Source organism: Alnus glutinosa, chromosome 4 (genome assembly GCF_958979055.1).
Source record: "Alnus glutinosa chromosome 4, dhAlnGlut1.1, whole genome shotgun sequence".
NCBI classification, from domain to species: domain Eukaryota; kingdom Viridiplantae; phylum Streptophyta; class Magnoliopsida; order Fagales; family Betulaceae; genus Alnus; species Alnus glutinosa.
Window position 1 is genome coordinate 3038716 of NC_084889.1, and position 70282 is coordinate 3108997.

The following is a 70282-nucleotide window of genomic DNA, read 5'->3' on the forward strand; positions in this document are numbered from 1 at the left end:
CTATCTAAAATTCTGAATGCAGCCCTTCCAAAATTAACCACTCCGATTTATGCATCCTTACTTGGACGATCTAGGCTAGTGAAATATCCGAAGGTGGTGGGGAAGCATGGTCGGACGACAACGAGCACGTGTTTCTTGGGTTTATGCGGTAGTTCAGGCGGTGGCCGTGAGCATTCGTTTCTGATGAGCACAGCATTGAGAGAGAAAGAGAGAGTAAAGAGAGTATATTTAAATGGTATAGAGAGAATAGATAATCTGACGTGCTGGATTATAGAATATACTACTACTACTACTATTATAATAATAATAATAATAATAATAATAATAATAGCCAACTTGATCGTCTTTCTTAAGGCTGCAGACAACTAGCAAATAGAAACTCCAAAAGCAGAAGATGGTTTTTCTTTTTCCCTTTCTTTCTCAATGGTGAGAAGAACAGTAATGTTAAAATTTGAGCAGCATGGATCAGCGAATGACTGAGCTAATACTTGTTCGAAAATCAGATTTCTGTTTGTTAATACAGACAGGTTAATCAGATTTCGGTTTGCTAGTACGTTTTACAACAAATTGGTCAATAATCCTAACAGTATGAAGTGGGTCCTGCTGTGCAACAGCTGCAATCCATTTGCTGGGGGTCTTTCTACGGTGACTCAATACCTTAGGTTTATCTTTTTGCTCCGTTTCCCATTTGGTATCCACCTCCCATTCCTTCGGGACCTGCATGTCAAACATACACTTTCATTCAAGACTAGGCTGGAACAACCCATTTGAACCAACCAATCGATCTAAACTCCATGCTATATTTCTTACCTCATCAACGGCGAGGGTGAAAACTTGAAGATCACCATTGGGTTTGATATGGAATCGCGTGAATGCCTTGTAATCGGCAATCCTAAGAGAGGAGAAGGCCTCATCATAGTGCAAGTTAAACCAGTTGATGCAGACGTACAAGTAGCTCCCAAACACAAAGGAAACTGCGGGGGTTGACAAGACCCAGAAATAAAGGAAGACACAAGCGTAATAAATTATGGCACCCCATCGAGACATGGATTCCATCCCATTGGCGCAAATATTGCTCCGCGCCACAGCCATGAGCTGACAGTAAATTTCATAAGAAGCATCAATAAATATGTTGGTACAGTTTCCGGTATGGTGTGAATCTGCACGTTCCTTTGATGTTCCCCACGCTTCTCAATGATTCTGCAAAACAACAAAAACTAGGGACCCTTCCGGGGGTCCCGCTCCGATGCCTAAGTTAGCTTCTGTGAGAGAAATAATGCTCTATGCATAAAATTGAGACTTTCGTTTATACCTGGGGTATGGGCCTATTTATAGGCATAGAGGTGGAGTCAAACCTGGATTAGGACTCCTGCTCCTTATTGATCTAAAACTGCTGTCCGAGTTCTAATTGGACTTCAATCATTTACTAGACTTCTAATTGGATATCTTCTTAGACTTCCAATCTGATATCTTCTTAGACTTCTGATCTGACATCTTCTTAGACTTCTGATCTGATATCTTCTTAGACCTCTGATGTGATCATTATTCTTATCTTATCATTATTCTTATATGTTTGGACCTATTTGACTTTTGAATCTTCTCTTTGGATCGGGTTGAGTGGGATTTATCCCCAACAGTTACCCCCCAATTCCCTTATCCGAAGCTTGCTTGAATAATGGGAATTCCATGTCTAAGGAAACCCGATCTTTGTCTCCTTCTGAAAACCTGCTAACCTGCAAAACCCGAGGGTTAAATCCGACCCCCCGAGAAGTTTCTTCTTGCTCTTGGCTAGGACTGATCCGAGATGCTCCTTTCTCTCGGCTAGGACTGATCCGAGACTCTCGGCTAGGACTGATCCGAGAGTTTTCTTCTTGGTCTCGGCTAGGACTGATCCGAGACTCTCCTTCTCTGCTAGGATTGATCCGAGAAGTTTTTCTTGCTCTCGGCTAGGACTGATCCGAGAGGCTCCTTCTCGGCTAGGACTGATCCGAGAAGTTTTTCTTGCTCTCGGCTAGGACTGATCCGAGAGGCTCCTTCTCGGCTATGACTGATCCGAGAAGTTGTTCTTGCTCTCGACTAGGACTGATCCGAGAGGCTCCTTCTCGGCTAGGACTGATCCGAGAAGTTGTTCTTGATCTCGGCTAGGACTGATCCGAGAGGCTCCTTCTCGGCTAGGACTGATCCGAGAAGTTTTTCTTGCTCTCGGCTAGGACTGATCCGAGAGGCTCCTTCTCGGCTAGGACTGATCCGAGAAGTTGTTCTTGCTCTCGGCTAGGACTGATCCGAGAGGCTCCTTCTCGGCTAGGACTGATCCGAGAAGTTGTTCTTGCTCTCGGCTAGGACTGATCCGAGAGGCTCCTTCTCGGCTAGGACTGATCCGAGAAGTTTTTCTTGCTCTCGGCTAGGACTGATCCGAGAGGCTCCTTCTCGGCTAGGACTGATCCGAGAAGTTGTTCTTGCTCTCGGCTAGGACTGATCCGAGAGGCTCCTTCTCGGCTAGGACTGATCCGAGAAGTTTTTCTTGCTCTCGGCTAGGACTGGTCCGAGAGGCTCCTTCTCGGCTAGGACTGATCCGAGAAGTTGTTCTTGCTCTCGACTAGGACTGATCCGAGAGGCTCCTTCTCGGCTAGGACTGATCCGAGAGGCTCCTTCTCGGCTAGGACTGATCCGAGAAGTTGTTCTTGCTCTCGGCTAGAACTGATCCGAGACTCTCGGCTAGGACTGATCCGAGAGTTTTTCCCTGCAAAAGAAACAACATCAACGGGTTCCTGGTCCTTAGACCGGGAACACTCCGATGCTTAAGTCAGCTTTATTCATTTATTCTGAAAATACTTATTCCCAAAATCTGGGGAATTTTCTGTCTAACCTGAATTAAAAATAAAAGTCTAGTTCTTTGCAAATATAAATACTAAAAAATAAAAGCAAGCCTGAAATTCCCGAGAGTCCTTTTTATGGGATCACGGGCAGATACTGCTGTTGCCTCGGCTCTCTATGCTGTGGGCTTCTGCTTCTTCGGTCCTCTCTTCTTTCTATGTCATCTCGGGGAGCATTCTCTTGATGCCTTTCGTCTAGCTGAGGACGGTCTCGGGGATAGTAATCCCGTGGCTGTTGATCTCGGGGCTGATAGTCCTGATGATTCCGAGGCCTGTTATTTCCTTGATGGTTCCGTCGCTCTCCCAAGAACCGAACCAACTTGCCATTCTTTTTGAATTCTTCTATTAACAACCTTAGGGTTACGCACCCCTCGGTGTAATGACCTGCTTGTTTATGAAAATCACAATACTTCCCTGCATTCCTATAAGGAGGATTACCTGGTATCTTTTGCGGTTCCCGAAACGCCGGATCTCTCTTGATCTCCATGAGGACTTCTGATATCTCGGCATTGAGAGGTGTAAAGTTGTAATCTTTGAACTTCTTTACCTGTCTCTGCTCTTCCCAATCAGCTTTCTTGAGTTCTTTCCTTTTCTTTTCTGGGGCTGTCTCTCGAGGTAGTCTAGAACTGGCCATAGACTTCAGCGTCTCTTCCTGATTGATGAATTCTTCTACCTTATCCATGAGGCCCTGCAAGGTACTCGGTTGCTTCCGGATCAACTTCTTCATCAAAGGCTCCTCGGGTGAAATTCCCTGATAAATGGCAGCAAAAATCATATCCTCGGTCGGATCTTCGACCGTAGCCTTCTCTCGGTTGAACCGAGCCATAAACTCCTTAAGACTCTCATTGCCTTGCTGGTGCAATGATAGCAAATATCCCGAAGGCTTCTTCCTTGTCCGGAAAGCCAAGAACTCCGTTAGGAATATCTTGGACAATTCCTTGAACTGATCAACGGAATTCGGGGGCAGCTTCCTGAACCAGTCTCGGGCATTCCCCGAAAGAGTAAGAGGGAAGGCCCGACATGCTACTTCATCGGGTGTCCCGTGAAGGTCTAGATGAGCTTTGAAATTCTCTAGGTGATCCAAGGGATCTCTGTCTCCTGCATAACTTAGAATTTGGGGTACCTTAAACTTATCGGGAAGCTGATAGTCTGCCACCCGTCTGGTGAAGGGTGAGTCTGTACCCATTAGGAGCTTGTCCACCATTACGGATCTGCCTTTGTCCTTTCTTTCCATCTCCATGTACGTGCACCTTCTCTCCAGCTCGGCAATAATTCTGCTCAGATCTCCTTGGCGGTCATCCTCCCTCCGAGGATTAATGTTGCTATTGTGATCTTCTTCCTCACGCTCATCCCTGTTCATCTCGGGATTGGGCTGTCTCGTCCTCATGCGTAACAATTCTGCATTTAAGTCTTCAATCTGGGCTTCCAACGCTGCTATGCGATCTTGATCTCCACCCCCCGGGGGAGGGTTCGGTGGAGGCTGCAAATTATTCTGAATAGCCGGTTCCTGTGGGGCCACGGGCTGTCGATTGGTCTGGCTTCCGGAACGTGTGTTCATCACCATGCTGGATCTTCTTTTTCTTTTATGAGGAACGAATAATCGTTTCCCACAGACGGCGCCAAACTGTTGGTACAGTTTCCGGTATGGTGTGAATCTGCACGTTCCTTTGATGTTCCCCACGCTTCTCAATGATTCTGCAAAACAACAAAAACTAGGGACCCTTCCGGGGGTCCCGCTCCGATGCCTAAGTTAGCTTCTGTGAGAGAAATAATGCTCTATGCATAAAATTGAGACTTTCGTTTATACCTGGGGTATGGGCCTATTTATAGGCATAGAGGTGGAGTCAAACCTGGATTAGGACTCCTGCTCCTTATTGATCTAGAACTGCTGTCCGAGTTCTAATTGGACTTCAATCATTTACTAGACTTCTAATTGGATATCTTCTTAGACTTCCAATCTGATATCTTCTTAGACTTCTGATCTGACATCTTCTTAGACTTCTGATCTGATATCTTCTTAGACCTCTGATGTGATCATTATTCTTATCTTATCATTATTCTTATCTGTTTGGACCTATTTGACTTTTGAATCTTCTCTTTGGATCGGGTTGAGTGGGATTTATCCCCAACAAAATATTTCTGGAACAAGGAGATCAGCGTTTCGCCCTTCTTACTGTAGAGAAATACGGTGTCCAAATATTAGGAACAACCGATTCTCAAGTAGTGCAACAAAGTTACACTAGTCCAAGGACTCACAACCAAAAATAAAAGAGAGATCAAAACTAAATGGAAAATGTACTTCTTATTTATGAAATAATACAACAATAAAAAAAACTTGGGTTGGATAACACTTGCACAAGATAGAAGAAGGTTTTTGTGGGATATGATGGAATGAGAGACTTGGAAGCATGCTTAGGGTATATATAAGGGTTAGGGAAGGGTTCTAGAGTATTCTTACACTTAACTTAAGAAGATAAGCATGACTTTTCATGTGACCAAGGAAGAACAACGAATTTGTACATGAAATGATAATAAAGTTCCTTGGGAAAGTATAAGATTGTATTGAAAGATGAAGTGGGTTGAAATTGTTGAATGAGGGTAGTGATGGTTAGATGACCAAGGTAGAAGATGGTAGGGTGGAAAGGTTAAGAAGGAAAGAATGACATGTGTCATCCATCATGTGTAAGTGAGTCCCTCCACATTTAAAATTACATTAATTCCTCACTACATCACTCAAAATAAGAAAATTAATAACTGTGGATTCTAGAAAATACACTTTTAAAATTTAACACTTACCTCTGGCACATCAAATGCAGACATGAGATACTTGATACCTGCCGGATAAAGGCCAAATGTCCATTGTTTTATATGAGCTAGAATGCGAGATGGTACTGGAAAGTGCCGAGGAAATACCGATCGGTACCACCAATATAAAGAGTCATAGCCTGATCAAGAAAACATATAGTTATATGTTTTGAGATTTTTTTCTTTCTCGATCCTGTCACTCAAGTAAGAGATCCTTAATCAACCCATTGTGTGTGTGTGTGTATATATATATATATATAGATTGTGACATAAATCGATCGATTTTACCTTATATAATTAAAGTGTGATGAAAAGTGAAAACGTTGTTTGAATGTAACGTTAACGCATATATGAGATAAAATAAGGAAAAACTTGCCTGAAGTTGCTAGTAGTCTATGCCGGACAAACGTCTCAACAACCAGTTCCAAAGCCAGCATAAGAACTAGAGCTACGGCCAGGTGCGCACAAACATGGAGAATTCCGATGATTACACGTGTCCTCCATGATACTTTGGAGGGAACAAATGCAATTGCTATAATCTGCAGTAGTATAGCACCTCCTAGAGACACATAAGAGTGCTCCAGCATGTATATGAAAGCACTCCACAATGTGCCAGAGAAACTCCACAAGAAACCCGAGAGTGAATCTACTTGACAGATGTGATCAAGCTTACACTAAAGATAGACAAACAAACAAACAAAATTAAACTTTATAGGCGGCCTGTTTAAGTTCATAAGTTGTTTCAATTCAAGAGATTTATAAAGAGAGGGTCCTAATTAATTTGAATAAGGAAAAATATAAAACATCTTCTTGCAGCTGAGTAATCGCGATTTTAATTTACTCAGTTTTTTAAATCTTAATTTTAACTTCTTTTAAGTTTTTCACCTTTCTCCCTTCATAATCGCCCAAAACTGCTTACGTGGCATTAAACGGGTTAATGCATAAGCAATTTTGTATATGCATGATTCAAAACAATATATAATTTTTACTTTATTCAAAAAAAAAGAAGAACCAAAAAAGAAGAAGAAAGATAGATGGAGTGGCCATTGAGCAACGGGGGTTGCTCATGTGACCACCCCAACGAAAGGGTGGCTCGTGCGGCCACCTTAACTAAAGTGTGGCTCGTGCGATTAACTCAAACAAAGTAATGACTTACACTGCCACTCTAAACATGTAGGATGAAGTCAACCCCTTTGATTGGGGTGGCCGTGTGAGTCACCACCTAGTTGGGGTGGCTGCACAAGCTACCCTTTTATTATAATAAAACATGACTATATATATCTTGTGTGACCAACCCAAACAAAGTGATGGTTTATGCAATCTCGTACCCCAAAAACAGGGGGTGAAGTCAACCCTTTGATTGGGGTGGCCATGTGAGCCACCGCCTCTAGTTGGGGTGGCTGTGCAAGCTCTCCTTTTATTAAGGGGTGGCTCCTCCACCTCTCTCGCTGATTTTTTTTTTGTTTTGTTTTGTTTTTTTAATAAAATTAAAAAAATATATATATATATATATATAACTGATGTGGAAAAGGTGGCTACCTGGAGCATTTTTGGACGGAACGAGGAAAGGGGAAAATACAAAAAACTGAAGAAGTTAAAAATCGAGAAAGTAAATTAAAATCGCAGGAAATTATTGTATATTTTCCCTTAGAATAATCATATGATCGGAGGAGAGCAGAAATTTACCTGTGGGAACATGGAAAAGACTAATATAAAATATATAATGCCACCCATAAAATCAAATTGCCAATTCTCCCTTCGGAAATTCTTAATATTTCGTTTGGCAAGCTGCACGAAATCAATATGAACACCAATCAAAATGGAATGCTATAATTAAGATGTCAAAAATGGAAAAAGAGAAAATAAATGTGATCAGCTTGCAGAAGCATATACGTACCGTTCTTGATAACTTGAAAGAAGGATAAGCGGATTCAAGCTTGTAGGAGACTCCATGAGATTGAGTAAAATCACGAAAGACATGGGTGGGATGCGCAAATGCTCCACCACAACCATTTACAAGTAGATGTTGCGCATAAACCGACTTGGAATCTGGAAGCTGCTCCGAGCTGTGGCGCATATAGTGATGTATGTCCCCAGCAATTCGAAGCTTACACCTTTCTTTCAAAATCCCACATATCAGCTCTGACACCAAATTATTATTTCTCGAACCACCATTTTCGTACCACTCAACAAGCCAATCCGGTTGGTGTGTCATGATGATCACACTCTCTTTCCCTCCAACCTTTATTAATTAATTACCCAATTAAAGTCATCATCAACGACCCAGAAATTAAAGTTCCAAAAAAGCTAGAAGATAAAATTCAATTAAATTAAAATTAAATACCGTGTCCCTGGCTAGTTTTGAAAAGAAATGGAATTGATCCCTGTCGATATCGGCGTCCAGTGCAAGATCAAGACCAAATACCCACCATCCTTTAGGAAGCTGCAAAGCAAAATAACTCTTCTTCTGAGGCATAAACCACCCCCCCAGCCATGCACCTCTTATGGCATATATTCCCCATAAAGGTACGAAGCCCATCAAACCAATCTGTCACGCCAAAAGAAATTAAATATATCAATTATATAAATAATTAGTCAGTTTCCAAGAACCCCTCGATCTCTTGTTGTGGGTGAAAATTAAGAACCAACTTCAGAAGAGGGTCAAGCTAAAAATTAAGACCAATTACGTACGTACCATGGTTTCCGGGAATAATAAAACACTGAGGTCCATCACCAGGCACCGCCGCCGCATCCTTGGCAATGGGCGGCTGAAGGGCATACTCGAAAGGACGAAAGAGGCGCCTCTCATAGGTGAACTCCGACGGATTAGGATACCTATAAATTATAATAGAAGCAAAATTTTACGACTTAAACATGTTTTACAAAAATAGCATATGACCATATATATATATATATATTGATATTAATTAGTATGTAGTAACGCTACACACAATGAGAAATTTATAGCTAGCAGACCAAAATTTAAATTGCATACAATTTCTTCTGCTCGACTGCGAAAATTTAACTTAATTTAGATTGCAGCTCATACATTTTAATGCAACTTAAAACAAAAATATATAAAAATACACAAAATACATAGTCGTATTATTAATGATCTTATTAATTATAACAATGGGTTCTTTGAACACTATCAATAATCCTTGAAAAGTATCCCCTCTTTAAGTAAGTGAATATTGTTGATGATGATTCGGTTATCTCGTAATGATAATTTGTCGCCTAAGGAATGACTGTCCTTAATTATTATGAGATATTGGACATGAGTTTGTGAAATATATTTAGCTCAAATTAGAGGTCTTACGAAACTGTTTGAAGATGAACAATTTCTAGTAGCATATATTCAAAACTCATAGACAATTAATTAGACAAAGAGTTAATCAAAGAATCTATATTCTGTATTTTGTGGCTAAGATGGCTCAAACAGTACTTTAAATATATTTGTTCCCATTGTGATTTTGCTCACGGGAGATAGCAGATTGAGTTTCATTATGTGTGAGGGATTTAGACAGTACGTAGATCGAACATGTGTATTAATGCTCTAATAGCAAGCACCACCAATTTACGCATATCCCTAGCAAGTGTTAAGGTAAGATTAGAAGTAACATAAATTTCTTACAAATTAGTTTGTATGAAATTCATACAAATCAATTAACATGTGTCCTTTTGAACAAATTAAGTCAAAATATGAATTAGTTAAAATTTCAAAGTGTCAAAATATGAATTATGAATAAAAAATATTCAACTTACGCAAGATCCCCTCCAATGAGCAGTAAGTTTCCACGTGGTAAGTCAAGCTCTGAATTACTAGTACTAGTGCAACGAATGGAAGGCTGAGCAAGTAGGCGTGCGACAGTATAGGTTGAGTTCCCACCATCCCCAGTATCAGCCATGAAATCAAACCATAGTTCTACCTCTTTACTAAATTGATCATATAAAAAATCGCCTTGTTGGGCTCCATCTTGAAACTGATTCGTTGCTGCCTGATCGAAAATGGGAGAAAGGGCCGGGGAAGATATGTAAAAAGATATCAAAACATTATGATGCAAAACCAGATAGTTTATCTTTTCCCTACAAAAACTACAAGGAGCTCATTAATTATCATTAGATCGAGGATATAAGAATTGAAGAGAGATCGAGTACTTATTTTATCATCTAGCTAGATCATAAAAGAAAATAAACATATATACTTAATTGGAAATTAGAATTAATACAACTGAATTAGTTTGTGATACCTGCAATATCCGCATGTCAAAGCGACCTAGGAAGATATTTACTGATACCATGAGGTCGAAAACAGTCTTATACAGATCAGCTGATGTTCTGCATCAACTTGAAAATCTAATTATATAACAAATCCGGCCACCCTCCAAAAAGAGAGAACTTTTTTGGTGGGGGGCAAAGAAATAACAAGAAAAGATGAGATCGAGGAGATATACAATACGTACGTACCCTGAATACCAGGGAACCATATCTAAGAAATCAGGCTTCTTATGATTTTCCTTCTTCTCGTATTCTTTGCCGTCTGACCTGAGCAAATTAAAGAGCTTAGAGAACACTGATCATCAGTCCAGGCAATCAGCTTGAGGTCATAATTCATGTGAAACTAAGCTACAAAACACTACTTACTCAAATGACCTCTCCGCTATGTAATTGGCAATGTAAAGTCCTACGAGTGTCGTCCATGACGAGTAGACGAGATAGATTCCTTCCGATGAACCCGTAGCCGACCCACTTCTAAATAACTGATCATATATATATATAAGAGGGAAAAGAAAAAAAAGCGAATGAAAAATCCAAAATATACATGTAGGTACGTAGGAAAATACAAGATGACATATGTAAGGAAAGTGCTATTTGTATTAAGACTTTATCCAATATAAATTAGTGAAAACTGCATTTACCTCCTCAAATTAATTTCTACTCTATTTTTAATATTCAAAAAACTGTAAAAAGTTGCAATTGATTCCCTTTAATTATCTAGCCCTTTCATTTAATCAACCCATTCATTAGTATTTTCTGTTAAATTCAACAAAAAAATATGTCACATGCGATACAATTGAGTAAAAAATTATTAATTAATAATGGTTATTAGCTGTATGTACCTCGTATATAACCAATGTTCGCCCGTAATTGTCCCACATGTAAAAAAGCGGATAATAATAGTTACTCGCAGACTCAACCGGACCAAGCCAAGATGAGCAGACATGGTCTTTCAACTCAAGCTGTGTCTCTCTAGAAATACACAGCAGGCTATACTGACAACCTTCAAACATGAACATTATCAGAGTTTTACATTATAAAGGAATTAAAAACTCTACAACAATATGATATGAGTAATGTTATATATACATCACATTTTTATCTCATTTTATTGAAGTGTTAATACAACCGGTTTTTCAATTTTTTTTAGTTTTAACAATGGCTGATTGACAGTTACACATTAATAACGTAGATAAAAGAGTAATGCTAAAAATTATATTTTTATTCCAAAACTATCTCATAACAGTAATTGTACGTTTGAGATTACTAGGTGCAGGTAAAATAGTTGTAAGATAATAAGGTAGTTCTTGGATTAGTATATATGCATGATATGATACCAAAAGCGTCTCCAGGACTTACAATAGAGAGTTGGAGAATGGTCCACATATCTGGCCACTTTCGAGCCTCACGTGAAAAAAAGTAGCGAAGGCCATCAAAAATAGTGTGGAAGAAAAGAAGACAGAGAATTGAAGAGGCAAAAGTTGTCAAAAATAGAGACAAATTCATTCTCATATACACTCCCATTGACTGAGAACTGGGAAGATGATAGACAGCTGCTACTAAAAGCCAGGATACGTACCTACAAAACTCAATTTCCAAAAATTACAATGATTAACACACATACATATACATGAAGTAAATTAAACACAATCATCATCATAAGATTGAGAGTAAAATTTAATTACCACTTATTGAAATTTGAATAGCTCGGTTTCCCTATTAATGGCTGGGAAAAGAATTGAACCCAAGGCTGTAAAAAGATGAAGAAGGATCCAAACAAAAAAATGTGCACAGACCACATTACAATGCTGTTGTCATCGGTAATTAGAGTATGCCTGATGTCGAAGCAGATAAAAAAGACGCAACTCAGAAGTGCAACGACTACGGCATGACGTGAAAGCTCAGGTTGGTAAGGGTATGTGTCGCTTTTCAATGTTCTTAGAAAACCAGCCCCAACCCTCTTCATCTTCTTGAGGGCCTCCATTAATTAAATTGCTTTCTCCTAGTCTTGCAGTACTAGATAGTTCGTGTTCCTTGATGATCACCTGATTCAGCATACGGGCAGGCTTCCGAATTTTGTGGAAAGTACGTATTGCTATAAATTAAGACAAGCACTACTCCCAAACACAACTTTAGATAAAACCAAAAATATTTAAAAGCATTAAAGAGAGAGAGAGAGAGAGAGAGAGAGAGAGAGAGAGAAGAATATTCCAAGTACTAAAGTTTTAATTGGTGAGAAATTATTAAACAAGAAATAAATGAAATCAACGGTCTCAACTCTCAAAGATCCAAAAACAAGTTCATGAGAGAGAGAGAGAGAGAGAGAGAGAACTTAATTTAAATATGAAAAGCTTGGTTTTTTTTATTTTTATTTTTTTTGGTGGGGGTTATGAAATGGTGGGTGACGATTGATTACGAAAAATAGCAATATATTGTACAGATGAAAGTAAATATACAACTAAAATAACTTAACCGACTTGTGCCTAGATCTGTATTGTTTTTTCCTCAATTTAATCCATTCTTACTTACAAAGAAAAATTAAAAATTAAAAGTTTGTAGTCTAATAATTGATTTTGACCGCCATCGAATAATATGTATAAATTTTAGTAAATATAAATATATATATATATATTAGAGTATTTGAGTTTTAACGATAAACGTTATATATACTGTCTATGATAGCATGTTTAGCCAAAATACATATAATAAATGAGAATACCTAGGATGGGCTACTGCATCCAATTAGAAGTTGATAACTCATAAAAACCTAAAAATTACAATAAAAATTTTATAATTTTACAACTCATAAAAAATCAAAAATTAAAACAAAAATACAATAAACATGAAAATACCAAATTCACTACTCATCTCTATTCTCTCTAATCCATTCCGGACCCTTGCCCCCTCCAATATTTCTCATTCTCACAGCCCTCAAGGCTTCCGCCTGCTTCCACACCAGCTCTACAGGCGACTACAGCTTCTTTGTTAGTTTTAATTTGATTACGTGTTTCAACTTACCTGCACCCAGAAGTCAATTTCGCTCTGGAGCATTTCCGGGAACTCTTCTTGCACCGACGTTCCCAGCATATGACCACACTTTGTCAAAATCTGCCGGGTCTAATTTTTCTGACTTCAGGTCAGTTGCTTCCTTAATACCAGTCTTCTTAAGAGAGAAAGGGTCCGGCGGAGGCAAGGATCAACTGGACAGACGACCACATCGGCAAAATCCGGCCAGATCTGTATCGGGGTCGTGGTCGTGGTCGGCTGGTGTGTTGGGCAACAGTTTCAGATCTGGCCATTTTTGGCCGCTCCACATTCTGGCAAAGTTTTGTCGTGGCGGTTGGCGGAATCCGGCGGCGGGTGGAGCTGAACAGGTGGCGGATTTAAAACTGGTTGGACTCTTTAATTAAAAGGAAAAATATTGAGTGCTTTTCATCCTTAATGTATTTTAGTCTTTTAATGATTTGTCAATGAAACGATTAAACATGGATGATTATGTATTTTTGTGAATATTCCAGACAAATGGAATCAAACCGAATAACAGAAGCAGAAATTCATGCAGGAAACGTACGGTACAAAAGCATTGGCAAATCAAAAAAACAATCAACCAGCCGGACACCAATTATAAGGAGCACAATCTCGAAAATGAAGAAAGAAATTCGTGAGATATATAGAAGGATCGGAAAGAGAGGCACCTGCGAGCTCGAACAGTAGCTAGCTTGGCAAGGAAAAAATTGAAGAGCAATGGCATGGAGAGACTAGACTATTTATATATAAAGAAGAATGGGCTGACGTTAATGTTTCATGAAGTCCGACATTTTTACAAATTCTACGCGCTTTTCTTTTCCTTTTCTTTTTACTTTTTTTTTTTTTTTCAAATGTGATATCTTCGTTGATAAGAAACCCAAAGGGTTAACATTGAGCAATACATTTCCTACGAAAAATATTATAAATAATATATGGAATTTCTTCCGACTGTATATTATTTATGACATAAGTTATAGTCGCTTAAGATAGAACATGAGCTGTTGAGTTTGTCTCTTTCCACACATGAATCATTTGAGAGGACCTCAAAGAACACAATTCAAATCGGATGCCTTCTATGAAATGCCCAAATCTATTGAGGTCAAGACTTTCTGAATTGATCTTGTTAACAACCTGCTACACATCACCTTCAAGGATAATATCAAACATCTCTAATTCCTTAATGACAAGAATTGCGTGAAGAGCTGCCCACACTTCGGCCATTGTAGGATCAATGCTAATAGAATGGGTGGTACTCTGAGCGGCCAACACATTCCCTTCGTTGTCCTTAGCAATAGTCCCAAAACCAACTCGTCCCAATTTCTTATAAAGGGCCGAGTCCCAATTCACTTTGAATATTCCCCAGGGAACCAACTCCTCCCAATTACTTATCAAGGGCTACATCCCAATTCACTTGCAACCGACATAACCTGCTGAATAGTACGGGAAGGTTGTATGGTCTCTCCACTTTCAAAGTATTCTCCCTTTGGAAATCCTCAGGTGAAGCCTGCGCCTTCTGAAGCACTTCCAAGGGGTGTTTGAACATTCCTCCATGAATATATAGTAGTATTCCTATGTAGCCAAATATTGCGTGCAAGAATGACCATCAGCTCTAATTCTTCTTTGGTGCACCTCTCACTGATCAGATCAGCAAATAAGGTCTGAAAACATTTACCCATGCCGCAAGTCTTTTCGAATTTAATTGGTCTGCACCCCCACACATCTTATGCTGCCGGGCATTTCCATAGAATATGGGTAACTAATTAATTCTTCCTCTTGAATACAAATAAGACACTTCATATCAGGCACGACCTTCCGTCGAAAGAGGTTGTCTTTTGAAGGTAGCAAGTTATTGCTAACTCGCCATAGAAACATTTTTGTGATATTGGGGACTTTGTAGGTTCCAAATGCTCTTCCAAACTGTAGACCCAATCATGGGGTTCAAACAAGTGGCGGAGCCAAAATTCCAATTGAGGGGGGTTAATTTTTTTTTTTTTTAATGAATAAAAAAAAGTTGAACAAAAATTAATTCAAAATATTAAAAAATATAACTAACCAAATAAATAAACAATTCAACAAAAGTTATTTATTGTTTAAAACATATAAACAATAGGACGGTAATGAAAAAAATATATATATATATTCTTAGGCAAGAATTTTTTGACAGGTTTGCTAAATTTACTTCGATATGAGCTCGTTTAAAAATTTGATTGAAGTTCAATAGAATTATTATTGTTCTCCATAATATTATTAGGTAACTAGAATAATATATTTCATACATACAATTAAAATATGTAACAAAATATATATATATATATATATATATATATATATATATTTATTTATTTATTTATAAACAATTAATTTAGAAGAAAAATCTAAACATAAAAGTTTAATCAATGTAAAAGTTTAATTGGGTATCTGAAATATGTTTAGAAAAAATTGATTTGAATTGATACGAATAGTTGAAGGCTTACAACAGGAGAAATATTGTAGAAAGAATTGTACGTTGGGGCATATTACGATTCTCTAATCGCAAATTCATTCTCTTTCACTTTTTTTTTTCTTTTTTTCTGATTTGTGAAATTCCAGTATATCTGTACAGGCTGTATTTGTTTGGTTCCAGACACGGTGTTGCAAATTACCAAGAGTTCAAATGTAATAGACTTAAAGTTGGCCGAAATTTTAAAAAAGAAGAAGAAAAAAAAGAAAAAGAAGAAGGTAAAAGTTGGCCCTTTATTTCATGGGCTCATGCTTTTTCCTTTTCAGGATTCTTTATCGTTGCCTTCAAAGTCTTGTTTTATTAAAGTTTTTCAGTGTCAATGTGATATATACTTCTGAAAGAAAAAAGAGCAGTCGATAGTAGCTCAAATATCCACATTTTATTTTATTAGAATAGACATTATCATAACTTGCTTTGTACTAATTTTTGTATTTTATATTTAATTGTAGAGTATTATTTAATTATAAAAATGGAGTTGGAAGGACAAATTCGTAGTGCTGTATGCGGATGAAATAAGAAATGATAAAATTGAAGAAAAGAAAGAACAAAAGAAAGCAAAGGAAATTGAAGAATAGCAAGGCAAAAGAAAGCATGGCCCACAAGAAAGAAGACTTCTCTCCTTGTTTTTGCACCAAACTGCGTGACTCAGCTCACAACTGATAAGCTCACGTGAACAAGCCCATGTGTTTCAATAAGGAATAAGAAATGAAAGGCGCTGCAAATTATGCAAGCGGGCCAAGTCGTAGCTGGAGTGAAGCACAGATCGAGAAAAGGCAAATGAAAAAGAAAGAAAGAAAGGCGCCAAACTGCAGGAAAAGAAAGAAAAAAGGCGGTGGAAAATAATTCCTTTCTTCAGATAAGAGAACAGTAGGAGGGAGCTGAGTTCTCTCCCGCACACGGAAGCACGGCAGAGGAATTTTTCTCAGTTCGTTTGGCCAGACTCTCTCGCACAGTAACGACAAGCCGCAGCAGAATAAAAAAAGAGGAGCAGAGAATTGAGCAAAGGCTCCATGCTAGAAATTTGTCCTTAATATTCAAGTTGTTTCTTTTTCACATCTTTTTATTTGTACCGTACTAAATTTCAAGCTAAGGAAAAAGTCTAGTATTTTTTTTTTTTTTTAATGTATTCTTAAGATTATTTTATTTGTTATTCTTTATAAATTAATGATTGAATATTGGAGATGATTTTTATTTGGAAGTAATTTCATGTAACAAGTTTATTTTGATTCATTATGATTTTTGTTTATAGCAAATGCTTACTTTGTTTGATCTGTTATGATTCAAAAATATATTGAATACTTAATTTATCGTAACATGTTATTATAATTAAGTTTTTATCAACCCAAGTTTATTCTATATTTTATTTTTCTTTGCGTTTAATTAATTGTTTTATCTTCTGATTAGAAAAATTGATTCTCTATCTAGTTGAAAAAAAAATTATCTATATATATCTCAAAAAGACTTGATAGGTTGTTAAATGGAACTCTGAAGCCTTAGTATGTTCCATCAATATTTTCAAGTCTCACTTTTATTAATTTAGTTTAGCTAAGTTAATTTTAGTTTATCATCTCTCAATTAATGGAGAGATTATATTGCTCTACTTTTTAATAGAAAAATAACTCAATTTAATTTTTTTACAATAATAAAATTTTACTTAATATCTACTATTCTTAATCATGAATCAAAAATTTATTACTTATAAAAGTATGCATTTGAATTTGCATTCTTTTTTAGCAGCAGCGGTCTAAACGGGCCACTTCACGCGTGCAATACCCAATGTGAACAGATTAAACGACGTGGATGATTATGTGCATATTCCAAGGAACACGGAAAAGAAACTTTATACATGTTCCACATTTGAAAAGGCACAGACAAATGGAATCAAACGGAAGAATAACAGTAGCAGAAATTCATGCAGGAAACGGTACAAAAGCATTGGCAAATCAAAAAATAATCAACCGGACACCAATTATAATTAAGGAGCACAATCTCAAAAAATGAAGAAAGAAATTCGTGAGATGAAGGATAGGAAAGAGAGGCACCTGCGAGGCTGCGAGCTCGATCCGTACGTACCTAGCTTAGTCGGTAAGGAAAAAATTGAAAGGCAATTGCCTGGATATATATATATATATATATATATATATAGGGAAGTGATTCCTATACACCAAGTTACAACAAATGTACAATACTCCTTCACATGGGGTGGGCTCCACAGTGTGTGGGGCCCACCCCATGTGAAGGGGTGTTGTACATTTGTTGTAGGAGTGATGTACAACTATCATTATTCATATATATATATATATATATATATATATATATATATATATATATATATTAAAAGAAGAAAGCGTCGGACTTTAGTGTTGACTTGTCTCATCAAGCCTATAGTGCTGCGACCACTCGATCGCCGGCCACTTTTACGACACCATCGGATTATCTAAACCTAAATGCGAAAAGCATTCAGCTTAGGTGTAATGTCACATGTTATTGAGCTGTAGCCGAATGGATATCTATTTTATTTTATTTTATTTTTTAATATATATTTCTCTCAATGGGTTTTTGTCTCTTTCTCACTTAGCCTTTCACCGTGATTTCTCACGTTTCACATCGCCTCTTTGAGCTAGAGCCGAATGGAGGATACCCTTTTTTTTATTTTTTTTCTTCTTTTTTTTTTCCTTTCTTTTGTTTTTTTTAATATTTCTCTCGATGGGTTTTGTCTATTTCTCACTTTGCCTTTCACCATGATTTCTAATTAATGTTTCACATTGCCTCTTTTTCTCTAGTTTCAAATAGATTATTTTAATAAAATAGAGAAAAAGTATAAATAAGTTAGTGAAATAAGGTGTTGAAAAATGATTAGTTAAACTAGAAAAAAAAAATGGGTTTTGATTAACCAGTTTACATAAAAATATGCCTAAACTATTGAGAATACTCTTAATTATTAAAAATTAAGTAGTATTAAAGGAGTAATACTACATATCATCCTTGTATTTTTTTTGTTTCTCTAAAATTGATATGACTCTTAAAAATACTATTGGATCAAAATTTAATAATCTATCATAAATTCAATGGTAATTTTCACAATCACATCAACTTCAAAAAAATAACACAAATGTAATATGTAGCATAACTCATATTAAAGGCTTTAGGAGAGGAGTTCCGCGTGCATTCAGAATCTCAAACCTAGCTTGACACTATTTGGCTTCTAGTAGTTATCTTCTTCTCTTCTTCTTTTTTTTCGTTTTTTAGCTTTGCCATACACAATTCTACTCACATGGGTGCGACCCATGTGGTAGGTCTCACTCACATGAGTTCAATTCCATGTAAGTCGTATAATTATTGTGTATGATTATTATTGTGTAAGAAACATTTTTCATTCTTTTATTTCGTTGTTGAAAGGAGTTGGAATAATATAATATACTTCATTTGATAAAATAATTTTTTTTCTCCTTTTTAAAAAAAAATAATAAAAATAATTATTAACAAATATTTCAAAATACTAAACACTAAAAATTATTTTTATTTTTATATTTTATCAAAACTTTTTTTCCGAACAAAATACATTATATCCTTTAAAAAGAACTATCAAACTGCATGAACGAATATTCTATCATGGGCATCTGATCATTGACTGCGCGAGAGGAGTGGGGTGTGAAAGAAACAAATTTTAATATAAAAAAACAAAAATCATTTCGCATGGATCATGTCATTAATTTCTTACCAAAACTCGATGACTTGTATGCAAGTGGACTAGTTGTAGTAAATTTAAATAATATTCGGATTCAACGCCAAGCTGACCATAACTGTCGTCACTTTTTTTAAGTGAAAGTTTACTTTTTCCCACAAGCCAAGAGCAAGTCAAGCTCCAGCAAGTGACGCGCGTCAATCCTTCTCTAAGAAGTAACAAGTTTTACTTCATGATCAAGAAAAGCAACGTGGCATGTTGCTTCTTCTACACCATATAAACAAAAGAGGGCCCACCAATAACTTGTTAAAATCAAGTCAAACATAACACTAACAAGAATATACGTGAAGCCCTCAAAATGGAGGAGGCGGTAATTAGGACTAGCGGTTTCCAAAATGCATTGAGAACCGCCACGACCGAGAGGATTAGAACAATTCGTGTGTGGTTCAGGATTCTGACCAAATCACGCAATGCGGCACTCGTTCCACTCCTGAGTTTCGTCTTTATTACCTTGTTCGACATTCGGTGTACTCTTAACGACGACAACAGCGTCATATGGCGGTCTATGCATGCCTGTTTGTTGGCATTCTTCTTTTTTTTTTTACAGCCTTGGGTCCGATTCTTTTCCCAGCCATTGACAGGGAAGACAAGCTATATACAAATTAATAAGTGGTAAGTCTTACTTTCAATCTTACGATAGCTAGTTGAACACTATGGTATGAGTAATTTTTGGGAGTTCTTTTTCAGGTATGCATCGTGGCTTTCAGCAGCAACTGCATATCATCTTCCTATGAGAATGAATCCGTCTTTTTTGTTGACAACTTTTGCCGCTTCTGTTCTGTTTCTTCTTGTCTTCCACTCCATTTTTGAAGGCCTTCGCTACATTTTTTCAAGCGAGATTCAAAAGTGGCCAGACAAATGGACCGTTCTCAAGCGTATATGGACCATTCTTAAACTTTCTGCCGTAAGTCCTGGAGAGGCTGTTGGTATCTCAATATATATATATCATGTTGTAGATCTTTTCCCTTTATAATATGTAAACTCTGAATACTTTTTCATACTTTGAAGGGTGTGAGTGTAGCCAGCTGCGTTTTTCTGCGTCACTGTAGAGAGAGACCACTTGCAAAAAGAAGCTTTAAGCAGGTACGTCTACAACCATTGAAGAATCCTTTGAACACGTACAAAAATAACAAAATTATGTACGTTTGTGGTACATACGAAAATTTAGCTGCCACATGGCCCTAATTCTTACATTTATCGAATATTCTGTCGATCTCACCTCTATGAAGTTCTGAATGATTTTGCCCTTAATTAATTAGCAAATATAATTTCGACGGGGAATTTTTTCCTATATAAATAGTTTGGATACTAGCGGCTATTTTTATCCATACTTTTATCATATATACGTATAATTCCTTTCTTTTCTTTTCTTTTTTTTGTTCTCAGTTAACAATCAGTTGGCTGCCTGCGGGTTCACCGGATGAAGTCTTTCATGCCTTCTTGTTATGGTCAGTTGTTATAGGCATTTACATGGTCAATTATGTAGCCAAGAGGTTATCAACGTGAGTATTATATATTTTGTAGCTTGACTTTATGATGTGCATGATTTTTATACTTTTATTTTTGAAACATAAATTATTAGGATTTAAAGATCTCTTGCTTGGAATATTATGAGCTGGACTGAGATCGAGTTCTCTTATGCTCTTTTGGCCAGGTCAGGGGAAGAATCTACGAAGAATAAGCAAATGAAGCCTGACTTTTTAGATATGGTTCCCTGGTACTCAGGGTACGTACAGATATATGTTTCCATTTTTTCTTTCTTTCTTTCTTTTTTGGGAGAAGATTTTTAGGGTTTATGCTCTCTGTTGATGGCTATGTGTTGCAGAACATCAGCTGACCTATACAAGACTGTTTTTGACCTCCTGGTATCAGTAAATGTCTTCCTAGGTCGCTTTGACATGCGTATATTGCAGGTATATATATATATATATATATATAGTCCTACATATATATATATATATACTTGCGCCTATTATACATATTCATGATACCATTAGGTTATTGTGTCCATCTTCAGGCAGCAATGAATCAGGTTCAAGGTGTGCCAACAGATAAAAAGAAGGCTCAAGATGGAGTTCAACAAGGAAATTCTGTTTATGATCCTTTTAGTAAAGAGGAAGAACTATGGTTTGATTTCATGGCTGATACTGGTGATGGTGGGAACTCAACCTATACTGTCGCACGCCTACTCGCTCAGCCTTCCATTCGTTGCACTAATTCAGAGCTTGACTTACGACGTGGAAAGTTACTACTCATTGGAGGCGATATTGCGTAAGTTGACAATCCTTATGTTTTTTTTTTTTTTATTTTTTTTTTTTTGTTTTTTTTTTTATGAAAATCCCTATATTTAACTGCTTCCAATTACTTGGAGATTTAATATTCCTCGTTGGATGGGATATCGTCTAAATTGACAATTCTAATATAAGATTAATTGGAAAAATTAAACAAAACATACCTCTCTCAAACTAACACCTAATTTACAATATTCCACCAAACTATGAATTACCTCAATGTTCTCTCTAAACTACCAAAATTTCTCAATGTGTTCCAAATGAATGAAAAAAAAGTGGTGACAGCCCCACGGTTTTTTTTTCCGAATTTTAAGAGATATTTTTGTCTGTCTTAAAAAAATAAAAATAAATGAAAGAATGTTTGCCTTTTAACAGGACAAAATGGGTACATTATTGCAATCGGTAGTAATTTGAGGGTGAAGTACATTGTAAATTGAGTGTTAGTCTCATACGTGTATTTTTTCCTAAAAGATTTTATGATGTCTTTCAAAAATATGCAATAAAATCTTGCTTCTTTAATATTCTGTATAGCATTAGTAATTATTTTATATATTTTTTTAACATCTTTTGTTTGTTTAATTAATGGATATATATTGATGTTGAATTATAGGTATCCTAATCCGTCACAAATCACATATGAAAGACGCCTCTTTCTTCCTTTCGAGTATGCTCTTCAGCCACCACCGTGGTATAAGGAAGACCATATGGCTGCTAGCAAGCCTGAGGTGCCTCATAGGGTGTCAGAGTTCATGCGTAAAAAAAAATGCAACAAAACGAAATACCAAGAACAAGCGATGCCATATGATGGCCCTAGATGTTTTATCATTCCTGGAAACCACGGTTGGATTGAAATCTTAATTTGAAATGTCTCTGTTTTTGTGTCTTTATCCGATCATTTCAAAGCCCTCAAAGTTGGTTGTCGTTTAGAATGTCATTTTGTGCAATAATATAGATCTATATATTTTTTGCGTGACAGATTGGTTTGATGGGCTTCATACCTTTATGAGGAATATATGTTATAGGAGCTGGTTGGGCGGGTGGTTTATGCCTCAGAAAAAGAGTTATTTCGCTTTGAAACTTCCTAAACGATGGTGGGTATTTGGTCTTGATCTTGCACTCCTTGGTGATATCGATGTCTACCAATTTGAATTCTTCTCAAAACTAGCAAGAAAAAGGGTATTTTTCTTACTTTTCTTTTTCATTTTTTCGATATACCTTGGTGAGAATATATTATATATGAGTGGATAATATTGGTTGTGGAGATGCATTTGTCTATGCACGAGTTGATGATAGCGCAAAAAAATAAAAATAAAAAAATTAATTATTGAAGATGATCATATGATTAGGCCCAATCAGTCTTAGGCAGTACTTTTGGCCCGTTTTGCTTCTTCTTTTCTGAATTCTGTTTTTAGATTACAAATTCAACCAGAAATCAATATATATTTAAACATGTTACCATATTTAATTTAAAAAATTAGTTGATAAAATTAATTTTTTTTTCTATACTATATTTTTTTTTATTTAAGAAAATCATATCACTAAAAGTATAAATTTCATTTTGCCAATGTCTTTGTCTTTGTTTTTATGTTTTCTATTCTCAAAACAAATATATTAACAAAAAATTCAAAATACAAAACATTTTTAAATTTGTATTCTTTTCTTATTGAGTGATTTTTTAAAAAAAAAATAAAAAGAGAGAGATAGAGAGGGAGAGAGAGAGAGAGAGAGAGATGCGCTTAACTTTTATAGAGATAGGTAAGAGCTGACTTATTGTTTAAAATTTTACAAAAAAATAATAATAGGGTATCTGGAGAACCACCTCGGTGTTGGTCGGGGTAGCCACTCTAGCTACCACCCCTCGATCTCCTGAGGGTGTGGTCACATGGCCACTCGATCTCTTTTTCTAATTTCTTTTTTTAATTTCTTTTACTAGTAAGGCTCTACATTTGTTTGAATTTGTCAAAATAAGCAGTTGTACTATATAGAAAACTTCTTTATTTATTTTTTAAATGTGGACAAACACTCCCCAAAACCCATTAAACAAACATAGATTTGAACCCGGCCAAAGGAATTACACCGGGTGCAATACATTTTTTTTGTGGCCATTTAATTCATAATTCTTTTTGTTGAATGATTTTAACTAGCTAGTTGATTTGAGCAGGTTGGAAAGAAAGACTGTGTGATCGTTATTACGCACCAACCGGATTGGCTTCTTAATTGGTATGAAAATGGTGATTCTAAAAATAATGTGTCAGACCTGATATGTAACATTTTGAAAGAAAGGTGCAAGCTTCGAATTGCCGGGGACATTCATCACTATATGCGCCACTCAATTGCTGGTCAATCGGATGCTTCTGTTTCTTCTGATCTGCCTGACAGAAAGCCTCGGGTTTATGCACAACATCTACTTGTCAATGGTTGTGGCGGAGCGTATGTCCATCCCACCCATGTCTTTCGTAATTTTAGTAAATCTCATGGAGTTTCATATGATTGCAAAGTCGAATACCCTTCTTTCCAAACTTCAAGCAGGGTAATTTTCCTTCCCCTTTTCCACTCTCCCATATTTTCTTTTGCTTTTAATTTGGTTATAACATTTTGTTTCATGATTTACTGCAGCTTGCGTTAAGAAATATTTGGAACTTCCGAAAGGAGAATTGGCAGTTTGATAATGTTGGTGGCATTATATACTTCATATTGGTATTTTCTATGTTCCCACAGGTGAATTAATTGCTCTTCTCTTTCTCTCTTGAATTGAAACAACTTAAACGGCCGGGCCTATTGATCAGTTGATTATCTTTCCCATATTTTTCGCTAGTGTGAGCTCGGCCACATCTTCCAAGTAGATTCAAATTCGGATTTCTGGAGGAGTTTCTGTGGGACAGTGTGGAATGCTTTTATATACATGCTGGAGCACTCTTATGTGTCTCTGGGAGGTGCTCTGCTACTGCTTACTATGGCTATTGCATTTGTTCCCTCCAAAGTTTCATGGAGGACACGGATAGTGATCGGAATTCTCCATGTTTTTGCGCACCTGACCGCAGCTCTAATTCTTATGCTGGTGTTGGAACTTGGTGTCGAGGCTTTTGTCCGCGATGAATTATTGGCAACTTCAGGTGGGTTTTCCTAATTCCATCCCATCTTTACATTCAAAATCACAATATTTTCTTGCTTGCTATGGTTTGGAAGCTGGCGTTAAAATATAAATTAAATGAATAAATTTATTATTTTTATCAATTTAAATTTTTGAAATAAATTATGATTTTGACGTGATATTTATTTTAAACTATGACTTCCACAGTTTACTCTCATTTTAGTTCATTATTAGCAGCGTTGATAATCAATCGTTGTAGTTGGAACTGTATCATTTTCTAATATTTTATTCCAGAAAAATCAACATAGATTTTTTTTTATTCAATCAGGCTATCACTCGTTATACCGGCGGTACCAATCAGTAGAAAGCAGATACTTTCCAGTTTCAAATGGCACTCGAGCTCGAGTAGAAGAATGGACATTTGGGCTTTATCCAGGATGTATCAAGTATCTCTTGTCTGCATTTGATGTGCCAGAGGTAAGAATATATGCTTCTTTCTTCTCCTCCTCCTCCTCTTCTTCTTCTTCTTCTTCTTCTTATTATTATTATTATTTACTGAGGAACATGCATGCATTGATATGAAATTCACTTTCAGCTCATGGCTGTGACGAGGAGCAACATTTGCAAGAATGGGATGGAGTCTATCTCTCGATGGGGTGCCATCATATATTATGCTTGTGTCTTCTTCTATTTTTGGTTCTTATCGACCCCATTTGTTTCCTTTGTGTTTGGGAGCTACTTGTACGTCTGCATCAATTGGTTTAACTTGCACTATGACGAGGCCTTCTCCTCTCTTAGAATTGCTGATTACAAGGCATTTACGCGATTTCATATCAAACACAATGGTGATCTTGAAGTTTTCACCCTTGCCGTTGATAAGGTAATAAATTTAGACTTAATTTCCACTTCAACTTAATTTCCTGTTTGAGATAGCTAGGGTTGAGTAAGGCTCACAATTTGTTGGCGCGTCCGGTGTTCTTCGCGTCATTTGAAAAAGATATGAACAGTAGAATAAACGACGTCAACCAATTGACATAGCTGAGTTCACGTCGTATGCCAATATAATGCAGTCAAGAAAAATATTTAACGTCGTTTGTAGTCATTGTTTTCCGTTTTTTTTTTTTTTTTTTTTTTAATGTTGTTTTTGGTTAAAACAACGCTAATATAGTTTTTTTTTTTTAAAAAAAAAAAAAAATTAAAACTCATATTTTCCTTCTTGTTTCTCATCAACCAAACAGAAAAATCAAAACCAAAATTTACAAACCCTTATCTGTTTGCAACAGAATTTTGGAAACAGAATATGATTCTGATTCTACTTTTTTTAAAAATAAATCATATTTTTATTCAACTTTTTTAAAAATAAATTATATTTTATTTAACTTTTTCTAAACAAATTATATTTTATTCAACTTTGTTTAAAAAGTCAAATCTCAAAATTTGCAAACAGAATAAGAATTCAATTCTAATTTCAAAAATTCAATACTCAAAAAAAACACTGGCAGGTGAGTGGGATGAGAAAATTAAACTATATAGTTTAGGAAAAAGTACACATAACCCCCTCAAACTATCACTCAATTGTCAATGTACCCCATAAACTACCAATTGTGTCAATGTCCCTCCCAAAACTACCAAAAAATGCCAATATCCCCCCTAAGACTAACAAAAAGACAAAAATGACCCTAATTTTTTTTTAATAAGACAAAAATGTCTTCATAAATTCAAAAAATTAAAACTAAAACTAAAAAACTTAAAAAAAAGCAAACAAAAAATAACTGAAATTTATTTTTTATTTTTTAAAAAAAAAAAAAGAAAAAAGAAAAACCAGTTTTTATTAAATTAAAAAACGAAAAAGAACAATTTTTTTTTAAAGAAAAAAAAAACGTAAAAACAAAAAAAAAACTGAAATTTATTTATTTTTTAAAAAATAAAACAAATGAAAAAAAAAACAGTTTTTATTAAATTAAAAAAAAAAACAATTTTTTTTAAAGAAAAAAAAACGAAAAAACAAAAAATAACTGAAATTTATTTATTTATTTTTTAAAAATAAAACAAATGAAAAAAAAAAAAAAAAAAAAACCTGTTTTTATTAAATTAAAAAAACGAAAAAGAACATTTTTTTTAAAAGAATAAAAAAAAATTGACAATTTTTTTAAAAAAAAAAAAAAGAAAAAGAAAAAGAAAAAACAGTTTTAATTTTTAATTTTTTTTTGGAATAAATTTTTGTTATTTTATATTTTTTTTAATAATTTTTTTTAGTTTTTATTTTATTTTAATAATTTTATGAAGGGCATTTTTGTCATTAGGGGGACATTGACATTTTCTTGTAGTTTAAGAGGAGAGATTGACACAATTGGTAGTTTGGGGGGTACATTGACAATTATGTGGTAGTTTGAGGGGATTATATGTACTTCTCCCTATAGTTTAATACGGGTTACGTGGATCACCTACATATGGGCCGTTTAAGTAAGTTGATGTGGGGATTGACCTGTTTATTAAACGAGTTAATTTGGGCTAATCCAAATGGACCTAAACCCATGTTAAATTTCTACTGAATTTGTAAGTCGTATCAAAAATTAAGATGAAGAACACTTTTACTGTTCCTACTAACCGTTGGAATTAAATGAAGCCACTGTTTTAGCATTTCTGAACTGATCGAGACTGTTGAACTAAAATTTCAATGTGTGTAATTGCTGCCCCTTGTTGATGCGTAGATCCCAGAGGAGTGGACGCTGGATCCTGAATGTGAGAAAGAGCAACCAGAAGAGAACAAGTTGAGCCACGAGAGAAAGTTTCCGAGCAAATGGAGGGCAGCCGCTCCGTATCAGGACCCTTTAGACACTGTCAGGATTATTGACCAATTCGTTATTAGAAAAAAAGATTAAAGATAGGCCCGATAGCAGGCAGCGCCAGCACAGCAGAAGACCAAAGCTAATTTCTTTTTTATTTTTATTTTTTATATTTATATTTATAACTTTTTCTTTTTCTTTTTCTTCTTATATTTTTTAATTAAATTGGACGCATGTCTCTATCTGATTGGATATGACGTGTCAGCAACATTAAGAATTAGACAAAAGTAGAGGTGTAAAATGCATTATATGGACAGATTCCGTATTCGCAATCTGCTGAGGGCAATTTTAGTTGCAAAATCCGTTCATAACTGCACACGGGCATGCATATAGTTTTTCTGTACTAACCGCATGCATGTGACATCCTATTTGCATTTTGGGTTTTTTTTTTTTTTTTTTTTTTTTTTTTTTTAACTATCGACTTACTTTATATGGGCCTTTTTTTTTTTTATAAGCTTTTTAGATGGGCTTCCAATTTTTGAACTAAATACACTTGTAAAATTGAAACGAATTAAATGCACTTGTAAATTATAATATTAAAATACAAATTGAATTGTTAACATTGAGCAATAAAAGTAAATTGAAATAAAAAAAAAAAAAAAAAAAAAAAAAAAAAAAAAAACACAAACGGATTGCCTCCAATTGCGTTGAAATAATGTTCATAGCTGGATAGTAGATACACAATGTCAATTTAGTATTTAGTAACATTTCAAACTATCAAATGACGTCATTTTGGGATTAAATTCTAAAACGACTTTTTATTATAAGACAAAACTAATTTTATTTATATGGGTAAGTAGAGGTGGCCTACTCATATTCCGTTGTAGGATAGCGGATATGGTATATATGCGCCCACCAGATCGAATTCAGACTATATGTAGTTTGTATGACTCATTTTCTTTCTTAGTTCTTCTCCTTCTTTGTCTTATATGTAGTTTATATATATATATATATATATATATATATATATATATATATATATATATATTCATTTTTAATAAAAGATTTGGTACTCTTAATATTTTTCTCTGTCTATATATATATATATATATAAGCTGAAGCCCAATAAAATTTTGACACGTGGCGTACGTGAGCCATACTTTTTATTGACCGAACTGGTTTGAGGTTTATTCTCATCTCTGCACTCCTCAATAAACATGTGATCGAGTTCCAATAAAATTCAGTGCATTTATATATGTTTTATTCTCCTCTCTACCTTTCTCACTAATTATTAATTAGTGCTAAATTAGGCCGCAAAACTACAAGAGACGGAAACAGTAGTTTTTGTAGGTTTTATTGATATTTATTTTCACAGCCATTATTTACAAAAACGACTCATGAATAATACATGCATGCAGGGCAGCCACCACCGAAATCATAAATTATATATGAAAAATACGGGGAGGTACGTTCATTGTATCTCTAGGAGTTCGAAATCCTAGTTTGCAAAATTTAATATAGTATTTTCCCTCTTCTTCTTTTTTGTCTTTATTTTTTGTGGTTTTTTTTTTCCTTATTTTAAGTTTTAATTATTTTTTTTGATGAACTAAAATCTTTATAACCAAACACAGCAAACTACACTAAGTTTTAATTTTCTATTCATTTTAACACCAATTCTTAACGGATCGAGTGGCTTATTAGTAAACAGGGTGGTAGTAATTAATTACAGTGAGTCAAGTCACTTTTTAAAGTTTAATGGCATAAGTGTAAAAGTTGTAATAGTTTGGAGAGCTAAAGTGCTTTTTTTTTTCCAAACTAAATCAAGGCTTAACATGAAAAATATTCTGACAATAATTATATTTTCACATATTTGATAATTAAGGGTTATAATAGACATTTTACATCATGTGTAGGTCGCGTGATGTATTTTTCATTTACATTGACAAAAAATCATAACGAAATAGGCTAAGTGCAAGAGCTAGGTAGCTTGGGGGAATATTTTGTTACGTTTTTAATGTTGGCAAATTTAATATCAAAACACATTTAGTTGTAAGTTTTAGTCTAATGGTTAAGTAGGACAAGAAGTTTATCCAATTTATGATGATAGACTCAAATTGATCGAGTGGGCTGAATCCAGCTCAAATTGAAAGACCTATAAGATATGGTTAAACTTAATCAATTAAGAAATATAAGACTTGTATGATGTGATTAATTCTAATTAATCAAGGGAATGAGCGAATTAGAATTTCATTAATCGGAGTGAAAGTCATATTTGTCCATGGCCGTGGCTAGGTGAAGGCTTGGGGGGTCCATGGCCCCCCCAAGCCCCAAGCTTTTTCCCCAAAAAAAAAAATCTTAAAAAAAAAAAAATTAATAAAATTAAGTTTTACCTCTATTTTTTTTTTTTTTTTTTAAAATTTTGGCCTCCTCAAATTTTTTTTTTTCAATTTGGTCTCCCCAAAATCTAAAAGCTAATTTGTCAATTTCAAATTGAGCACATCTCGGTGTTTTAACCATAACTCTCGGGTCAAGTATCAAATTGAGGTAAAATTAGTGACATTGGAAAGATAACTAAAAATTCAACAAATACTTATGAATTTTCCTAATTCAGACGTTTACTATGCAAAAATCGTCCCTCAATATAAGCCTGAAAATCTAGGCGAAAGAACTAGGTTTTCTTGAAATCTATTTAATGAGACTTGTAGGCACGAATTTATTAAAGATTATACTCTAGAATTCAGTTTGCTAAGATAGGGATTTAGACATAGAGTGTTTTGGTTTAATTTGATTATTGTTTAACATTCAATTTTGAACAACTGAAACCTATCAGAGTTCCAGTAAATGAGATCAAATTAATAAAAGAGTTTTTCAGAGGTTTTGGTGGCTACTGCGGTAGAAGGCAAGTGGATCATTTGTCTTATGCAAGAAGTCAAGTGGGTCACTTGTCTTATGCAAGAGAGTATTGTCAACTTCAAAGGTTTTGTAAGTGTAAACTTTTTGTAACCTTTATTCTTCTGTAATGGATTGATTTCTGAGTTGATTACTCCGAAGTGGTTTTTTTTCTTTTGAGTTCAAAGAATTTTCAATTCGTTATCAAATATTTGTGCCAATTGCTTTCTTTTTTTTTATATTTTGGTGATTATTTATTTGTGGTTGATTCAATTTTTAATTCCGCATTATTTTGACATACACCCATGCAACCCCCCTCTAAGTATTGTTTAGAGACTAGCTATTATTTTTCGTATTCCATTTAACAGTTGAGTTAAAAAGCCTTTATTTTTCTACAGCAGATGTGGCACTGAAGGCTGAAGCCAGATGGATTCAACTATGAGACATGCTATTTCTTCATCTCTCGTTTATCTTTTTTTCAAATCAATTGGATATATATGTAAGACCCACGTGAACTATAATAAGCCCATACTCTGACCATTTCTTTTGCCTCATTTTTCTCAATACATCTAAACAAATGAAACCCACAATCCTTTCGAAGTACTCGATCGTTATAGTACTTTTCTTCTATTTTTTTCTGGCAATTTTTAGATGGAAGCCACTGTAAGCGCCTATCGCCATTAGGAATGTTTCTGTAATTCCTGCAACTTTTATATCGTACGATATTCGTATCTGGTTCTTTCATTGTAATCCAAGTCTGGGGTAACCTATAAATCTCAGGATACACTGGTCATAAAGCCTCCAAAGAAATCTCCATTGATCTTGAGGATGCTGGTTCTTCTTTTTGTTATGGTTTGTGGAGTCTACATTTAATTTGCTCAATCTGTTTAAAGCAAATAAGCACCCTGCACACAAAAGCCAAATCGCCAAACATAAAATTGATGGACAAACCGTGTCTGCATGCGGGCACTAATCAACAATTGGAAGTTCCCTACGTGCATTATATCCAACACCCCAAACGTTTAGCGCGCAGGTACCTAGAAACTCATTACCTTTGCTCGATCAATTGTGTCTTTTCAATTCGGTTGCAATGGGCAATGGGCAGATCATTTGAGAGGGCGCTCGGGCGTTACCCCATTCTGACAGGTATTGAGATAGTCCGAGCAGGTGGGTAAGATTCGGCTGCCTGCTCACATGAGCGGTCTACGTGCAATAAGCAATGACTCTCATTGCACACTATCAGAATCCGTCAAACATATTCGTCTAATACGTACATTTCCTTGCAGAGAGGAATGTGCATGCAATCCGGTCCAGTTCTTTAATTTGCCCTCTTGTCGATCAATGCAGAGATCTGGGATCTTGTCAATGGTCGTTTGAGACGTTATTAAACCGTCACATGATCAATGTAAGCTCGAATGGAGAATTTTTTTTCAGTTAGGGATAGGAGGATTAATATTTCTTCCATTGTGAGGACAATGAATAAATTAAGTTTATTATCTTGACTGGTTCAGCAGTGCTTCCAAGAATGAGTGCTCCGCTGCTGTTGGGTTCAAATGGGTGCTTAATCAGGTTAGTAGCATATTCTTTTTTTTAACTTAAAATATTTTTTCATGTCATTAGTAAACACGACTTTCGGAATTTAATTGTACATGTAACAAAGTTTTCCTCGAAACTGAATTGAAGAAAATTTTTTCAAACTCAGTTTATTAAACTGGCGTGATTTTCTAAAAATAAAAAGAATTATATAATTTTTTTTTTAAAAGAAAAAAAGGACTAAAAAGGCTATTACAAGAGTTTTTTCGTATAGCTTTAATATTAATGTTGTAATTTCTTAGTGTAGTTCTTTTCTAAGAATGCTTGCACTTGTTCTCTCCATTAATGTTAAGGGTATCACATATCCTTCAAAGAATATTATACTTTGTTCATTTATTATCTTAAGTTTTTTAGGATAAGTGATGATTTATTTGAACTATGTCTCTGTAATTCACCTCATATTTCAATTAATTAATTAAATGTTGAGCCTCACGTGAGGGGATTATTATAGTATTAATTAAAATGATTAAATAAATTATTTCCTATCAACTTAAAATTTTGAAATAAGTGGTGATTTCAAAACCGAAGTCCTGAGTTTGAACATAAACCCCACATTCAAATGTTAGAGTATTAATTAAACAATTATATTCATTATTTCCTACCTTTAACATGCATGCTATCATAACAAATGTCCTAATTTCGACTAGTCTCCATAATTCAACATATACAAAAGGCTATTGTTCACATTTTTCGTTTTGTTTTTCTTTGTTTTTAATTTACTTAAGAGAATAAGATCCTAATTACTTGGTCGAGTTTGATCGAGCATCAAAAAGAGATAGTGGAGTACTTCAAGAAGCGAAGCGTTTCTTCCATATATATTTCTCTTTAGAAAGAATTTGCTTTGACGGATGATCTATGTGCTTTCAAAATCCTTCGACAGAAATGCTAAGCTATTAAATGGAACCCACAAGTCTCATGTGCATTCCCTAGTGGATCTCTGCATGTGCATTTGAAGGATAAAGATCTCCTGCAATTTTGTTGTCCAAATTAGTAGTAATTTGGGCATCAAGTATAAGAGAGCTCCTAGGGAGACCACTTGTCTTAACAAGTTTCGGGCAACCCGTCCTTTTACTCAAATATGTGAATCCTATAGGGACCATCTCACATTTGTTGGATTCCAGATCCAAGTTTGAAATAGTAATCTCATAGTTTGAGGATTGCAGGCTCAGATACTAGCAAAATACAAACCAACAATTAATGCAAAATTACTGATACCTGAACTGAAACAAGTAGAGGAGATAACTGCCAAGGCTATAGAATACTTTAAGACCACCCACCACATAGTTCTCTGCTATGAGGATCTTGCCAACAACCACGCAGTTAGGCCTATACATTGACTAACATTATAATTGATTCTTTTTTTTTCTTTTCTTTTTTTATAAAGAGTTTTAGTAATTTCGCTGTCTAAATTACTAGCAATTCGAACAATAAATGTGAGAAAAAACTTCCATATGGGGTCTAAACATGTCTCGACAGCCCGCCCAATTGTTTGGACGGGTAAATCCTGTAAGAATTCTCTCACATTTACTGTCCGAATTGTTAATAATTACAGGCAGCATCCGAATCCCCTTTTCCCATTTCAATTCCTAATCTTCATACCTTTTCTTCGGCAGAAACTTAAGGAGGTCCAAGAACTGGGAAGACGTACAGTAAGCATTGAAAGGGACCGACATCATATGAGAGATTCCTCCATGCAGATCGACTATCAAACGTAGCCTTCCACAGCCCTTGATATCTTGTAGATAACAACTCGGCTATCAAATTTTGTCATGTTTTTGAGCATTAACAGTTTCGGCTGCAGCAAAGGCAGAACTCCATCTTGTGAGTCCCTCTTTTTTAACATCCAAGCAAATTCTGATAAATGGCATACTAATGGATTTGTTCTCGTCTTTGTTCTTTTTTTTAAACAAATTCTTATGCAAGTTAGGAATTCGATTGTGTTGAAAAAACAAATTTGACCTTGTTTTTTTCCTACTCATCCCACCAAAGCTTCCAGAGAAAAGATACCAGAATTGCAGAGCAACTGGAACCATATTTATGTCCAGTTGCAAGTGAAAATACCTTAGAAGTCTATATACTGTAAAAGTATTAACGGATTTGGCTTACCTCCAGTGACTAAATAACTGAAACTGAAGATCTCATCGCAAGATTGGAGAAGAACTCACTAACAATGGTAAACGCTAAGATTCGTCTTGCAGTCCAAACCGTCTATTTCAACCACGGGATATCTCTAGTTATTTAATTACTGGAGGCAGGCCAAATACCAAAATGAAATGTACCATTTTGTTATCACAGTGAAATGACCATCTGACTGTAACCTAACTTTAAGATACAACAATCTCTAAGGTAACCTATGTCGTCAGTTAGCTAGATCATCTAATCAACAGATAATAACGCTTGTGAGACCGATTTAGTAGCACACCCGGCACGTTTTTGAAAGCTACGGTAACAAATGGAAACGCCAGAATTAGAACACAAAACTTCCAGTCTTCCCTTTTCTTTTCTCCTTTCTTTCTCAATGGTGAGAACAACGCTAACTCTATAATTTGAGCAGCACAGATCAGCGAATGACTGACCCATTGACTGTTTCAATATCTGGTTTATCTGATTTTCGTATAACAAATTGGTCAACAATCTTAACAGTATGAAGTGGGTCCTGCTGAGCAATAGCTGCACTCCATTTGCTGGGGTGCTTTCTAAGGTGGCTCAATTGCTGAGGTTGTTTGGGCTCCCCATCCCAGTCAGGATCCAGCTTCCATTCCTTTGGCACCTGCATATGTCAATGAGTTAGTAATACAGGTTAGATAACTACCAAGTGTCCCAAGAATGTAAGAGTTTTCTTTGCATCACTGAGAGAGAGAGAGAGAGAGAGAGAGAGAGAGAAACCACTGCTGTTCAAAGCATACCAAGTACAATAGTATATTCTCCAAAAGATTGAACTGTTGAATATCCAATATACTTTGTTTTAGTACTCATCAAATATCAATTTCTCGAATTCCCTTCCCTAACAATCACAAATCTGCCCACTTTAGCAGAATTACATGGGACACATTTAGTAGTTTAATTTATTGGGAAAAAATTAAAATAAGAAAAAGAGGAAGAAGCAGGTTCTATTAGGTCCCTAATCAGGGCATACCAATGGAAAATGCCCCCACCATTACCACAAATTTATTAGTTTTAGACCTTGCTCCTACATAAACCACGGGCCGAACCTTATACAAACTTCATCAAGTAGAACAAGTAGAAAATAACATTGCAGTGCTGGTAAGCTGGGATATAAGGCTCTCCCAGTCCTTGTTTATTTCGGGAGAGATGAAAAAACTGAAATCAAAGTGAGCTATTAAGGAAAAAAAATTCATTGCGTTGAATGTAAGTGATTTCCTCACCTTATCAACAGCGAGGGTGAAAACTTCAAGATCACCATTAGAATTGATATGGAAACGAGTGAATGCCTTGTAATTAGCAATTCGTAGAGAAGAGAAGGCTTCATCAAAGTGAATGTGGAGCCAGTTAATGCAAATGTATAAGTAGCTTCCAAACACCAAGGAAACCACAGGAGTTGAAAAGACCCAAAAGTAAAGGAAGACCGAAGCATAATATATGACTGCACCCCCTCGAGAGAGCGACACCATTCCATTCTTGCATATGTTACTACGTGTGACGGCCATGACCTGATAATACTTCTCCATTATTATACTTAACTAAAGAAGGAAAGAAAAAGCATATTTCTGGAACACAAGATTCTCTCACCTCAGGAATATCAAATGCAGACATAAGATACTTGATACATGCTGGATAAAGGCCGTGGGTCCATTGTTCCATACGAGCTCGAAGGCCGGTTGGATCTGGAAAGTGCTCACTTTCCACTGTTCGGTACCATTGATATAAAGTGTGATAGCCTGGGAAAAAAAAATCACCATCATCCACATTTAAACCATTTTTTATTTAACAAACAGATAAGGATCCTACAAATACCACACCCACTGTGAGTTGAACCCAAACCTCCTTAAGAAAGAGAAAAAACACCACAAGAGTATAAGACCATCTGTCATATTAAACGACATTAGTTAATGTGTTTTTCAACATAAAATACTTTTTTTTGTTAATATCATTCTGACTATAATAAAATCCTTGGAAGTAATAAATATGCAATCAAGATTGAGACAGAAATGACTCACATGATCATATGACTCTAACAATGTCGTCAAAAGTATTATACATAATCTGGCTTATAGTAATAATGATAAGCCAATGAGCTCAAACTCAAATGGCACCTCCTCCCACCGGCAAAATGGAAGAGAGGGTAAAGTTGTGGATTCAATACCCAATAGATGTAGGTGTAATAACCAATAGACAAAAGAAATGATTAAAGTATATTAATATTGAGAACTTTCCTCATCTCCATAAAGGCAATATAAGCTGGAAATCCTTGAATCCTAAGCAAATATTCAAGAAAAGTGAAATATCAGAAAGAAAGAACGTACTCACCTGAAGTTGCTAGTAGTTTATGCCGGATACACGTCTCAACACCCAGTTCTAACAGCAACATAAGAATTAAAGCAGCAGCTAGGTGTGCAGAAACATGAAGAACTCCGATTATTGCTCGCTTCTTCCGTGACACTTTGGACGGTACAAATGTAATTGCCACAATTAGCAATAGCATAGCACCTGTAAGAGATATATAAGAGTGTTCCACCATGTATATAAAATTGCTCCATACTGTGCCAATGAAGCTCCTCAAGTGACCTGAAAAGCAATCCTCATGCAAGATGTGATCGAGCTTGCACTAGAGGGGAGAACAAAGTCACCTCTCAGCAACACATATTTACATTGTTAGGTAAGCAAATATAGTAACTGTTACTCGCTGTAAGGATGGAAAAGAGTAGGAAAGCAATGATAATTAATCCAAGTCAAACAGAAGAGGGGGGGAATATGTCCTGCTTGTCTAGGTGCAAAGATGCAGATGTCTGAAATTACGGAAAACACCAAAGATCTGAATATACAAAAAATAATGAAGAGAAACCCACCTGCGGGAACATAGAAAAGACCAATATAAAGTATATTATGCCACCAATAAAATCAAATTGCCAATTCTTCTTTCGAAACTTCAAAATATTTCCCAATGCAATCTGCACCAAATGAGAATTACATTACAGCACCAACAATTAAAATAAAATGATAAAATATGAACTTTGTATCATCGTGGAATGGTAGTCAAAATTTACCCGGCTTGAATCTTCATAAGAAGGATATGCAGCCTTGCACTCGTAGGAAACTCCATGAAATTTTTTAAATTTACTAAAGACATGGGTGGGATGTAAAAAAGCACCACCACAACCATTTACAATTAGGTTTTGCACATGGACAGGCCCATCTGATTTAACAAAGGAATGGCGCATATAGTGATGCAGGTCCCCAGCCATTCGAAGCTTGCACCTTCCTTTCAAATAATCAGATATGAGGTGCGAGACATTCTTCCCGGTAACATCATTCCAATACCAATCAAGAAGCCAACTTGGTTCGTGTGTTATAATGATCACAGAATCCTCGTCTCCAACCTTGATCATGCAAGGTAAGATGAGCATGTTGGGGTCAATATGGCAAAAAGGATCATTAGCAAAATATATGATATGTGGACGTGGACAAAAGTGTCATTTCTTTGAGACACAATGTCAAACATAGGAATTTATAACACTAAACAAATAAATACTCATGTATGTTTGACTATCTCTTTGCATTAATAAGAACCATCAGTACTACAACCATTTGTACAATGGTCATGTATTTTCAACAAACTTGCACAACATTCCATTAACTTTTTCAAGCAAATAAGGCAAACATTTTCATTAGAGTCCAAGCAATATTTGGAAAAGGGTTGACAGGAGTGTCATGTCCAGAAAGCTAGAATTTTCAATAGGAAAATATCTTGCATGTCACAGCACAGAAGCAAAAGCCTAGTAGTCTACAAAGAGAGGAATATAGCAGTCTAGTCCATTTACCATACAAGTGATCGAAATTGAATAGCAAAGAAATCGAATGCTTTATTTGCCTAAGTCTCTTATAATATAAGCATCACAAGCCCCCTGCCGTCCACCAAAGGAAATGCAGCAAGATAAAATGTGAAGCAGGCTATGAAATAAGCAAAATATTTCAATTGAGATTCTGCCTCTCTTTTTTCTTTTGCTCGAAAAACTACGTCAGTGAAACCAAACAAAAGACTAACAAGCAAACCAGCAAAGGGAATCCCCCCCCCCCCCCCCCAAAATCAGCATCAGAAATGTAAGGGAGGTTATGCATTAATTTCTTTAGTATCATCATCACATTAGTTGATTGTGAAAACTTAAATTTTAGCAATCTCAACAAAATGAGAAAAATGATTTGGTCGTGCAACATAACCTAGGCCCCGTTTAATAACCCCCTCCCCTTATTTTCACCTCCCAAAAAACATCAACTTCGAAACATTCTTAACCTTTTTTACTTTTTATTTCACATCAACAATTTTTTATTATTATTTAAATAAAAAAAACCCACAACAATACAAAATTTTTCCACTTTTCCATATAAATTCTTTCTACTTTATATCACATCAATCACTTTTTACTTTCACTCAACAAAAAAATTACCCCCATAAGGGGAGGGGGGTTATTAAACGGGGCCCTAGTGCGTGCACCAATTGAGAGGAAGGCCAAAATTGTAGCTCAAGCCTATAAAACAGGACAGCATATGATTTTCTAAAAAAAGGTAGTAAAAAACAAGACATAAGCCCCAAGAGGAAAGTCTAATTTAGCTATGTTACTCCACATCTTCAGATATATAAGTTGGTGTATTCAAATTGACATTGAACAAAGACAGTTACCAACTCTAACTTCAAAAGTGTAATGGTAAACAGTCTTTCCCAAGCAGCCATCTCAAGAAATTTAATACTATTGAGGGCAAAAGATAGGTAATCTCAAGGCATGTTACGAGAATAGAAGTGTTCACTAATGCAAAATGGCATTATATCATATGAACAAGTTTTTGATAGTGTAAGAATATTTCCCCCTCTTCAGAGTTTTTTATGTGTTTGTTGAACATGTGACAGCAGGGATGTCTTGACACAAGTTTCATATGCAACTCATATGGCACTGCTTATCTAACATTAGACTAGACACAATAAATCGTGTTCACATCTAAAATGTTGAGCATAAGCATCAGAATCATCCCCATCAAGTCTGAGATAATAGCAAGGGAGTGACCATAGATACAACTCTCAGTAAGCAATCCATATGGTGAGATTGCTGGTGCAGCACCATCTCATCCACTCAGGTAATCTTTTCAGCCAAAAAGAAAAAGAAGAAATACCTTATGCTTTACTAGTTCCGAGAAGAATTTGAATTGGTATTCGTCAATATCACCATGGAGTGCTAGATCAAGACCAAATATCCACCATCTTTTAGGGAGTTGCAAAGCAAAATAACTCTTCTTTTGAGGCATCAACCACCCTCCCAACCAGCTCTTATGACATATATACCTCATAAAGGTATGTAGACCATCAAACCAATCTGCATTGCAATAAAAGACTAATGTTACACCAAACGTACATTTTACACTAACAAAATCCAAGGCTTTTCAATGAGCAGAATCACGTTCTGAAAATAAACGACTGATAACAGTTCTGATTATCAGATAAATACAACAATAAATATCTAAATGACAGTAACAGAATCTCTTTTGTGAGGAACAAAACTAAATCATAAGAGGCTCAGACCAAGAACTAAGACCAACCATGATTTCCAGGAATAAGAAAACACTGAGGCCCCTCGTATTGCTTCAGTTCAGGCACTTCACAAGGTATCTCAGGCTTGTTCACAGCTACCTGCTCTGGCTTATACCACGGAGGAGGCTGGAGAGCATACTCAAAAGGACGGAAGAAGCGTTTTTCATATGTGAAAGCTGACGGATTAGGGTACCTACAATAGATCTTGAATTATCAATTTGGATTTAAATGTTTTTATAAATAGTTACACATACTCATGCATCCATATGGATTGACCCATGACTAGATTCTGCATCCCTTACTTATAGGGCAAGGAGACCATTGGCAAAATTGAACTCAAATTTAGATACTTAACAAGTAAACATATGCAAAAATAGATATGCTCAAGTGTGTATGTGCATAGTAAAGCATTTTTCTGTACCTTAACCATAAACAATTTCTTTTTGAGTTTCTTTTTTCTTTTTTTGGTTGGGGAGGGGGGGGGATCAAACACTAGGATCTAATACAAATTAGAGCGCTCTTAAGAAGCAATCCCATGAAAAAATGAAAAATAAAAATCCAAATCTACGATAGGGTGATCTTAAAGTGAGCACTGAGGCGGTCTTAACTCGTGGGAAGATGCTCACCAAAGTGTACAGACCTTAAATAAATCTAGCACACAGATTAGAAGTTAATCAATACCCAACAAATTGTTCAATACAGGGTAGGAAAACACAGTGGCCACAAAAGGTTGCACAGTGTAGCAATGGGTGGTGCCCATGACAATAGTAGTATTGTGGTGTCTTCGAATATGTTTAGCAGTTGGTGATAGTGAAGATGGTTAAATTTTACAGCTGAAGCTTGTGACCACCTGTAAAATTGACTTCAATGGTTCAACGGGTCTACTTGATTTTAATATAAAATTTTCAATTTCAGGTCATTTCAGCTCCCAACATTTAAGGCATCTAATTCTGGGGAAAAAAGGATTCTAAATTTCAACCATCAAGAATCCACTGGAATTCTCAATCTCATCTCAAGATGTTCGACATCAGATTTTGTGCACTAATGATGACTGGGAGATTTATATTATCCTTATTTTATTTTATTTTTTATAAGTAATTGAATTTCATTAAAACACAACGGGGCGCAACCCAAGTACACGGAAAGTATACAAAAAAGACACCTATCAAAAAAATAAATTATCCATTATTCATTAATTAGTTTTACACATCATCAAGACCATTAGTGTTGATGATCTACCTCAAAAAGGTTCCAACATTATTGACTGTATAAAATAGTGTGAACTTATAAGTTGGGAGTAAGTTTAAGTTTATCTGTATATAATAATTGATGCAATTATGCAATATCATACATCATGAGTAAGAGTTATAGACTCACGCTAGATCCCCTCCAATAAGTAGCAAGTTGCCACGAGGTAGGGTAAGCACAGAATCACCTCTAGTGAGACGAATGGAAGGCTGAGCAAGTAGCCGTGCAACAGCATATGATGAGTTCCCACCATCACCAGTATCAGCCATGAAGTCAAACCATAGATCATCCTCTCCACTAAATTGATCGTATAAAAGATCAGCTTGTTCTGCTCCATCTTGAACCCTGCTCATTGCTGCCTAATGGTGGAAGAAAGGGGGATATAACAGATGTTATTACATCAGAACAAATATTCAGATGGAATTATTATCTGAAAAGGACCTCATTTGCATAACCACAAAGTTCACTGAAGATATCAAGTTATTGATTACCGAGACTCATTAATTATCTCATATGAAGGAGTTGATTTGAAAGATATTAGCATATGGTGAACGGAAAAAGTACTTTACAGATGGACTTCCCTCTAAGCAACTAATTGAAACCAGAATGTAACTAAGTTCAAAGAGCAACATTCTATTCTGCAACTCAAAATCCAGCAAAAGCACTTGCATTTTTCTTAGAAAAGAAACTTGCCAAATATGAAAGGCTTCTAACATGATATATCAATTTATTTCCCTATCTTGTGAAATATAAATTAGGAAAGTTTCGAAATCATAACAATTTCAAAAAATAAAAATAATAATGCTGATGGATCCTTCATTTAAGAACATTGTACTCTGAAACAAATAGGAATTTGCAAAGTTCCAGACAATATTCTCTGACTAAGACAGAGTAATTAAGGTATCAATTTATATATATATATATAATATGTCAATGTGACAAATTTCAAATAGGGAATTATACCTGCATCATACGCATGTCAAAGCGACCAAGAAAGACAGTTACTGATACCAGTAGGTCAAAAACAGTCTTGAATAAATCAGCAGACGTTCTGCAGCATACAGTCACCAGCACAGTTAAATTGACCAAATGAAAACCAAATTCAGTGCCCTCAAAACAGTAAAACAAAAGGGTAAAAAATAGTGAATACATACCCCGAATACCAAGGAACCATATCCAAAAATTCAGGCTTCATTTGCTTCTTCTTCAGCTTCTCACATTCTTTTACTGACACAGGATGAGCAAGAGCCCACCTGTTAATTATCCGATATTAATGAATGGAATGGAGGGGAAGAGAAAGAGAAATATGTAAAAGTTTGCATATAGTGATAAATATCATCTGAAATGATCATAAAACAGGAAAGAGTATAATCTAACATGATGAAACCATCTTTAGATGTTAAATCTCTTATTTGATAAATATAAAGTTTCTCTCTTTTACTTCGTTCTCTCCTCTACAGGGCTTTTCTCGATCGGTTTTCGTTCATGTCATCCTCTCAGAACCTAGCCACAAGACTTTAAAAGCTGAGGTTCTAACTGGATACTTAAGCATGCAAAAGACTCGTAACACAAGAACAGCAACTTTCACATAGCAGTCACTTCCATAGTCCCTCTCAGTTGAAACAACAAAAGGCCAATGTCAATTCTTACATAAAACTCACCTAAATACACCCTTAACTTGGTGATTTAAGGGGAAAAGAAAAGGTAAACACACACACACAAAAAAAAAAGAAGAAGGAGGAAAGAAAGAAAGAAAGAAGAAGAAGCAAAAGAAAGTGCTCACTCAGTTCAGTCAGTCATTCCTGTAATCCTGTTAGCCAGAGTTAAATTGCAGAAATGGAAGCTTATATTAATCAAAAACCTAAACTTTAAACAAAGAGACTGCATCCAGACAATACAAATTTAAATTCTACTGATGTCAACAGATAAACTCACAACAGTATTTTGAGATAAGAAAATCAAATGCAAATATGCTACTCACCCAGTTGACCTTTCCACTACGTAATTGGCAATGTAAAGGCCTATAAATGTCGCCCATAATGAGTATATGGGAGAGATTTTATCAGATGAACCCGCAGCACATGAGCCATTGCAAGCTAACTGAAATGACAAAAAAAAATTACAAATAAAGAAAGGGACCAAAAAAACAAAGGTTTATAGAAATTATAGTGGATTCCAGCTGTACCTCACCATAGATAACCCACTTGGACAAAAGCGGATAGTCACTCGCAGACCCAACCGGAGCAAACCAAGATGAGCAAACCTGGTCTTTCAACTCATTCATACGGAGAAACTTTGCAAGCCAAGTGTTTCTCTCTTCTTTCTTAAAAAAGGAAAACCAGAAAGAGTTTTTTCGCACAAACGGTCTCTCTTTCAAAATAGCACGGTTGCCACAGTGACTATAAAATACACAGCAAGCTATACTAAGAACCTGCACCAGCAATACGGACATCAACATGATATTCAGATTTATATGTAATAGCAAAAGAATGCACTATGGAATGAAGATTTTTTGTATTTTTTGTTTAAAAAAAAAAAAAAATGCATCTTCAAAACTTACAGCACAATTTTGAAGAATGGTCAAGATCTCCGGTCTTTTTCCAGCCACACGTGAAACAAGGCCAATGTACCAAAGGCCATAAAAGATAATGTGGAATACAAGAAGAAATAAAATAGATGACACATATATTGTTAAAAACAAAGACAGGTTCATCCTCATATCCACTCCCATTGACTGCAAACTAGGAAGATGATACACAGCTGCTACTAAAATCCAGACTATGTACCTGCAGAAGTAAATTTCAAAAATAACTGATACGCACTGGCTTTTTATAGTTCATTTACTAATAAAGTAACAGAAATACATGGATACCAAACGCGAGCGCGAGCATGCGTGTATGAGTATGAGAAGCAAAAAACTTAATACCATAGAGTAGGAGTATAAGTAAACACTTACCACCGACTGAAATTTGAATAGCTTGGTTTAATAGTCTTCCCAATAAATGGTGATGAAAAGAAATAAAAGAAACCAAATAAACAGCCATACATAGACCACCATTTAATATTGTTGTCCAACTTCTCCACGAGAGTATGGATGTTGTCAGATGAGATGAAAAACAGGCAACCCACAACAACAGCAATTATGGCATGCCGGGAATGCTCGTGTGGGTATGGATATGCTGGAGTTAGAATTGTTCTAACCCTCTCTATTCTGAGGGTGTCCAGTAAACCAACAGATTGCTTATCAGAGCCCATTAAGCAGACTTGTTCTTGTTCTGATTACTCCACTTGGTCCAAAGCTGTGCAGATTGGATTTCAATAATTTTCACAACAACAAAAAAAACCGAGAGGGCCAAAACCACCATAGAAACAAGCTCCAGAATCCTGAGTACAAACTTATATTATAAGAAATTTTAACATTAAAGGATTACAATAATTGTCAGGACTACAAGATTGATCGAGAGTAAACAAATCATGGGATAAGAAACAAGTTCAGCAATCAATACAAGAAGTCACGTGAAAAGGAAGACAACATATCATAACAATATAGTCAGACTTGTGCCCTCCATTCCCCCAACATTTCCCCAGCATTGTGAGCTTATTTTCTGAAACATTTTTTCTACACTTGCTTGCCTCCTCGAATTTGAGAACCAAAAAAAAACACTCGGATTATCCTTCTTCTCTTTCCCTTTTCTCATTCTTTCTAAACCCAAAATGAATTTCCATCAACTAATACCACCAACTTCAATTCAAAAAACAACTCTTGAGTAAAAATTGACTATTAATCGGAACGCATAAACCGCTACTTGTATGATAGGAAGCTCAACTAATTAAAATGAACAACAAAATAGTAAACGCACCGTCAATAGCAGTTCAAACTAAAATTACAAAGAACTCAAATGATACAAGCATACATACAAACACACTTGATACATACACATGATCAAATATCTGATCGCATATTCAACCTTTCAACGGTCGGCAAGCAAGCAGAACATCTAAACTAGCATTTTTCTTCAAACCAGTGACAAATCAAAACCCTAAGTCGCCGACTAGAGCCCCTAGGGCTCGCTTCACCGAACAACGAAACGACGCATTTCAAACCATGGCGTAACTGCCGCCAAAACAGAACTTCATTCGTAGCAACGTTTACAACTTAGCCAAAAAAAGAAGAAAAAGAAAAGCTTAATTGGACAATTAAAAAGAAAGCGTACCTGAAGAGAAAGCGAGCAGAGGAAGAGAAAGTGTGCATGTGCAAGCAATATATGAATGTAAATGTGAAAGAAAGAAAGAGAAGATATTCTCAGAGCGAATTGGCATCTGAGAATGTCTGCGAGGAACATAACGATGGCATATTCGTTTTTTCTCCCTTAATTAAACAGAAAGAGAAAATTTTAGACGAGTTCACTGCCAATACGGAACCGTGGAAGTTGCTTGAATTTTACGATCTCCCCCTTGCGTGTTAAACCCACGTACTTTACCGGTTTTTGACCGTTGGATTCGGACTTTCTGGTGTTGAATTCGGCCTGTTCTGTACTTGTGTGAGGCCGCCCCGGCCCTATATTGAACCCAAACTTCTTCTACTGGGCATGGCTTTTACTTTGAGCCTAATTGTCAAAAGATCCGAATCTCTAATAATTTGTTGTTCTTCGAATGGTTAACAATACAAACAGTAAATATGAAATAATCTTTACATGGTTTACTTACCCCAACAAGTGAATTAGGACTATTCGAGACCTATCGAGACAAGTAGACTCTATAAAAATTCAATAATCACCTAAGGGTGCGTTTGGAATTGCGATTTCGTAGACAATAAGTGCGATTTTAAACCAAATCGCAAAACATAGATCGTTTAGGAACTGCGTTTTTAAAAATTGCGAAAACGCAGAAAATCTGTTTTTTCAAATCGCAGATAAGATGGTGCTTTTTTGAAAATGCAGAATTTTAAAAGGTAAATTCGCGATTTTAAAGGTTAAACTGTGATTTTGCCAAACGCTTAACTGCGTTTTTAAAAATCACTTTTTTCAAATCGCACATTTTAAAATCGTTATTTTAAATCGCACTTTTTGAAATCGCAAACCCAAACGGACCCTAAGTAAAGATAAAATCTTACAGTCTTCAGTTTGAGACAAATGATGATGTGTGAAGCCTTACATGTGGGATTGAATTCATAAAATTTTGCTGATGTGTCACTGCATACGTGGCAATTTGATGATGTGGCTTAATGAACGTCATTATATTGGAAAAAAAAAAACACACAGAATGACCCATTTGAAATCTGCAAAAAAATTTAAGTAGTCAAATTCAATTTTTAAAAAACTCAGGGAATTGATTGCAAATGACACATTTTACTTGTGAATTTTAGATTTACCCTCAAATTTATAAAGAAAAATTGCTGAATCACTTCCAAAATTTTAAGTCTTTACCAAATCACTTATTGACTCACTATTTTCATATTTCTTTGAGTTTGTCTCCATTCAATCGATAATTAAAATTTCATCCAATGTTGTGTAGAGTCCATCATTTTCTTTTACTATCTTTGTATAAAATTACAATTTTAATTCTACCATTTTTCAAGAGAAATAAAAACACAAATAATAATAATAATAATAAGGGTTAAATACATATTTGGTACATATGGTTTAAAAACTTTATTTTTTGGTACCTCGGTTTCTCAAAATCCAGATACTATCTGTGATGCGAATTGAAACTGAGGTACCAAAAAATAAAAATTTTAAACCACAGGTATCAAATATGTGTTTAACCCTAATAATAATCAGAGAAGATGGTCACCAATGCCTTACTATTCGAGAATGGACGGGCAAGCCACTCGACTATTGAGGGGTGGAGGTGGATCCTACCGGCGAGCCCCCTTACACAAATATGTGTGCGTGTGTGTGTATGGTGGATTTGTAATTTTATATAGGGAAAATATATGATAATTTATGGGTAAAAGCGCGATTTAAAATTACTTCTTCACTTTTTAAAAAATGCGTTACCCAAAACCCCATTTTCAATTTTTTTAAAAAAATAAAATAAAATAAAACTTTAAGTTTTTAAATAATGTATACAAAAAATTAAAATTTGAAGATAATGTAGTGAAAATGCTGACATGACACTAATGAAAGTTGTGAAAATGGACGAAAAATCATAGAGGGTTGATTTCCAATCCGTGAAAAACTTAAGCAGTAAAAATTAATTTTTAAAAAGTGAGAAAGTGATTTCAAATTATGCTTTGACCCAGAAATTTATAAATTTTTCCTTTTATATAAACTTTCTAAAAATTACGGAATTTGTACGGAATTAGACGAAACTGCAATTTGATAGAGGACCAAAATTGGAAACAGTGGTTTGATAAAGGACAAAAATGAACAACTCATGGAGTGATTTGATAAACACCTAAAAACTGAGGAAATGATTCAGTAATTTTTTTAGTTTATAAATTGAATTATATGGATGTGTCAAGTTTGGTGGTAATCCAAAAGCATGGCGGATTGGCAGTTGATTGCCGATGACTGACCATTTTTGTTACGCAAAGATGCCGAAACAGACGATGGATTTTGTTTTGTTTTTTTTTTTTTTTTTTTTTTTTCAAGTCACAGAGGATGGGAATTTTTTATTTTTTATTTTAACAAAATAGAGGATGGGATATTGAAAACGTTAATAGAACCCCCCCCCAAAAAAAAAAAAAAAAATTTGTCATGCTCTAGGGCCAGGCATTAAAAGAAGTCGACAGAAATTAATTACAAACTAGTTTAATAAAGTGACATGTGTTCTTAGCATGTGAGAAGTGCATGTTTTTAATAGTATATGCTTCTCACATGCTTAAAAACACATGCATTCTATTAGACTGGTTTATAACTAATTTGTATCTAAAAGAAATACATTTAGACCGTGGCTTTTTAATTAGAGGCCCATGGAGAAGCCTGCAAGATTATTTTCTCATTTTTATTCATAAAATGTGATGTTACTTTTAAAATTATTATTAAATTTGAAATTAACTATCATTAAATTTTGATCAAATAATAATTTTAAAAACCACATCATTTTTAGGATAAAAATGAATAAGAGTATTGCATATAGCATTACTTGGCAGTTATAGGCCATGGACATGCTGAAATTGCATTTGATAAATGTTACACACACTCCCGACTCCATACTCTTAAGTGCATACTCCTTAATGTGGCAATAAAAATTATCATTGAATCCAAAATTTAATAGTAATACATCTAAAATTCGATGATAATTTTCAGGAAGTGTGTAATGTTTCTCATTGTGCTTTACTACAATAGCTAAGCCTCAATTGGATGTTTAAAAATATGTATATAATATATGTTCTTAAGAGTGCATTTGGTCTCATAATTTCACGTGCTCAATGCGCATTTTTAAAATAAAATTGTAGAAAGTATCAAACTCTTGATTTTATTTTTAAAATTATACTTTTATTATCTACGTTTTGAATTTATTTTTATTTTTTTCTAAATAAAAAACCATAGAAATTAAACCTTACAAAAGTAACAAAACCCACAAGTGATAAGGGAAGGGCTTTTGGGGAAAAATTGGTACGAACATATGAAAGATTTTTTATTTATTTTATAAAAAGAGGATATTTCATTAATCAATAATCTTCCGCTTACTCCGCAAGTACAATAGGCTGGATGATAGGAGGATAATTCTCCGCCTAGACTTTATCTAACAATTGTGAAATGACAAATTTTGCCGAACAATGTGTACCTTATTAACATTCCTTTTTACATGTTAAAAACTAACAAAATCTAAGCTAGATAGAATAGACTTTGTATCCATAATCAACTGTCCATAGCTACTCCCATTAGGGCCCTGCTTTTGCAATTCTTGAACACACGAAAGAGATGAAATAATGTTTGAAGTCATGATAATTCACGACCATTTATAATTGATGATACCATAAACAAGCCTTCGGCTCCATTAATGAAAGGGCCACCCACAAAAAGGTCTACTTCATAGAGAGGCCCATATATGATAATAAAACTAAAAGAAGTATGGCCTTTACAACCTAACACCCCTCTCTATTCAATCATAAAAGGGCACAATCATTCTATTAAGTATATGAATATTTTCTTATTATTCGTTCTTTTTCGATTCAATAATATTTTACTAACTTAAGCGGAGGCTCCTTCACCAACCCCCAATTAGTGCCATTTTGATGGTTTTCTTCTTATCTTGCAGGTGACCCAACGCCTTGTCCATCCGTCCGAAAATCTGTTTCTACATTAACACTCATCAACTTTTTCTTGGCTGAATAATATTTAACGATCTTTACAAGTTGATGATAATGAGTTTCATGTTGCTCAAGATATCTTCTTCTTCTTCTTCTTCTTCTTTTTTTTTTTTTAAAAAAAAGGACAATAATTTCCTTGGGCGGCTTTCTGTCTTGGGTAGTATGTATGTGGCTATGGCCTATGCCACATGTTCATGGAGTCACTCAGCCTCACGGGAGGAATACAAATTACTAACGGCGTTGACGGCATTGCCATGTTCCATATCATCGATCTACAACTACAAGACTACAATCACGAGAATTTACTGTTACTCCATTGGAGGACTAAGACCAAAAACAATTACTCTGATTAGTCCGTTCTTCGATCACGTACCTCAAGAACTCGATGCAAACTGGAGTTCAAAAAATCTAAAGAGATTGTGTTCTTGGCTGAATTTGATTGGTTTTATGCAAATATTCTCATTTCATTCACAGCATACATAAAAAAAAACATATACATCCGTTGTTGTGCAATGAACCCTCTATTGAATGTCTGTGTACGTTCTTTGAATTTCTTGTGTCGGTGGCTGCAAATGAACCGTCTGATAGAAGGACATGGCCATATGCCACCCTTGCAAGTTGCATCAAAGCGAGAACGTCTTTTTCTATCATGCCATGGCCCAAATAAATGCTATGACATTTCTATCTTCTCTCTCTCTCTATATATATATATATTTTATTTTATTTTTAACCGTAAAAACACTAACAAACAACTTTTAATATAAAACACTTACAAAAATTCAAAGCTACTCTCACTTCTATATCATATCAAAACACTTTTTCAATCAAAACACAAAAAATAAATAATAACACATCCTAAAAAAGGTTATCAAACGCGCCTTAAGCCATTTATTTTATGTGAGCTTACTATATTTTACACACAAAAAAAAAAAAAAAAACACCTCCTATTTGTATTTTACTTTTTTTTTTAAAAAAAAAAAATGCAAAATCAGTCAATATAGTTGGCATAATTTATAAATGAGTAATGATTCACTACCACCTAAATATACAACTTTTCATCACCTTGTCTATGTGGCAAGGTGGTCTCCCACCTTAATTTATTTTTAAAAAATAAAAAAACTCAAAAAATAGTGGGAGACCATCTTGCCACATAGGCAAGGTGGTGAAAAGTTGTATATTTGGGTGGCATTGAATCATTATTCTTTACAAATTCCTCAATGTGATATAAAAATTAATTCAAATGTCATTGGTAAGCAAGAATAACAACTTAATCTCTAAAGTCAATTTTTGTCTACTAACATCACATAATCCGTTTGGTTGCCACGTAGGGGTGTAAATCCGGGCCGGTTATAACCGGACCGGAACCGGATCCGGCACTAACCGGGCCCGGAAAACCGGTAACCGGATAGGTACCCGGTTTTTAAAAACCGGGTACCCGGGGTACCCTGTCCCGGTCCCGGTTTCGTGTTTTCAAAATTCCCGGTTAAACCGGGAACCCGGGACCGGGTGTAAATTATTAACAAAAAAAAAAAAAAAAAAAAAACCCCTTCCCTTTTACCGTTTTATGCTTTTATGTGTGTCGTTTTAAGCTTTAACCGGTTAACCCTAAATCTAAAATCATACACTCACAGTCTATTCTTCATTTTTTCACGCTTTTAGATCACCCACTGTCCGCCGCTTATCTGCTAGCCTGCTTACTGAACGCATCTCTTCCTTCTCCTTTTCCTATTTATTTCCAGTTCTTCCTCCTCCTTTTCTTATTCTTCTTTCCTCTTCTTTTGTTCTTCTCGCCGAGTCCAGATACACAGAGAGAGTAGAGAGACCGAGAGTGAAAGATGAGATCGAGAGAGAGATCAGAGAGATTGAAGAGAGAGAGAGATCGAGAGACTGAGGAGATCGGGAGTGAGATTGAAGAGAGAGAGAGATCGAGAGACTGACGAGATCGGGAGAGAGGGAGAGTCAGAGATCGGGAGAGGGGGTCGCAGATGGAGTCGGACCCGGAACCTAGGGGACCCGATCCTCTATAGGCGGTGGCTAGAACCGAAATTCAGCGAGGCATGGAGAGGTCTGGCGAGCCGTGAAACCAAAGGAGGCCGATCCTCCATGGGTCACCAGAGGCGCAATTTTCCGGCGGTTCTAGCGGCAATTCTGGCGAACCCGTGATTTGGTTTATTGAATGAGTGTTTTGATTATTGTTGATTTTTAGTTGATAAATTGTGTTCTTGTTCGGCCATGTACTGTGATTTGGTTTCTTGATGATTCTTGGCTGAATTGTTGTTAGAAGCCCTCCATTTTTCTGTTGAAACGATTTCCCCTGTTTTGGTGTTGGTTGTGTACCCGGTTGTGTTTCCTATTTTAGTAGTATACCTGTTTCGGTTGTTTTGGAATTGGGTGGATTCACACTGCATTCACCATTCATTTCTTCTTCAGTTCTTCTTTTCTTTCATTCTTTGTAATGGGTTTGTAATGGGTTTTGGACATGAAGAACAAAATATTAAAAACAGGCCCAAAATATATATATTTTTTAACCCGGTTTAGGTACCCGGTTTACCCGGAAAACCGGGTACACCCCTGGTAACCGGGATCCCGGTTACCCGGACCCGGGCCCGGTTATTGAAAATCCAATAACCGGGACCCCGGTTCCGGTTCCCGGTTTTGGCCAATAACTGGGAACCGGAACCGGATTTACACCCCTATTGCCACGTCAGGCCCAATATAAATGTGATATGTGTCACTCTTTAATTAAAAATTAATATAAAAATATATATATTTAAAAAGAAGAAAAAAGAAAAGAAAAGAAATAACGATTGGGGTGGCCTATGAGCTACCCCCAAAGGTTGTGGTGACTACGTGGCACCCCAGCCACCCCATCTTTATATATATATATATATATATTTCAATTCAAGAGTGACATGTGTCGCACTTTTATTAGACCTGACGTGACAACCAAACGGAATCTGTTAAGTTAGTGAGCATAAAATGACTTTAGGAAGTAAGTTATTATTTTTCGCCTACCATATGAACCTCTTAATTGATTTTTATACCATAGGGAGCGATTTGTAAAAAATTAAGTCAACCACATGAACTGATTTTGTATTCCCTCCCTGCCCCTCCAAAAAAAAGGGGTGATTTCATTCATAATTATAAAAATATAATATCTTGCTCTAACAAAACAATATCACAAATAGAAATAGAAATTTCTTTCACTGAAGCATAATCTATGATTTGTTTACATGTTATTTTGGCTAAACTAAAAGGAGCAAAATTTTCATCTCTTTTAACATGACATATATGTCTGCCGCCCACCAACTATGCATCATGTTGAGTACTCCTTGTGTGTCATCTACTAGTTGACCATACTTGCTCCAATTACGATCATTAAATTTCACAACAATCACTATTTGTAGCGCATCATCTTTTGTTTGTACAGTTTTCAGTATGGTGTGAATTACACATTATTTGATGTTCTTCAAGCCCCTTGAATTCACGGTCGCTGAAAAAACCAACACCATTATGATAAATGCACTGGGGGATTGCTGGTGGATCTCACTCCGATGCTTAAATAAGTTTATGAGGGATAAGTATCCAATAACACAATAATTCAGTCTAGGGTTCATAATTGGTATAAGGGCATATTTATAGGTTAAGAGGTAGAGGCAGACTTGCATTAAGGTTTCATGCTCTCATCTTGACTTAGGAGCGCCGTTAGAGTTCGGCTTGGACTCGGAATCCTTATTCTACTAGAATTTGGAATATTTCATTACTTATCTCGGGCCAAGATTCTAGGCATATTATTTTGGATTGAACCTGACCTCGGATCCCTGGAACTAGATTTCAATCTCGAATTTGCCTTGATTGCAATCTCTGCCGCTTCTGGTTGGTCATGCGGGAGTAGTCTCTTTCCAAGGCTTCTAGGGACCCAAACTCTGCGCCCGAGCACTAGTGCTTTGCGAGCTCAGAGCCCGTGATACTTAGTGGGCCAGTGTGAGTTTAGCAGCCAATAATCTACTAGATGAGCCGGGCGAGTGAGATTATTCCCAACGCTTTCTAAAATTATTCTTAGTAGTGTATTTTACTTATAAGATCCATTGTTTGTTATGCAAGAGAGTATAGAAAAAAATTAAAGCAAATATGTTATATATCGATGATTTTTGCAGTTATAAATTTTGTTGTTCTATCGATAGGCTTGATTTTCACTCATTCGGAATGTAGCTCTTCATACTAATTCTTGAAGAAGAAATGCTAGAATATCTCATGGTGTTCTCCTGCAATGTCATAAACGTAATTTTTTAATTACATTTATGACATTGCAGGAGAACACTAGGAGAACACAAGGAGATGCTTTAGCATTCCTCTTCTTGAAGAAAAAAAGAAAGTAAGGTTAAAAAGAAAAATAAAAAATAATAATAATAAAAAAAGGAAATCATAAAAACTGATAAATCTTTAAGGGATATGTTTGTTAATGAGTTTTGGTCTTTGAATGGTGTTTTTTAATTTTTGTATCAAAACATGTTATGATGTAATATAAAAGTGAAAATTAATATTTTTAATTTTATGAATGTTTTAAATAGTTTGTTAAATATTTTTATTTCGAGAATAGAAAACAAAAACTAAATAATAAAATTTTTAACAAACATAATTAAGGTCGTATTTTTGGCATAAATTATGGTTTTTTTTTTTTGTTTGTTTTAATTTTTCAATGGTGTAAGTCATGCTAATAATTTCATGTTTGAAATTTGATAGTATATATGTTTTCACACAATAAATAAATTAAGAGAGTAAGTCGTATTTACAAATTCTCGCCATGCCATTTCACTTTTTATTACTTAAAAAGTTTCTTCAAAAGCAAAACGAAAATAAGAAGCCTAGTCAAACAGAAAATGAATCTCCTCATTCCGCGTGGTTCCTTCAAAGATTCCTTAATTCTCAAGTAGCTATCATTTCAACGGCTATGACTTGACGGCTCTTACTCTTAGAAGTGCTTTTCTCTTTTTCAGCCGCCGATGGTAATGGCTGACATCCCCATCACACAGTACCGGCGACTACAAGTGGAGAGGCAATAGGGTCCAACCGCATTGAGTGGTGAGGTGAACTTCCCCAAGTTGAGGAGCGAACCCCGTAGCTTAGAGGGAAAGAGAGAAGGTACATTGGAGAAGCAGAGGATCATCAGTGTTGTTTGACTACTCTGGGGTTGTGTACACGCCAATGGCCAAGGGGGTCCTTATTCCTTATACGGATCTGATCTGTGGGGTTCGAGTGGCTGTAGACCTTTCCTTTACTAAAAGCAAAAGTCTTTGAAAAGTTGGCGCGCACTCGGTCAAGCTAGAATGCTAGATCCCTTGCAACTACTTTTGGTAATGCATTAAGATCTTTGATGTCAGTTCCCAATTCCGATTTGACATACTAAATTATTGATGTGATTGTGATTATCATTATGTCAACCAAGGAAAATCTTTTAGTTTTATATATATATGTTGAATGACGCTTAATCTTTTTTTCTTAACTTCTTTAATTTGGAAATTGGTGTTGACTAATTTGAACCAACTAACCTCAACCCTTTAAATCGAATCTCTTGAAAGATGGTTCCTATGAAATTTATTTGTTTGCACAAGTCTTAAACGGTCAAAATACCTACTTGTATGGGTGGTGACGTTGGCGATGGCGTTCTATAAAGTTAGTCATGCGATGAAGTTGATGAATTATAAAGTTGTCATAAGTATTAGGTTTCACACAAGTTTTTTTTTTAGGTGAGCTTAATTTTGACTTTATAAGCGATTTTAAAAGTTCTAATTATAATTTGATTAGTTATTTTAAATTCGAAGTTTTACATGTGGACATACCCCATAGAAAATTGTTCTCATACATGGCTAAGATAGATTAAGCTTTAATTTGTTGATTGACTAGCCAATCCCGATCCCATCCCCTTAAACTGCTATCACCCTATCACTATGCCCACTTAGATATCAATTGCCTACTTGGTGCCTCTATGGGTTTGGTGTGCTTGTGAAGCCTTAATAATGGGATTGAAATGTTCAGCAATTCTCTACTCAAATTGTTAAGTAGCAGTTAGAATGATTAATCACCCATCTGAACATGTTGATTCATAGAGACTCTCCCCTATGCAATATCCGATTTTATAGTAATATGAAAAGAAAAATATTAAAGAATCTCTGCCCTTAATAATGGCCACATAATCAAGTCTATGGGGACTTGTGGTCATGGTGAGCCTTACAAAATCCTCCAACTAGGCAGCTATACATAGCCAGACAGATCGGGAAGGGGTAGGCGTAGGGGTCGGGTAAGGAGCTTTTAATTTTTATATATTTTCATTATTTATTTTCGTCCTCCTTTTTGGTAGGAAGTTTTGAGCCTTCTTAAGTGCTCAACAAAGGTACTGCTAATCCATTTTGAAGGGTGGCCGAGGCTGAAACATTATATATTTCAGTAAAAAAAAGAGCCCACAAAATCGTACGCTGATTCTGTCATCATTACCAGCAGACGCGTCTTGCGCAAATTGGCTGGCTCTAGCGATCAAAATCTAAACAATATTGTTAAGCTGGAGTATACTTTTTAGTATTTTAATTATATATTGTTATTAATTACTATATTTGTCGCTAACCGGGCTAGCTAGTGTCTAGTGATGCAATGCAGAAGTGTTTTAATTATTTTTTTAATTCAACATGATGATAATCAGTAAGATCGATCGAGTACGAGGCGAACCAGTCATACCTTATTATGTCGGTACGTGTTTTAATCGATCTCTTCGAATTAAATTTTAATTGAAACTTAATACAAACCGATTTTTGGCGATCAACTAACCAATGCCGCCTAACATGAGCTGGCCGGATGGAGTTGGCTATAATCAACATCCTCTTGAAGAGAAAAGAAAATGAAAAGAGAAAGAATGTTTTCAAATATATATATATATAAAGAGATCGAGAGCATGTTTGGTTTCGATTTTGTAGGCTAAGATTATTCTTAGTGAGCTAATCATTTCAATTTTTTCATCAAAATTTAGTAAAAAATTTAAAAAAAGTCAAATTCAACAAACTCTCTATAACTTTTTTATTTTAGCTTTTGTTAAAATTTCACTTCAAATTTAGCTCACAAATTTTATAAACTATTAAATATTATAAAATTTGTGAGCTAAATTTGTATTTTTTTAAAAACGTAATATTATAAAGGGTAAACAGTAATTTTATTATACGCTTAATTGTATTTAAAATCATTATTTTTAAATCATACGTTTTGAAATCGCAAACCCAAAAAACAGATCTTTATTGATTATTAGCTTTTCAACTTTATGAAGAAGTTTGGGACTTCATTTGTTAAGTTTTTTGTTTCCTCTTTTCAAAATTAACAAAAAGGTTAACAAACAATTCATATATAAAAAACTCAATAAAAAAAAAAAAAAAACACTTATATCATATCAGAAAACTAAAAGAAAAAAACTCCAAAACACGCCGTTAACAGACATAATGGAATCCCGGCCCGTAGAGATTTTGATTAGTTGTTTCTCCCTCCCACGAAAGAAAGGAGAAGGAACTAGCTAGATGGTTTCGTGTACATCTATCTGTTTCAGTTCCGTGGAGATATTATATTCTCTGGTGTAAACACAGATCGATCGATAGATGTCCATGATCAATGTAGCCACGTGAAATATGACGAAGTAATTAATAGTAGTCGCTAAGGCATTTGAGCAAAGATTCAAGGGCAAAACACTGAATTGTCAAATGTTGGGTTCGTACCAGAAACGTCTTATCATCATAGCCAGCTTGGGTAGTGGGTTTAGATGTTTCGCACTAAGCGCAATTGATCGATCATTCTATTTTAGTTCCAGAATTAATATATTTTTTTCAAAGTAAAAGATATGTGCAGGGAAATGGATCGAATAGTTGCATGCATGGCACATGCAAAATAGAATACTATGGGTCCTCAACATAAGAATTAGTATGTCATGCGCCAGTCTCTTCCAAAGAGAAACTTGGCAAACATAATCATTGGAATCTTTTACAATTTCCCATTTTATTTTCTTTTCAAGAATTTATTGGAATTTACACCATCGATCGAGGTCTATATAAACCCACCGATACAATAGCTAGCTTCATGCCAAATATCCTTCCCTTCCTTTCTCTCACTCACATTTGAAGACAAATCGTTCCCTTAACTCTCTGTCATGGCGGCCAACTTCAAGCTCATTTACACCAGTGCTTTTCTTCTTGCAATTATCTTTTCTCATGGAATTATTTCCACTGAGGAAAGGTTGCTGATGATCAGGACCCAAATAAACAAGAAATGTGATGAAAACTATCTGAGCATTTGTGAGAACAACGTCGGGGGACAAACGGGAAGGAACGTCCTGCGCCGTGGCATTTTAGATGATCATGAAGTTGCAATCCCTGGCGTTGGCAATGTTGAATCAAACAGTACTGATGATTTCCGACCCACTGAACCAGGCCACAGTCCCGGTGCCGGACATGCTAAAGGGCCTCGAAGCGCAGATCCAAAGCAGTAGAATATATTTATATAAAGTGATCATGAATATTTGCTATCTATTGTGGATTATTTAGATATTTGGATTTGGTTTGCTTTATCATGTATGATGCTAATTATAATTATATATATATGCACGTATGTTCTCCTTGTGAATGTATTTGTAATAATATGATCTCGTGGTATCAATCAATTGAAATATTGGATTTGCGTAAGATTAACATATAGCCATCAATCGTATTATATATATATATATATATATATATATATATATATTAACAATAGTTATAGTAATTACAGAGATATAAAAACTATAGTTATTCCCTCAAATTATTAATCGTTTTGTAATTCAGTCCTAATTTTTTTTAAAATTTTATAATGTAATTTACCAATCTACCAAACGTTTGAGTTATTCCCTCCGTTGAGATGATATATATATATATATAGTTTGATTAGTTTGAGTTACGTTCAAGCTATGGGGTTATCTAGGTCCCAACTACTCCTAACAATGATAAGAACCAAACTATATGTGCTATAATTAGTTGTTCTAATGATTGACAATCAATTGAACGATCTTGACCTCCATGATCAATAAAATAGTCCTTAAAATTATTCTAATCTTAATTAATTGGGTACCAACTATCTAATTAACAAAAAAAAAAAAAAAAAATTGATAGCAACGTTGGCACTATATATATATCTATCGATCGTCACCCATAGCGCCTTATTACTTCAAAAGGGAGAATGGCCGGGTTTGGTTTTTATATAATTTAATTTATTCCAATTGATGGCTCTGGGCTCACAATTCAACTTGTTTTTGCAATGGATGGCAACTACTTTAAGCAAATTTTTCTTTAATTAGTAACGCGACCTTGATCTATTTATGGAGGCTACGCGAGTAAAAGTAGAAATAATTATTGATTAAACCTCTACATGCAATTCTTGGAATATTTAATCGTGACAATTCCTCAAGCTACTTTTAATTAGGCTATTTTTTTACTCTAATTAATTAGGCTACTATTTTTTTTTTTTTTTTTTCTAATTGAAAATGGGAAAGGGTTACAAAGGGGGTAATTAATTAGGCTACTTAATTATAGATTAGCATTGCTAATTAAGATTTGATTCCAATCTACAATTCCTAATTCCTCGTAAGCTTAGTCAAATCAATTAACATTTGCAGTACTTTTTCTAGCCAACAAACGTAAGCACAGCACAAAAATGGAAGCATAATTAGCAGCAAAGGCAGACAATCACTTGCATAGTACCTCTCCCTCAAAATCTGTGTATGACGAGAACGTACGAAATCGATGAACAGAAGCCGGCCACTGGTATATGGGAGAGATCAGACGGTCTAAATCTAGTCACCGTCGACACTCTTGCACGATGATTGAAGGGCCAAATGGCACTCAGTCTCAGGCAATTCAGTACGGTCTTCAATTACCGGCAAATTTTCTGTTTGGGATGTTGAAATTAAACTTAGATTAGTTTTATGCAAAATCCATGTTGTGTTTGCTTTAATTAATTTGGTCTTCTGTTTGGATTATAGGAGAAACGAAGGGAAAAAAATATTGAAGTAAAATTCAATATTTCTGCAGTGCCACCACAAAATTCAACGCGTGGATCCGATACGCCAAGTTGGAGATAGAGAGTTGTGAGGTTTCTAGGGCGATGAATGCGTACAAAAGGGTGGCGGAGAAGCAAACCCACAGCTAGAGACCCACCATATATGGTCGACCAAAGTTTAACCCTCTTAAACGACAGCGTTGTAACACAGAGTGATCTGGCTGCATTATTGTCCCCGTACGAGTAATGCTACCTGTTTACTTGGTTTATTTTATTATTATTAATTTTTTTTTGCTATTCTTCTATCATTCTAAATTGATCTGACTTTAAAAATTATGATTAAGTTTGTAATAAATCACTATAAAATTGTGATTAAATATTAATTTTAAATGTCACATTATTTTGAAAGGGACACAAAATGACAGTTAAATCCAATACTAGTTTTTAAACACCAACATTATCCCCACAAAAATCAATATAAAATGATTGGGGTACTAGAATTTTTACTATAACTCCCTTATAAATTTATGTGACAATTTATATGATATTTAGTAATTTACCACATTAATCACTAAATAATTAAATTGACAAATCTAATTTATTGCATAATCATTTAATTCTAATATAATGAAATTTTAAAATAACACTAGTTAGTGCCTCTCCACCCCCAATTAAACCATTCCAACAACTCCTATAAGAGTAGGTGGCTGAGTCACCTCTACTGAGGTTCTCTAGCGGAGAAAGGGGTGACTCCCCTCTAAATCTTTTATTTTTTTTATTGATATTTTTGATCAAGTAAAAATTCATTTTTTTTAACATGTAGTATGGATGTTACAAAACTGCTTACGTGAATAGAAAAAGTAAAATGATAAACGTAAAAATTCAAAAATATTAAAAGTCATATTTAAAAATCTAAGAAATAAATTAAAGAGAAGTTATACACATACATTCTTTATATATTTCTATACAATAAGGTTTTAAATCTATTATTAAATCTGTAGAACTCAACGTGAGTCCTATAAATTTAATACTAAATTTTAAAAATGAGAAGTATTAAAAATATATTTATATAATTGATCTAAATTAAAATTGTGCAAAAACTCATAAATTTTCCTAATTTTTATAATGATTCTATTTGGCTTTAGAAGTTAGAACTCTCAGGAATTTCGGTGTCATAAATAGTAACTGAAATTGCAAACGATGGGGCGGATTCGTGAGGTAAAAGTAAAACTACCTGGCAGCAACACTAATAAAAATTCTAAAAGTAAATCCGAAAATCAGAGAAAAATATCTAAAGGAGGGGGCAAAACCAAGGCGAGCTGGCGGCGGATACCAATGTATATCACAGTTTACGAATCCAACGGCCACGATCAACCCCTTCCTCTTAATCCAACCGTCACAACTACAACCGCGTCCGTCGCCCTCAAAATAAATCTTCCTGTTAGACCCTAACCGTACCTTCTTCTTCTCTCTGTCTCTGTCTCTCTGTCTCTCTCTCTGTGAATCTCGGATTCCATTTACTTCTTATTGGTTATTGAATCTGAATCTTTGTTTTACGTTTATACAGTGAGTGATTGACAGAGAGAGATAAGATGCAATCGAACGGCTCTGATTCGAAGCCGCAGGAAGTGGAGAACCACAATCAACGGCCGCAGCAGGGGCAGCCGCCGCCGTCTCAGTGGGTGGCGGCTTTGCAGTATCGGGCGGCGGCGATGGTAATGCAGCACCAGATGATGCCACCTCAGCATTACGGACCTCCTCCCCCGCCTCCGCTGCCGCCGCACTACGTGCCATACCACCCGTACCAGCAGCGCGTGCAGGTACAACACCCGCAGCAGCAGGGATCTGACGGCGGCGAGAATAAGACGATCTGGGTCGGCGATTTGCACCATTGGATGGACGAGAATTACCTGCACAGTTGCTTCGCTTCCACCGGCGAGGTCCGTATATGCTCTCTCTCTCTCTCTCGCTCTCTCTACGTAGCATAGACTTGTAGTGTCTTCGTACAAGCTTACACGTACGTATTTGCGTATATACATGAATCCGGAATTGTTAGTCGACCTATTCGTGAGTTTTGACGCATATATATTGGAAGCTTTTTATGTTAATGCTTTGGGCAAGGTGTTATTTTTTGGAGTGGATTGTGTGTCATTTTTGGTTTAAGGAATGTATGTGATATATGGAAAAAGGTGAAAAAATGTAGTTTTTTTTTGGAAATGGTAGCGCATGTAGAGGAATTTGTGGGTTATACGTGAATGGGGTAAAGAATAGAGAGTTTGGCTTGTATCCTGTTATTCAGTACCAGGACATCTCCTGTTATTGAATATCAAGGGTCAGGACATTTCAAAGCATTAAATGTGTTAATGCCCTGTTATTAAATAACAGGATACAAGCCAAACTCAAGAATGGAATTATTGGCCAAAAAAAGGGAAAAAAAGAGACGCAAGTTGATTCTATAATGCTTGATATATCTGGTGCTTCCTCGTAGTAGTTGTCCATGGGGATAGAGGGTTGAAGCTTCCTAAATTGCTTTTACGTCATAGAACGTGTGTCAGCATCTAATCTGGATTGCACTAGGCCTCCCTCATTTATGATAGGATTTTGGAAATATACTTGTCAAAATTGGATTTTGGAAATACCAATATTGTGGTCAAATTACTTACCAAATGTGTACACACCATATACTTGTGCAGATTTATCATGACCCTTCGATTATCTTTTGGGAAAATTAATATTTTCAGCTGGAATTTACTTTCTAAAAAAAAAATTGTAATCTTTTCCATCTAAATAGATGATCACTTAGAAAAAGTGCCACATATTGTTTTTTTCTGTTTTGTTCGTTGCTATGTCCTCTAACGTCTTGTTATTTTTCATACAGATCACCTCCATTAAGGTTATTCGCAATAAACATAATGGTTTATCAGAGGGCTATGGATTTGTGGAATTTATTTCACATGCAACAGCTGAAAAAGTTTTACAAACTTTTGCTGGCATTTTGATGCCTAATACAGAACAGCCCTTCCGTCTGAACTGGGCAACATTTAGCACGGGGGAAAAGCGTTCAGATAATGTTCCTGATCTTTCTATTTTTGTTGGAGATTTAGCCGCAGATGTTACAGATAGCTTATTGCAAGAAACTTTTGCTAGTAAATATCCATCTGTTAAGGCTGCAAAAGTTGTTTTTGATGCCAATACTGGCCGTTCAAAGGGTTATGGTTTTGTGAGATTTGGAGATGACAACGAGAGATCACAGGCCCTGACTGAAATGAATGGTGTTTATTGTTCAAGCAGGCCTATGCGCATTGGGGCCGCAACACCCAGGAAATCATCTGGATATCAACAATCACAAGGTACTTAATTATTCTAATTGCTTCCATTATAAGAAGTTTAAGTTTTTTGATTTACTTTTCAAAAAAAAAAAGTTGTTATATTGGTTCTTTGGTTTTCTATGTTAATATGGAAGAATAAAAAGATTCTGGTGTTAGTTTATGTTCATCATAGGAGGGACTTGATTGTATGGAAGGAGCCTTGTGTATCATTAAGATTGTTTTTTGATATGTGAGAAGTAGTCAACTAGGCTTCAATGTTTATATTCATTAAGCAATTGTGAAAAGGGGGCAAATCCCAATATGTTGAATGATTGGAAGAGTAAAAAGATTCTGTTGTTAGTTTTTGTTCCTTATATGGAAGGAGCCTTGTGTATCGTTAAGATTGTTTTTTGATATGCAAGAAATAGTCAACTAGGCTTCAATGTTTTCTTTTGTTGTTGTATAATGAGTTTCATCATAAAATCTTTATGCTGATTACTAGAAGTGGACAAGTAAAATTATTGCACAATCTTTTCTTTTTTTCCTATTTTGGTCCGAGGGAGAAAAAGGAGGGTGTGGGGTTGTAAGGGGAAGTAATCTATGTTACGTCGCTTATGGATTCTCAGTGGTAAGACATCAATTTGTTGCATAACGTATCTTTGCATGATGTCAACCAGTAAAGAAAGCATGCCTTATTGGTCCAAGGTCTCTTGTGCATGACCCAAAATCAGATCATTAGGGGGTTTTGTGATTAGGTTCAAGGTGTTCAAGAATATTTTAGCTTTCAAGGATTCCCTAGTTTTTACTTGGCTCAAAAGCTAAAAGCCTTGAAACTTGATTTAAAAATATGGGATGAGGAGGTGTCTGACATTGTCGAGAAGAGGAAAAAGCTCTTTTGGTTGAACTCAATGAGATGGATGCTATTGCAAAAGAGTCCTATCAAATGAGGAAAAGTTTATTTCCAGGTCTCAAAATGCTTTATTAGGAGGAGACAGATTTTAGACTTTGTCCTTATTGCTAATGCATGTCTTGATTGCGAATTAGATTAAGGGTCCCAGGTGTGCTTTGCAAACTGGATATAGAAAAGGCCTGCTATCATGTTAATTGGGACTTCTTATTGTACCTATTGAGGAGATGTGGTTTGGGGAAAGATTGTGAGATTGGATAGCTCATTGCATATCTATGGTGCACTTCTTTGCATTGATTAATGGTCTCCATCTAGCTTCTTTAATAGTTCTCATGGCTTGAGACAAGAGGATTCTTTATCCCTGTTATTGTTCGTTGTTGTCATGGAGGCTTTTATAGAATGTTGTCCGCCACAATGAATAGGGGGGTTTTTATTAGGTTTTTCAGTGGGGTCAAAGAGTAATGATGTGATTAATGTGTCTCATGTCTTTTTTTCAGACGATACTTTGATTTTTTGTGAGGCTAATCCCAAGAATCTTCGTGATTAGCAGTGTCTCTTCTTTTATGTTTTGAAGCTGTTTTAGGGTTGAAAATTAACCTGGCTAAATCAGAGTCTGTTCCCGTTGGTGCCGTGGATGATGTTGGAGGTTTGACCAATATCCTTGTTTGTGGGGTGTCGTTGTTCTCCATGAAGTATTTGGGCCTTCTTTTGGGGCTCCGTTTAAGGCAAAATCTTTTTGGGTTGTTATTATTGAAAAGATGGAATGTTATTTAGCAGGTTGTAAGAGGCTTTATCTGTTAATGGGTGATAAGATCTCTTTGATTAAAAACACTTGTCTAATTTGCCTACTTATTTTTTGTCCCTTTTCTCCATCCCCCTTGGAGTTGCTAACTGAATCAAGAATATTCTAATAGATTTCTTGTGGGCAGGAGTTGGTTACGAGTTTAAATTCCATCTAGTTAGCTGGTCTAAGATTTGTACCCCACTATCTTAAGGAGGTTTGGGGGTTAGGAATTTGACCTTGTTCAACCAAGCCCTGTTGAAGAAATGGCTTTGGCGTTATGCCACAGAGAGGGAGGCGTTGTGGAGAGCGGTGGTGGAAGCTAAATACGAGAGCTTGTGGGGTGGGTAGTGCTCCAATGCGGTGCATGGGTCCTATGTGGTGGGGGTATATTAAAACATTAGCAGGGGGTAGTGGGATTTCTCCAGATGTGTGAGATTTGAGATGGGAGACGAGTCTAGGATCTGGTTTGGGCAGGACTTGCGGGTTGGAGATATGACCTTGAAGGAAGCCTTCTCGATGTTGTTTAGCATAGCTCACTTTAAGGAGGCCTTGATTGTAGACCATATGCAAATTTCGAATGGCACCTGTCTATGAAATGTTACCTTCATCATAGTCGTGCATGATTGGAAGATGCAGCAGTCACCTCATTCTACGGTCTCTTATACTCTATTGGGCTAAGACGAGGATAAGATTTGTTAGACCCCCTCCAAAAGACGGATATTTCATGGTTGGATCTTTTTATCATGTGCTTAACCCCCCTGCTAGGTAATCTTTCCCTTGGAAGAGCACTTGGAGAAGCGAGGCGCCTTTGAGGTTGCTTTTCTTTGTTTGCACAGCAGTATTAGAATCTTGACCTTGGATAATCTAGGAAAAAGGCGAGTCATAGGAATGAAATGGTGTTGCATGTGTAAGAAGAGTGGGGAATTCATTAATCATCTGTTGCTCCATTGCAAAGTAGCTAGAGACTTATGAGCTTCGGTTTTCCGTCTTTTCGGGATAGAGTGGGTAATGGCCCAACGGGCGGTGGAGTTATTAGTGAGTTGGAGATGCTAGTTTGGTAGTCACCCCAATTTAGAAGCCTAGAGGATGGCCCCGCTTTGTGCGATGTGGTGCATTTGTAGAGAATGCTACTTCAAAAACTTCGAAGATTGCGTGAGAACAGTGGCATAGTTAAAAGATGTTATGGTCAAAACCCTTTATCAATGGATGATTGCTACAAGTAGTTTTCGCTTTTTTAGTTTTTTGGATTTGTGTTCTTTCTCCTCTCTATAAGTGGATCTCTTTTGTATATTTCTTGTGTACTTGGGTTACACCCCTATGCACTTTTTAATAAGATTGATTTACTAATAAAAAAAAGTGGTTCAAGAATTGTGATTCTCTAAAACCTTCAAAATTAACAAAGGCCTTGATTTTAATATTTTAACAATGTGTATGTTTCAACTCTGTGAAATTAGTTGAAGGTTGTACAATTGCACCTTAGATTGAATTCTTCACCATTTCTCATCATTCTTTTTCAGTTGGTAGACCAGAAATTTCTGAAATAATAAGTAAAAAAAATTACCATACTATTTTGGTTGACCAGAAAGTACTGATGTGAACAATTGTTTCCATATCATTGACACAAAAGTTAAATGAGTTGTTGGCCAAAGGTACAGTTTGATTGGAAAGACAGATTATAAGTGGTTATGGGAGTGTTTTTTTTTGGGGCAGGTTGTCTCTTTGCATTGTTGGCAGTTTGCATTTGGATTGACTGTATACACATGTAACATATATCTTCAACAAGCAAATTCGAAGAAGAGTTGTATCTTAGGATCTCTTCTTAAATTTTCATTATTTCTAATTTCCTGCCAACCAAGTTGTTTCTTAAATTTATGGTTGGGATGGCTGCTACTAGTTGTTTTTCTTCTGTAATTTGTTTCTTTAACTTTTTAAATTTAAGAAGCTAGCAGTTTTCTTGTACTTTGGGTGTACTCTCTTGTATACCACCCATGTATTACGATTGCGTCCCTTTGTCCTCTCTTTCTAATACATATGTACTTGTGAAAACAAGGTTGCTCATAGTAGGTCAAAACATGGTTTGAAGCATCAAGGGAGCTATCCTTATGTAACCACGGATTATAACTTTGACATTGCATATTTAAATATGTGCTTTAATTTTTATTGGTTTTGTTAGGCGGATATGCATCAAATGGTGCGTCTGCACACCAGTCTGACAGGGATTCAACAAACACAACAGTGAGTTTCATCTTCTTCATGTGGTTGTGGTTTTTAAGTTATAGCCATTTGGGAGTCCTACCTTCTTCACTTCGCTAACCCAAATTTTATGTTAGATATTTGTTGGAGGGCTTGATCCTAATGTCACCGATGAAGACCTCAAGCAGCCTTTCTCACAGTATGGTGAGATAGTCTCTGTTAAAATACCTGTTGGAAAAGGGTGTGGATTTGTAATGTTTGTTAACAGGTAGAGTTTCTTACCATAACTATTTTTTGTCATATCAAGAGATGGTACATCAAAACTTTTCTAATGGCTTTAACTATATTGGTACCTCCTCCTACCATAAGAACAGGATGAAGGATATGATTCGGGGTTTAAGACTAATTGGGTGCGTGTGTAACTCACTGATAGGGTAAAAAAAGGGAGAGTATATTAAAATTTTATCTTGTTTCTTATTGAGCAGAAATAATGCAGAGGAGGCGTTGCAGAAACTGAATGGCACAGTAATTGGTAAGCAAACAGTGCGGCTTTCTTGGGGTCGCAATCCAGCAAATAAGCAGGTAGTCCTCCCCCCGCCCTCCCAAAAAAGTCCCTTACTCCCACCACCTTTTGATGTTTGGGTGCATTTGGAAAGAGCTTTTGGGGATTTAATGAACAATGTAGAGTTCATCATGCAATTAACTTGGGCTGGACTGTTTAAGTCTTCTCTAGCTGTTAATGGTCATTAATCCGTTTTGATTGAATTGTTGTTCATGTGAATCCTAAACAAAACAATTTCCATCTTCTCTTTCAGGAAGTATATAGTCATTTTATTTAATGGTGGCTCCATAGAATTATGACTCAGAACTGGAAATCTTCATAGCTGTAGAAGTCTTTTGCAAGGACCTGCAAAAACTATTCATCTTTTTCACATTATCTGCTCATAAATTCTGATTTCTTGTCAGTTTATTTTTCTTAATTGGTTCTTTTTGGGGTTTGGCAGTCTAGAGCAGATTTTGGCTACCAATGGAATGGGGCATACTATGGAGGAGGGCAGCTTTATGATGGTTATGGATATGCTCTGCCCCCACCTCACGACCCAAGCATGTACGCTGCGGCATATGGGGCTTACCCTGTTTATGGCAACCACCAACAACAAGTAAGCTGAAGGAACTGCACTAGTAGTTCTAGAAATTAGACACTGTCACGGTAGACTGGGCAAAATTTGCCCTATTTCTCTGTAACTTGGTTGGTTCTATATAGAATTCTTAAGAATCCCTCCAATTGTGGAGTGGAACTGAATTTTGACAGCCTGAAGTAATTTTGTAGGGATTTGATTAATTATTTTTTAAGAATCACGGGACATAAATGAGAAACTTATTTGTTGGAATATATTATCTCGATTCTTGAGTTTGTGTGTGTAGGGTTTTTGATGCAAAAAAAAGTTGCATTGTTTTAACCTACTATCATGTAGTGCTTTTCTTTTTTTGACCAGCCATCTGCAGTCTAAATAAGCTACAATGGTTCCTCCTCCAATGGCCGAATCCTATGAGATGCTGACTGATTGGGGCTACAACCACCTCCACCTCCACCTCCACCTCCAAGGGTCCAATAGAAGAATAGTCCATCAAAGAAGTCCCTTTTGAAACATCCATGGATACCAGATCAACAAAAAAAAAACCAATTCCAGCAGAAGATAAAAACCACTCAAATGCCCATTCAAGCCAAGCTTTGAATTTCAATCACAAAAGTATGTTTGATGGTATGTCTATTTTATTCATTTTTTTTTATAGTACTTACGTCGTGTTCTCTATTTTAGTTACTCATTTTTACTATTTAATTAAATTTGTTTTTCCTCAAGGATTTCTTTGTTGAAAGGAGAGGGAATGTTAGAGATTAAAAAATGCTTTGTTTGTACATTTGGTAAGTGAATAGTGAGCACTGTAGTTAGCGGTGTATAACCAGTTGCGGTTATTTCCTCATAACCATAACCGCAACCGCAACTGGGTTATACGGTTATTCTCATTTAAATAACCGTAATCGATTCCGATCTACCAGTTGTGGTTATTACCAACCGCCGGTTATCCGATTATTAAAAATCAGTTATTAATCGGGTAACCGGTTTTCATACTTCGTTGGTTTTTTATTTTATTTTTTAATCCAATATCCAACCATTCAATATTCAATTATGAATAGTAAATACTACTGGATGTGCATAATTTCATTTATCATTTACCATTCATTCATCTTAATGAGCTCACAATCAATCCGTAGATTAAATAAAATGATTGCAAATAAAATAAAATCAAACAAAGAAATCTTATAAAATATAATGACAATTGTATTGTAATTAAAATATGAGGGCAATTCAAAAAATGGTGTGTTTGATAACAGAATTCTAAAAAATTAATATGATTCTGATTTTGCTTTGCTTTTTTCAAAAACAAATAATATTATATTTATTTTTTAAAAAAACATATCATATTTTATTCAACTTTTTATAAACAAATCATATTTTATTTAACTTATTTTAAAAAGTCAAATTTTAAAATTCGCGCACTAAATAATAATTGAATTATAATTTTAAAAATTCAACACCCAAATGCACCAACCTTTCATATTAAAAAACTTAAAGATGATTCATTCATTGAATTTAAAGGTTGAGTTTGAAGCCCATCTACAATAAATATTATTATTTTTGTGTGTGTGTATGTATAACCAATTACCGGTTACCCAGTTTTTTAAAACCCTATAACTGGTAACCGCAGCCAGGGTACCTGGTTATCCAGTTGTGGTTATTTTCGGTTTTCTAATTATCCGGTTAGCGATTGTTGGCGGTTATTAGCAGTTAATAACTGCCTCCTAACTATAGTTGCTCACCAAATGTTTCTTCAAATTACTAAGCACGATGCAACTCATTTCCATTTTAGCGTCACGTTCTTAACATAACTTAAGAAGGGGCATCACTGTACATAAGAACTTGGGAAATGCTACACATCTCAATTTTTTATTTTTTTATTTTATTTTTTTTCAAAATTTGGTTCTCAAATGATGTGTTACAATCTAATGTTGTGAACCAAATTTTGAGAAATCTTGTATTTCTCTAAGAACTTATGTACATTGGCAAGCTTATTGGCTGGAGAAGAGATTATTTAGTGATGAGGATGAGTGATGAATGTTGAGAGGCTTAATGTGGATGGGGATATGGATGGGCATACACTTTAAATTATTTTATCAATTATTAACTGTTACATCGGTTTATAAAGAGGTTGTAAAAACTGCAATACTTTAAGCATTGTCCCATAACCTAATTAGTTGTAGTACTAGCACCCTTTGGATATACTTACTTTTAATGTTTTAGATACTACAGTTTTTATTATGATTCTTTGTAGCAATTTATGTAATTATGTAAGTGTCACGTGGTATAATATGAGTGAAAAAAATTAAAATAATAAATTTAACAAGTAAATATAATTGTTTTGTGATTGACTTAATAAGTGTCACGTAAATTAACGTGGTAATTTATAAATTTTTTAATTTATATTTAAAAGAGAAGGATAGCAAAGGATTTGAATACATGGAGGAAGTTGGGTAAATTATGTTAATTTTGATATTTAAAACAAAATGACAGCAAAGGAGCCTCGATAAAATCATAAAACGTGTTTGATGAAAGTTATAATTTTATACCCTTTGAGCCATGCCTTAATTATGTATTCCACTCTCTTCGAATTAACTGGAAGTCTCCAGAGCCAATGATCCATGGAACCTTGGTCCCCCAAAATCCAACTCAGCTTTTGGTCGGCGCATGCACGTGGAGCACACGTCACCCGATGCATCACGATCTCCACAAATTTGGAGAAAGTAATAATTAATGATTTTAGAGTTTTTTAT

General features: G+C 35.5%; 6 protein-coding genes and 2 pseudogenes across 6 annotated transcripts; 4 read left to right on the forward strand and 4 right to left on the reverse strand.

Annotated features, from left to right (window-relative positions):
* Nucleotides 1-461: 461 nt before the first annotated feature.
* On the reverse strand, nt 462-10953 carry LOC133867159 (uncharacterized; annotated as a pseudogene).
* On the reverse strand, nt 2933-5018 carry LOC133867337 (uncharacterized). Its single transcript, XM_062304067.1, has 2 exons — nt 3312-5018; nt 2933-3129 (listed from the first exon to the last, which is right to left on the reverse strand). The coding sequence occupies exons 1-2, from the start codon at nt 4435-4437 to the stop codon at nt 3035-3037; spliced, it is 1221 nt and encodes a 406-aa protein (XP_062160051.1). The 5' UTR covers nt 4438-5018; the 3' UTR covers nt 2933-3034.
* Nucleotides 10954-11167: 214 nt separating the features above from the next.
* LOC133867158 (uncharacterized) lies at nt 11168-11937 on the reverse strand. Its single transcript, XM_062303855.1, has 2 exons — nt 11642-11937; nt 11168-11535 (listed from the first exon to the last, which is right to left on the reverse strand). The coding sequence occupies exons 1-2, from the start codon at nt 11920-11922 to the stop codon at nt 11223-11225; spliced, it is 594 nt and encodes a 197-aa protein (XP_062159839.1). The 5' UTR covers nt 11923-11937; the 3' UTR covers nt 11168-11222.
* A 7786-nt stretch (nt 11938-19723) lies between these two features.
* LOC133865656 (uncharacterized) lies at nt 19724-27621 on the forward strand. Its single transcript, XM_062302079.1, has 15 exons — nt 19724-19743; nt 19916-20150; nt 20237-20311; nt 20615-20730; nt 20883-20954; nt 21054-21141; nt 21246-21499; nt 22130-22359; nt 22496-22695; nt 23681-24049; nt 24136-24237; nt 24335-24632; nt 24939-25087; nt 25206-25490; nt 27322-27621. The coding sequence occupies exons 1-15, from the start codon at nt 19724-19726 to the stop codon at nt 27490-27492; spliced, it is 2664 nt and encodes an 887-aa protein (XP_062158063.1). The 3' UTR covers nt 27493-27621.
* Nucleotides 27622-31071: 3450 nt separating this feature from the next.
* On the forward strand, nt 31072-33215 carry LOC133865658 (uncharacterized; annotated as a pseudogene).
* A 675-nt stretch (nt 33216-33890) lies between these two features.
* LOC133866001 (uncharacterized) lies at nt 33891-45307 on the reverse strand. The gene is made up of 16 exons (XM_062302548.1): nt 45097-45307; nt 43839-44266; nt 43443-43668; nt 43068-43313; nt 42864-42982; nt 42037-42135; nt 41846-41933; nt 41012-41241; nt 39643-39827; nt 39220-39419; nt 37104-37436; nt 36906-37007; nt 36367-36664; nt 35629-35777; nt 35265-35549; nt 33891-34648 (listed from the first exon to the last, which is right to left on the reverse strand). The coding sequence occupies exons 2-16, from the start codon at nt 44135-44137 to the stop codon at nt 34439-34441; spliced, it is 3069 nt and encodes a 1022-aa protein (XP_062158532.1). The 5' UTR covers nt 44138-44266; nt 45097-45307; the 3' UTR covers nt 33891-34438.
* A 12011-nt stretch (nt 45308-57318) lies between these two features.
* Nucleotides 57319-57657, forward strand: LOC133865659 (precursor of CEP1). The gene has a single exon (XM_062302080.1). It carries the CDS (start codon nt 57319-57321, stop codon nt 57655-57657), a length of 339 nt encoding a protein of 112 aa, XP_062158064.1.
* A 2832-nt stretch (nt 57658-60489) lies between these two features.
* LOC133866608 (polyadenylate-binding protein RBP47C'-like) lies at nt 60490-67788 on the forward strand. Its single transcript, XM_062303184.1, has 7 exons — nt 60490-60638; nt 60766-61138; nt 62077-62548; nt 66371-66432; nt 66528-66658; nt 66876-66972; nt 67395-67788. The coding sequence occupies exons 2-7, from the start codon at nt 60791-60793 to the stop codon at nt 67557-67559; spliced, it is 1275 nt and encodes a 424-aa protein (XP_062159168.1). The 5' UTR covers nt 60490-60638; nt 60766-60790; the 3' UTR covers nt 67560-67788.
* Nucleotides 67789-70282: the final 2494 nt, after the last annotated feature.

Coding starts and splice junctions, on each gene's coding strand:
- LOC133867337 (XM_062304067.1), bottom strand. CDS start 4,437: ATGGTGATGAACACACGTTCCGGAAGCCAGACCAATCGACAGCCCGTG. Junction 3,130..3,311: donor GGAACCGCAAAAGATACCAG/GTAATCCTCCTT, acceptor CGGAATCATCAG/GACTATCAGCCCCGAGATCA.
- LOC133867158 (XM_062303855.1), bottom strand. CDS start 11,922: ATGAAGAGGGTTGGGGCTGGTTTTCTAAGAACATTGAAAAGCGACACA. Junction 11,536..11,641: donor TATTCAAATTTCAATAAGTG/GTAATTAAATTT, acceptor TGAGTTTTGTAG/GTACGTATCCTGGCTTTTAG.
- LOC133865656 (XM_062302079.1), top strand. CDS start 19,724: ATGGCGGTCTATGCATGCCT. Junction 21,500..22,129: donor CTCATTGGAGGCGATATTGC/GTAAGTTGACAA, acceptor GTTGAATTATAG/GTATCCTAATCCGTCACAAA. Junction 22,696..23,680: donor CAAAACTAGCAAGAAAAAGG/GTATTTTTCTTA, acceptor TGATTTGAGCAG/GTTGGAAAGAAAGACTGTGT.
- LOC133866001 (XM_062302548.1), bottom strand. CDS start 44,137: ATGGGCTCTGATAAGCAATCTGTTGGTTTACTGGACACCCTCAGAATA. Junction 39,828..41,011: donor CTTATTGGAGGGGATCTAGC/GTGAGTCTATAA, acceptor GATCTATTGTAG/GTACCCTAATCCGTCAGCTT. Junction 37,008..37,103: donor CTTATGAAGATTCAAGCCGG/GTAAATTTTGAC, acceptor CATTTGGTGCAG/ATTGCATTGGGAAATATTTT.
- LOC133865659 (XM_062302080.1), top strand. CDS start 57,319: ATGGCGGCCAACTTCAAGCTCATTTACACCAGTGCTTTTCTTCTTGCA.
- LOC133866608 (XM_062303184.1), top strand. CDS start 60,791: ATGCAATCGAACGGCTCTGATTCGAAGCCGCAGGAAGTGGAGAACCAC. Junction 62,549..66,370: donor TGGATATCAACAATCACAAG/GTACTTAATTAT, acceptor TGGTTTTGTTAG/GCGGATATGCATCAAATGGT. Junction 66,433..66,527: donor GGGATTCAACAAACACAACA/GTGAGTTTCATC, acceptor ATTTTATGTTAG/ATATTTGTTGGAGGGCTTGA.